The sequence below is a fragment of the Nymphaea colorata genome, unplaced genomic scaffold (genome assembly GCF_008831285.2).
Source record: "Nymphaea colorata isolate Beijing-Zhang1983 unplaced genomic scaffold, ASM883128v2 scaffold0762, whole genome shotgun sequence".
Taxonomy (NCBI): domain Eukaryota; kingdom Viridiplantae; phylum Streptophyta; class Magnoliopsida; order Nymphaeales; family Nymphaeaceae; genus Nymphaea; species Nymphaea colorata.
The window spans coordinates 1-57,732 of record NW_022205268.1 but is presented as its reverse complement, the minus strand read 5'-3'; the positions used below and the strand labels follow the sequence as shown (position 1 = coordinate 57,732).

The window sequence follows — 57,732 nt, the reverse complement described above, 5'->3', positions numbered from 1 at the left end:
CCCAACCCCTCCTTGTTTATTTCAAATATGAAAAAATAGATGATAATTTTTTGAAGCTCAGCCATTTCTCTAATAATGGTTTCTAATGTGGCTGGACTATTGGCTTAACGACTGATATCTAAACAGGTCAATCCATGCTTAGTCTTAGGCCCATTTTCACATCTCCACTTTATCCAATGCCCACAATATTTTTCCATAATTTATAATCATTAACCAATCAACTAAACCCAATGAGTAGCCCTTTCGATCTCCACCCGTGTCCCAGCTTAAATTCCACCTATAACCTAGATGCTGCCTTTGAAGGAATCAACGCCTCATCAAACTCTAAAAACTACGAAAAACAGCATCAGGAAAAAAAATAGAGCCTACATTCAAATGGAAGGAGTTTTTAGAGGATAGAGACTGCTAGGAAGTCAGTTTTGAGAAAGACCTCTATAGATAACACCTATGCGTGATGAAAAAATAAATGGAAGAGTTTAAACATATTATGCTACAAAATGGGTACGCCAAGAATATCAAAAAAAGTCCAAAATATGCCAAGACCATTCCAAAAGTCCCAAATATGGTGGCAAAATCGATACAAGCGACAATCATTATGACTCATTCGCTAAAGACGACCGTATAATAGAAGTCAATGACGGTTACGCGCAAACTTTGGGGAGGTTCTTGATAAAACTTAATAAAGAAGTGTAAATGTGCGATTTCTGGTGGCTGGAGATGGTGGGCAAGCTGGTTTGCTAGCGATTCGAGGGTGTAAAAGATAGGTGTGGTGAGCTGTACCAGCTCTTAAATTATAGCCAATAGATTTTAGAAAGCCTATAATAATAAACCTAGCCCCGCATCTTCTCCCACCTGATCTAAAAATAAAAAAAGGAGTTTTTCACCAATTTCCTTCACATCTACTCCACCACCGTCCTGCTGGTCATCAACGAATACTTTCAGAATCCCTACTATGAAGACATTCCCCATCGATCCGCCCTCACTGACGACGATTTCGATTTCTTTCGCGATGGGGAAGAGTTCTAAGAGGCCATTCGCAGGCACAAGAAGGTGCATCGTGACAGCACCTACACCCAGCCTCCCTGATTAGCTTATATTATCGATGATATTCTTATTATGACCATCAAGATCATCAGCACTGCAGACTGCTGAGAGCGACGAAGTAGAAATCGTGGTCGGCTCCGAGTAGTCCGGCGCGTATTGGTTGGAGCACTTCTTGTCCTCTCCGGTCTCGCTGCAGATCACGTAGGAGAGCATTTGCTCGTCGAAGAAGACCTCGAAGGCGGAGTGGTGGTAGAGGTAGGACTCGGGAGGCAGGTGGGGCACGATGTCCTTGTGGTGGACCACTCGGTAGAGACTGTCCAGCCTTGTCTGCACGAATTGGGCCATGGCGGGGTTGCCGATCCTGGGACAGCCGAAGTTGTGGACGTCTACGGGCACGTTGAACTTCTTCTTTATCTGAGACCGCCGATTTCGGACAAAGCTCCTCCCAACTGTGCCAGTCGACAAGATTCTAGCAGTGGGGTATTCTTGAGCAGTTCTCCAATCTTAGCATCGACTTTAGCTTCAATCATCTAATAGTCATTAAGGAAGCCGGCATGGACTTCGCATCCCTTGCATTCATACGATACCATTTCTACATTGAAGTCCTCGATCCAATTCTGGATGTTGGCGGATCCCCTGAAGGAGATGACGATTTGGTTGGTGGCTTTGTTGTAGCCGACGTAGCAGGAGGCGAGGGTGATGTCGTTGTTGATGTGGCTCAGCTCCACCATTCCCGTGAATTTGGCTCCTGATTTGCAGGACCAGTTCTCGAGGCACTTCTTGGGACAGTAGGCGAGGCCGGCCAGGTAGGCGTAGTCAGCGGAGTCCTTCACGTTGTAGGGAACTGCGTTCTTGATGACGAAGCAAAAGGAGAGAGTGGCGAGGGCGAGGATCAAGACAAGCCTAGAAGGATTATTGATCATCTGAGATTAAATAATAAAGGATGAATTAAAACTACGAACATCAGTAGATCTTGATGTTGTTGGAGTAGCTCTCAGGGTCGCTGTTGGTCGACTAGAAAGTGAACCTGTCACCGTTGCCCGCAGCCACTCCGTATCTTATTTGGAGCGGTTTATCTCGCTGTATTTATCACTGAATCTCTCCTACTTAATCGGCGTCAGTTCGTTTCCTAATATTCCAATCCCGATATTCTTTTTTGTGAAATTTTCCACGCTCTGTATCCCCCTGCTGGAGCTTTGCACCGAATAGCGGATGTTGTCGGGGAGGTCGTTTTGGATGTAGATGCTGCGGTCGATGCTGAGTCTATTCTTCTTGAGGTGCATGAGTCCTTGAAAGATGACTCCTGGCTGGAGGATTTGCTGTACGAGTGCAGTGAGTCCTTTTTAGGAGTTTGTTGGAGCTGATTTGGTCGATGGTCTTCACTTCCTTGCCGATGGAAAATAGTACCTTCGGCCAGTATTTCGATTTTATACCATTCTACTGGCAACTCTGCGCTTTTTGCATGGTGGGCTCTGGGCTATTCATCTGGCATTCCTCGAGGGGGCGTATATGTTCTTCTGGCTGGACTAGTGCGACTAGTGCTTTCTGCTATCGAAGAGGGAGATGTTGGATTCTATTTTTTCGATGGTTTCCACGTTGATTTCCTGCAGTCTGGGATTAGGAGTGGATTACTGTTGCCTCAGATGAGCATTTTACTCTGCCTTTGCCAGGATCATCATCAGCAACTCTTATAAGAGCTCCAGCATCGACTTCTCCTGCCTCTGCCATTCCTACTGTCCATCAGGATAGAGAATCGTGCCTAAGATCTTGCGAATCTCGTTTACTACGGATGGGATTGACCTTACACTACGTCCTCAATGCTAGGTTCTATTCCTGTAACCTCTCCGCATTGTGGTCGTCGGGGGGGTTTTGTGCAGGCAATTAGCGACTAAAGAAAGTCTGTCTGTGCGTGTTGTCGCTGTAGACGCATCCAAAGAGGTGTATTTGTGGGGATTTTTGCTAGGTGGGGGACTGTTTGGGGGCTCTGCGCATTGTAATATTAGATTAATGCATTTTCGATTCACATTCATCTTATTTGCCATATCGAAATTTAAAATTGCAAAAAATGCTGTAGTCTAGCCCCCTAGCATCCCCATGAACAGCAGACCTCCGGATAAGGCGGAATTAAATAGTAGGGGATTGATAATGATTAGTGATAGCAGTTACTATTGATATGATGATCACCGAATTCCCAAAAATTCGTAAAGTTCCTTTCTTATTTTGAAATATTCCTCGCTGTACTCGCCCTCCAGACTATTTCATTCTCCTTGCGGTAGATCTTGATGCCCTCCACTGCGATGCCTCCTCCCACGAAGTGGCAATCCACGAATTTCTTCTTCATGATGAGGTAGAACTGGTCCAGCTTGAAGTGGGTTATCTCCTTATCCTATAGGCAGTCTAGTCGGATGTGCAGACAGTTGCCTTCCTTGAAGATGGTTCCCTTCACTTTTTGCACCTTCTTCTGCTGCATTTACGGCAAGTAGTTCATCTTGTACTCCAGGAGTTCATTCTAGAAGGAAAGGTAGCAGTTCTTCTTGGCGTTTATGTCGAAAATGTTGACCTTTTTGACTCGATGCTGGCCTACCGGGTGAAGAGCGAGGGATTTCGGCCTGGTAGCCTCTGAAAGTGGACTGGTTGGGGACGTTGAGCAGAATTATGTTGCTGGGCTTTATCATCTGGATGATCTTTAGAGAGGAATTGTATTCGGTCTTGTGGATGTTCTTGGCGTGGGCGAGGGGGGTGGCCAGATCTAGCCACTGTCGAGTGGGTCAGGCAGTGCGAAGTTGATGTTCATGACTTCTATCTTGGATGTCTTCTTGCTCATCATCCTTTCGTCGAAGCTTTCGTTCCTTTCTCCAGCTGCCAGATCGTAAATGGTCTTCCTCTGCTTCTTCTCAACGATGTCGCTGTGGTGCCTTAGGCCGTAGTCGGTAATTTCTTCATCTTTTTCCTGCTTGTCGAGGATGAACCTGGGAATGCCACTAATGGCTGAAATATACTTGCTGTTTATTGGCTTCTTCCCGTAAAATTAGTCATCGAATTGCCTGTATTCTAGTGGCTGTTCGATATCCATATATCTTCGTGCTTGAGGCCGATTTCTTCATCCATTTCCTGCTCGAGTTTGACTTCCAGCTTATTTTCTGCCTTTACTTATGTCTTTGACTCTATTTTGGAAAGCTGAGCTTGCCTGCGCTTCTGTTGATCCTGTCATCGTCCTCGTCGAATATCCTCATGCCCTTCAGGTTGAACTTAACTGCTTCTTTGTCCCTGCACTCCTTCAGCTCATCGCTGGTGATGCTGTAGATGGAGACGTTTCTCAGCTGCGGGGTGGCGAGTATTCCACGAGTTGACTGGAAGGGCAGACTGTGATTCTGTTATCCAGAGCCAAGGACTGCTTAAAGTACTCATCGAGTCGTTCCAGCATGCCCTTAAATTCAGGCAGGAAGTATTATGATTGACTCTTCACCAGCTCCAAAAAGCGAGATGAAAGGTGGACCATTCCGATCTTCTCCACGTTTCCCCCCACCTGCAGTTCTGCCACTATTTTGCTCATGGTAGCCAGTATCTCCACGGTTAGTTCTGTGGGATAGCAGGAGATGAGCAGTTTTGCGTCGTGTTCTGGATTGAACATTTTGGGCTTGGTGGGGTCCAGATTGTTGGCGTGGTAGAAGTTGACCACTTTCTCCTTCAGGTGTTGGTAGAATCGCTCTCTCTTCATGTCGTCTGAGCGCTGGTAGGCGTCGGTGAGGAGGAGGTGGGTGGACTGGGAGCGTAGGTTATCCAGGTCGAGTCCGCCGATGTGCTGCATGTTGTAGTTGTTGTAGTCGACCAGGTATACGATGTTGACGAGGCCGAAGGAGATGCGCCAGTACACGCTTCCCAAGTACCCTCCTGCCAAGTAGCAGCAGAAATGCACTCTCTTGTCGGTTTCCTTCACGGAGTCCATCCGTTCCTCCTCCACCTCCTCAGTCGGCTTGGAGAGCAGCAGTTCCTTCTTCTGGTACGGTTTTACCAGGTTCATTTCCTCGTATTCGAGTAGATCCTGTTGAAGATTTCTTGTTGTAGCCGGGGATGCGCAGGTTTAGTATTTCCTCGTGGAGGTTGAGGGGCGAGTACCTCATGATGGGCTGCGTGGTGTAGAATATCTTGGGACTGAGTCCGAGTTCGGAGATAAGGAAGGGGTATGCGCCTGAGTACTCGATGGCCGAGTGGGAGAGGAGGACTAGCTGCAGGTCCTTGATCTAATTGGCGATTTCTCGATACTTGGAGAAGTCGAAATTGTGGTTGATGCCGCAGTCCAGCAGGATCTTGTACTTTTAGTCAATGACCAGCAGGTAGCAGTTCGCTCCGTCCTCGTGCAGCGACAGTATTTTTTTTATTAATATCTTCATTCAAAAATAATATAAGCCACCCTCCATTTTATGCATCTTTCCATTCTCACATATAACACCCTCTATTTATTTTAAATTATAGAACCTTTCAGAGTAGGATGGAGCTGGAGGAAGTAAATCCTATTTTTAATTAATTACATATTATGGATTCGATTATACTGGTTTTGGCTTTTCCTTCTTCTTTAATCAGAATGTTCCATAGATCATAATATTCCATATGATAAGACACATCCTCATCGCCCTTCTGGCAGTATCGCTCCACTCCTAGCCAGTCTACCACTCTCAGGGGCTCGCCTCACCCCACCCACCAGTATTACTGTGTTAATTTGCAGCTCCCAACCGCGACTCACATTAAGACAAATCTTCAATTCCCAGGCTCGAAGCCTTGCAGCAGAAACTCTTCAACTAGTACCTCAACTCGCCTCTCTACAACAGAGCCACCACTGCAGAAGGACTAGAGCTACTGCCAGCGCAAGGCGGCAACAACAGTGCCATCTAAGCAATTAAACAAGGTCACAACTAGCTAATCACCCAGTACTTCAAGGACAAGCCCATGCCCAACATCGACAACGGTAATAACAACAACATCAACGGCCTGCATAACGTCATCCAAGCTGGAGACTAGAATAACGTCAATGGAGTATAAAATGTGCTCAACGGGTCGAAGAACCGCATCGATGGCGACCAGAACGATGTCCATGGGAGTTACAACCAAATTAACAGTAAAGATGCATTTATGAAGGTGGAAGCAATCTAGTATACGGCAGTGGAAACGTCATCGAGGATAAACTACCAAATAAGGCGCCCAATTGTGAAGCAAAAGTCCCAGAACAAGCAAATGCAAATGCGAAATCGCACAGTTAGGCTGCCTAAGGACCAAGCCATAGCAAAAGCACATCAGAAATCAGTGTAACTGACGTTTCTCCAACGAAAACCAACCTTTCTTCCCAATTCGAGCATTTCTTAACGCTAGCCTACCTACTCATCGGAATCTTCCTGTTCCAATGATATCCACTGTTACTTTACTACTATAACCTCAAATTTTGCTTCCTTATTCATTTATTTACATGGGGGTTATAATTCTTTCTATATATGTTCGAAAATAATCCTTGCCTTGAGATCCATTCACCGCCTCACCTCGATGAAGAATGCGAAAAAATACGACCAGAGCTTCCTGTACGTCTAGTCCGATATAGGCAAAGAGCTCAGTGAAAGTGAGCATTCCCATCGAAGACGAATAGCAGCCATCATCCATCAGCGATAACCAAACCTCGTCGAGTAGATATAGGGAAAACGCCAGTGAGATTTTGACCAAATTTGGCAACTATGCTAAGTTTCACGGAGTGGAGCCCTATGATATTTGGGAGGATAAGAAGACCCTCCAATACCTTCTTTTCGTGGACATCGTGCAAAAGAAATTAGGATACAAGTTCAAGACCGAAGAGATCCTGACTCTGAAGGCCATCAGTTAAAACGACCACCTGAGCACCTCTTCTTTCCAATGCTTCGACATTTGGCAGCAAAAAAGCAACCTGAAGGCAAGCATACTCACTATTGCCAGCCAAAAGTCGCTTTTCGATATCAAAAAGAAGAGAAATTCCTCCACCAAGAATTTGCATATGATGGAAACAAGAAAAAGCGAAGAGCAGTCCTTCATATAAACTAAGAATTTCAAGAAAACAGGAGTAGAGAAGTCGAGGATGAGAACTACTTGCGACCAATTGACTAAAACCTTCCTAAAATCAGGCTTTGTGACTGACGAATGCAAGGACAATAAGATATAGGCTCTTCGGGAAGACCTGTAGATGAACGCTCTGGAGAAGAAGTGGGAGTTGGTGGTGATGGCGGGATAGATGAACAAGTGGATCTACGATTCGCTTTAAGAAGCCGACCAGTAGAACAACCGAGTGCCGGTCCTCTTCAAGATAGTCAACAACGCTGAGAATTTCACAATCGTCAAGGTGGATGACCACAAGCACGAATAAGTCATCCCTTAGGTGGTCTTCTACAAGAAGTATCATGCCCTCAAGAAGAAACAGTCCAGCAATAAAGATATCGAGCCTAAAGTGGTCAACCAAGCGATTCTAGGCCTGATTGGCGCCAACCAGAGCAAATCTCCCACCAACAAGTTCAACCAACGGGATAAGGATCTCAACGAAGCCCTCCTTCACATCATGAGAGTCAAAAACATCCTGCAGTATCAACATAAAATGCTCTCGGAATCGGCCATCAATACCTGATCATTCATTTTTATAATAGTAACCAAATATGACCGAACAGAAGGACAGGAAAAGAGTAGCAGTCGAAGACATACAAAAGTATGATCTACTCAAAAGGCATCATCAATTTCTAAGAGAGTCTGACTCTGAGGAGGAAAGTTCGGAAGAAAGAAGGAAAAAACTAGATAACAGATAAAAGAAGGGAGAAGAACTAGCCAAGAAGTACTACGAGAAACTGTACAAATAATACGCGTTAGTAAATCTGCAAAGATTCGAGAAAGGACAGATTGGATGCCGGTGGAGAACGTAAAAATAAGTGCTATCGGGCAAAGGATAGGGAACATGTGGAGAAGTAAACTGCAAAAGCCAAGCCAGAACGTCTATGAGATGAATTTCGGATACGTCGAGAAAGGATAGAAGAAGAACGCATTGGTCAAGGTGAGTGTATGCAAGTAATGTGCCTTCAAGCTCAACTACAAGAAGATTCTCAAGAAGATATCGTGAATGTTCTCATCCTGATTCCCTTCTTTGATGCTTATTTATCTGTATAAAAGTTAATAATATTTGAATCTAAAGCATGCAGGAACTTTATCAATCGATCGTAAAGACTGAGAACTCCTTCATCGATAACGTCTCCATAAAGGATCAGAGAGAGGGCAACGACTATGCCGATAAGATTGAAGAGTTAAGAACATCTTGAAGTGGGTGCACAAGCGAGGGACAGTCCTGGGCAATGCTGGCGGTGAGCCACCTAAGAAACTCTCCTCGTAGTACAGTTTCCACATGATCAAAATAGAATCCATCAGCAATCTTCTCTTCAAGAAAAGCACAATTAGTTCCAAGGTTTACGTAGTCCTCACCGCTAAGCTTATCAATACCAAGTCAAATAGACAGTACCACAAGGTTACCCGTCTCGTCAAGGTATTAGAATAGACCAATACCTACATGTATGAGCTGAGAGAGCCCCTCTGCTTTTATTTCTACACTCACTGCGAGAATGAGTTACTGCTCAAGATATAAATTTTGATGTATGAGCAGGATGTAAAGCACTAGCATTCCATTCCCTTCTTCTCGTCAGCTGAAAATGGAGGATATATCGAAATCGATTTTAAAAAGGACCACAAGGGAAAGGAGAAAAAAGCGGTTATTCCTCCCAACTAGTTTTCTTTCGGCTCGAGAGAAGGTATATAGGCTACTAACACGTCTAATGCTGCTGTTGTATTCACAGCACTCAGATCCGATGTTTATCGATACCTCTGTACGCATGATAACACATAGAGCGTATAGTCTCCGAGCATACCTTGTGCGATCCGTCAGACAAGATAGCGGGGATAATGGGATACTATCTTCCTCTGAGCTAAAACGCTCTCACAGACTTCGCATTGACTCCATAAGCGCAAGGACTGCATCTATCCTTTGCATCCATATAGATGAGTTCTCAAATCATGAAGGAGGCTACTGTTAGAGCCGAGCATCTCATCAAGAACAAATACAGCAGTCTTGCGAAGGTGAATAGTTCAATAGGGGATATCGTTCTGCATGTTAATTTCCACAATGGATGGAGGGTGGTTAGTTCAGGCTCCACCATCATCAAATAAAAGGGAGATTTGCACTTGAAGACAAACAACAGCAACATGTCTGAGCAGATCAACATCCAAACCAATAAGAAAACCACAGGCAAAGCTACCGACCTTCCTATTAAGATAAAAAATCAATATAAACGGTATGCTTGTGAGAATACAATTGAGCTTAGTCTTGTCTTTCCTCAGTAAGAATAATGTGTCCTTATCTATCAGATAACTGTGGATATCATCATCAAGGGATAAATGCCAACCACGTAAAAGAAGGACCTGCCCGATTCGATCCAGGAAATTATATCTTTTCCCCTGTGTTTTGGCATCAACTCAGCAAAATCAATAGGAAATTATCGATCAAATACATGCGGTTTGAATCTTGGCGGATGTTTCACGTCCTTTCAGCATCTAAAGGAAGCAATTTAGCAAAATTTTAAGCAAATCACCATGGCCAAAAGAACCCAAGCCTCAAAGACCATCGTATAATCCAAAAACAAAATCCCTTCTATTGTAGCTGACTTCGATAGTGTCTCCAATAACAATAACAACAAGACCTTGAAGACGCTAGACAACGTCTCTCAGTTCAGCTGGAAGAATCTCAAAAACTAAATCGGTTCTTTGGATTTCGAGATGCAGCTGATTGAAAAATAGTAGAACATCCAGGACAATATGAACCTCAGCATTCCCCTTTAGAATTTCAGCAGTTTAAACGCGTCTAAAATGGATATCAAGGATAAGATCCAAAACTAGAAGGAGAGAATCGCCAAATAGTCAAAAAAGACGATGACAATACAAAAAACAACAACTAATCGGCTTGATATCGGTTTCATCCAGCAGATCACCATATCCTAACATCAAAAGAATCAATTACTTTCTAAGATATATCCACCAAAGGATAATTCTTACTATGTCAAATAAGCCTTTCTCAAGCTTCTGAACAACAGGTCAGTAAAAACTATCAAAAGCCTATCAATCCGCGCTTCTAGATACCAAGCAAGCTCAAGAATGAAAGAATACTGAGAGCTATATTGAAAAACGCATAGGAGTATTTGAGAACTCTCTACAGCATAATCTGTCACGGTTGTAGCCGTAATCCATCATATAACACAAATATCCAAATATTTTTACTACCTGCACTCCAACTACATCATCCACGAAAAATATTATTTCAGGTACGAGGAAACTCCCCTCTAAATCATCAAAACCTAGCTTTCTTAGATAAACTACAACAATTGCTACTTCATCAACTTCATCGAGATCAGCAACCACATCAACAACCAAACTGTCAAATTTCCAAAGGTCTTCTACTTCAAATTGAGATTCTACAATCAAGATGAGGTAAGGTCTGAACTTATGACCGTTAATAAAGACACAGGAGAGATTCTGCTGGTCAATAGCGAAAATAGCACTGATAAGATCATCCATATGGAGATTGATATTGATGAATAACCCAATAACTTTGTCATGAAGTTCATTCAGTTCATACAGTATCTCAACAATGGAGTCCTCAACGTCCAAATCGTGGACTATTTCACTGGTCTTACCTTTGGAGTTTTCACGATTCCGCTGAGAAATTTGATCAGAAAGAGGAGGAACGAGGTTGTCTATGTGCACGAGGATTGGATTTATCATCGGAATATGGTCAGGGGAAACATGAAAGTGGAAGTAAGGGCCATCCGAAAGATGAAACATCGGATCAAGATATAGCAAATTTAACAAAATCTCCTTAAAAAAGCAAATAGCCGTCTCCTGTTAAAGACGTCATCAAAAAATAAACAGGAAGGACGGATGGCAAAGACACCAGATTGGATAGGATTCAAAGGTTCAAATAGAATAAAAACAAAACAACCTGAAGCAGCCATAGTCTTAGCTGAAAAGCTAAATAACGCATGTGAATAAGATAATAAGCAAAGCTTACGTGAGTCAAAGACGAAGATAATGGTCTCGTATCTGAAGAAGTAATTTTTCTTTCTCTAAATCAGCAACAAGCACGACACAGCCACCAGCTTTCGGGTATCCATAAAGGACGAAGATCAAAAATGGATATAAAAGAATCCATTAAGCGGTCAGGAAGAGATAACTCTTGTCAAGAATCCTTAGCAGATAGAGAAAGATGACTATGAGATACTCACATCTTCCAAGAAAAGCCAAGAAAAGATGCTGAAGTGCTTTAAGGTTAATGAGTAATAGTTGATAGAGATGGCAGCTCGAGGAAAAGGGTATTTGCTGTTTGCTATTTGACTGTCGTAGATACAGGCCACCCTAGGAAACTATAAGCAATTCTGATTTATTGTCTACAACAGTAAAGACTATCAGCTGTTCATTCATTAACGAAAAAGATGGAAGCATTTAGTCCATAAACACAGTCGACATAATTCCCTCCCGTAATAGCAACGATTGAGCTGGAATACTACCGTCCTGCGAGGAGCAATCGCTAATTCACATTCCCTTCATTGATCCGCAATACCTTTCAGCCAAAATCGACCAGATATTGATAGATGATCCTTACGCACTGGTATGCCGGCTACCAACAGCTCACTTCCCCTCATCGATAAGTTCACCTCTCTCTCCAGTGGCATTTACGTCCAAATTAGCAACGATATCCCTCAACAGTCCTTCAAGTAGTATAATGTTCTCCTGCTTGCCGATGTAAGAAAGAAACAGGTGCTTTTGGGCGAGTCGAGGAAGAATGACCGAAGATATAGCAGAATGAAATCGCAGAGCAGGTTGGTTGTTGAGCCAATCGAGGATATCGTGGGACCGAAGATGGTAAGCCTGACTCTGAGAGTGTGGGGGTGCTTGAAGTTTGTTGCCCAGGTGCCTCTTTGGGGATAGGTGGAGGGATACATCAGCATTCCCAACTAAATCTTCAACAAAAACAATACCAAATGCTTCTTTCTCGCCAGTGACGATGAAGCTTCCCTGAGATTCTACCAGGACAAGAAGAATAAGTTCGACCACCTATAAGCACTGAAAGTAGATTAAAACTCAACTGCCACGTAAGTCTATTACTCAGCTTCATCCCACCTGCCGAATGAGTCATACATTTCTGTGCATGCCATCGACGGAACCAAGCCATCATCCAAGAGGATTCCTTAAAGACCAAAAGTTTCACTTACATGGAGCCATTCTATCGAGCAGTGATGGTGATGCAGACTTTTATCCCAACTTTCAAGGAACTGCTGAAGATAAACGTCAACAGGGCCTCGATGGGGATCCTGGAAGAGCCTTTTACTTATCGAAGTAGTTGTAACAAAAAAACATAATTCAAAATATATTCCAGTGACGCTTCGCTAGTTTGGGTAAAGAATAACGATTCTGTCTTCCAAATCGATGGGAAAGCTGAGCGAAAAATCCACATAAGCTTCCACACACAAAAGATAATATAACGAAACGCTCTGACGGATCATGTGAAGGAATAGTATTAGGAGTAAAATGGGACAAAGGTATCGATTACTACGGTTTCAAGTTCAACGTCTTTTGATGAATCCCTCTTCATATCTTCCGGATTGATCCCATTAATTTTCCTCCTGTTTACTGGTTATTTTTTTTATTTAATGGCAGCCAGTTTATTCTTCCCAGAGTATTGTTTTTAAATTATATGAGCAACAGCGTCCAGAACAAAAGAATGACGTCCCTTCCCGTCAACGAGTCATTCATTGAAAAATCCATCATTGCGCAGTTGCCCGAGTCCCCCAGGAGCAGGAGAAAGTTTTCCAGATGGAGAGCCAGATCGGGCGTCTCAAGGAAGAGCTCCAATACTATAAAAAATAGGCCTATTCAAAAATGAAAACATAACCCTTTTCCTTTAGGGACATATAGAAGGGCAATGGCAACAGCAACGAGCAAACAGGCGGCAACCAGTACAGCCAAATCGAGGTAAAGCTGAGACAAGAGAATTAATAACAGAAGCAAATAATAAAAAATTTATCATAATAACTTCGCAGCAAAAAGAAATCGGATTATGGCATCGACCTCACCGCCTAATGCCAACGCCTCTAGTTTATTAATAAAAAATTGCAAACTTAAAATGCCAGACTCATGAATGAGAATTAAACGTATAAGAAAGAACTGGAAGAGGCCAGGAAGACCTCCAAAAGCCAGATCAAGAATGACCCTGAAGGCAGAAAGAACATATAAATCGAAGAATTGCAAAGGAAAGTCATCGACCAGGAGATGAAGATCACCGAATTGAATGACGCTGCAGCCTAGTACATGAAATAGATCGACTCTCTCAGCTTGTAACTGTAAAAGCTGAGAAGGGAAAACGTCATCGATCGCAGTGCTCGCAAATCCACTGAAAATTTAAGAGTTTTGGATAAGCATACAGCTCAGAATAACAGTCGCTACAGCATCATCATGCACAACTCACGAGCCTTCTCAGAACTGTAGCTGCTTGATACGGAACGTTTCAACCTTAAATTGTCAGAGAAGAACAAAGAGTACGAGCAACTTTATCTCAAATATCAATCCCTGTAAAATTAGCTCCACGCTGCTCAAGAAATCAATGGAGATTTAGAACGGTAGCGGAAGTTTTTGGCTGAAAGGCTAAGTGATATATAGATCCACACGGAAGGAGACGAGATAGTAGGATAGCTAGAGAACAAGCTGGTCCTGATGAGTACCGAACTGATGCGACTGGGCAACATGAGTAGGATGAAGGCGCAGGAGAACAAGGATCTCAACATCCGCATCAAGGAACTCATCCTCAAGCGGGAAAACTTGGAAAAGACGTGATCGAGAGGGACAAGCTCATCCTCAATTACAAGGAAGAGCTGAGGCTGATCTAGATAAGGAACAATGAGAAGAGCGTGATGGAGTCTAGAGTGGAGAGGGACAGCCAAATCAAGGAGAAAAACAGCAAATTGGCCAAAGAAGTAGAGAAGCTGACCCTACTAGTGAAGTAGAAGAGCGAAGCACTCAAGAACTCAGATATAAAGAATGCATTCTTGAGTAAAAGAACATGCGATTGGAGAAGGAAAACGACTAGCTTTAGAAGTAAAATAAGGAACTAAGCACCAGCAGGGATAGAAATAAGTCGATACACACCAAAGTCCTCAATCTGGAAGCGTAGGTGAACTATTTCAAAGAGGCAAACTCAGGCCTTAAAGATTAAATGAAAAGATACTAAAGCAAGTTCTACTAAAATAGGTCTGATATTGAAAAACTCATCAGATAGAAGGAGGAAAGCAGAACTGCCAACCAATAACTGCAGGAGAAAGTAAGAAGCATGCAGGAATAACTGCGCAGGACTCAGGTCCAGTTGGAAGACAAAAATATGTAGCTAAGGGAAATCAACCACAATCAGAAGAAAAAGTGATATTCAAGAGCAATGAAATCAAAAAACTATAGGAAAAGATCATCATTCTTGAGAAGGAAATCAAAGAGGAAGCAGAGTCAAGTCTGACATCAGGTATGAAGAACTAATCAAGGAAATACAAAGGCTTGAGGGTGTATAGTTGGGTTTAAAACTGCAAATCAATACCTATTAGTAAAAGTTGGTCATGCTTGCCCAGTAAAACTAGAGATTAAATCTCATGGTCAAGAATAGTCAGCACGACAAGACAACTTCCGATAAGCTGAAGCAGTAAAGCGACCAAAAGGATAGGAAGATAAGGTAGCTGCAGAAGTAAGTGGATAGCGTGGGTGCAAGATAGAGGAGATACAAATAAGAAAATGAAAGCTTAAGATAGAAGCTGAGATAGACGATGGTGCAGGAGAGATAAACTTAAGGCCTCAGTTCAAGAATAGGCAGCTCAGGGATGAAATAGATGCATTAAAGACGCAAATTTCAGTGAAGGACGAGGAGATTAGAAACATCAACGATCGATATTGCAAGTAATCCAACGAAAGATACACTCTTCTCCTCAGAAATGAAGAACTCAACAGCAAGCTGGGCAGCAATCGCATGGATACTTATGGTAGCAATACCAGCAAGGACTACTATGAGACTTAAATTAAAAAACTGAACAACTAGCTGCGACTTAGAGGCGAAAAATTGCAAAAGATATAGCAATAGTCGAAGTAGAATGATGAAGTGTTTAGCACTCTCTCAGGATAGATTGAGAGACTCAATATCGTACTGTAGAAGAGGGCCACCTAGGTGATGAACTATAAGAAATAATTGATTTTCTGCAGCACAAGGTAAGGACATGTGAATAGTCCCTTAGACAAAGAAACAACATTCAAATATCATCGGAAAAGAGCATAGTTGAGGCAGAGAGTAAGACCAAGATTGAAATGTGCTAGGGTAAGATCCGCAACTTTGAAGGTGAGCTCGAGCTATTGAAGCAAAGATATGATAACTTGAAGAAAGATTACTCTAATCAGTAAAGTAAGCTGAACCAGGCATTGAATGAAAGGAACATCTTATAACAAAAAGCAAATTAGCTTGAGTATCAACTCAATGAAAAATCAAGCAATTTTAGACACGTCGAAGATAGCTTTAAGCTGACAATCCTCGAGATAAAAAAGAGTAACTAACGTCTAGAGCAGGCGATGGGCCAGATATAAAATCACTACATAAGTAAGCTGTAGTATAAGTAACGCTAATGCGAGGAGATAAGGATGGAAAAGAAATCCATCTAAAACCAATTCAATGAACTTTAGAAGAAAATATCGACGATTTAGTCCCATTATGGGTCATAGATTAAGGAGAAGAACCTTTATATCAACAATCTTAGCAACAACCACAACCAGACCAAGTAGGAAATAGCATAGATCAAAAGAATCAAGAGCGAATACGAAATCAAAATAACCCTGCTTTCGCAGGAGATATAGAGATTGACAGAAATGAAGGATAAGCAGAGGGTTTAAATCGACAGGTTAAATGAAGAAATGAGGACACAGGAGCAAAGATTCACCAGCTCTATGAAGGAAAGCTCAGCCAACAACCAAACTATTGACGTCCTTTCCACCTAAATATAAAGATTAAACACAGTTCTTGTGGAAAATGTGGAAAAAATGAGGTAGCATGCCAAAAGATCCAATAAACTGTAGGTTCAATGCTCACAGATGTCCAAGGATCTATAAATTGCCAAGCAGAAAAATGAAGAATATGAACGCAACATAAACGAAGAAAGAGAAGCCAACTCTGACCGCATTCACAAGCTATAAGAACTCAACAAGTAGCTGAAGTATCAGCTGCAGGAAAAATCAAAAGATTCGGATAGGTTCTTGGAAAGAATACAGATCCTATAGAAAAGAGAGCAAGTATAAACTAACGAATACATGAGAACGGTTGCTGATGAGATGAAGCTGCTGAGAGAGGGGAACCAAAAGCTATAAAACAAGCTTGGACTCATCACCAGAGAGTACGAACAGCTTGTCACCCAGCTTTAGTACTACAAGCGACCAAAAAGCAACGGCTAGAGTGATGAAAAGATGAGGATAATCGGCAACTATGAGGCCACCATCAAGCATATGAAGGAAGTGAATAGCAAGCTGAGCGAAGAAAAGACTAACATTCAGATTTAGTATGATAGGATCAACAAGATCTCACATGAGCTGCAGGAAAGGGGCAAGATTTCAGAAGAGAAGGCGAGAGTTCTGGAGGAAAAGTGTAGGAGATTGGACGAGAGATGCAGAGTCCTATAGGAAAGGTCAAGGAATACGGATGAGATCGTAAGGTAGCCAGCAGCGACAAGATGCAAGTTAGCAAAAGATGCTTTCAGCTATTGAGGAAGTGGGACGGCTTCAGGTCATAATTAAGTCGAAATAGGCATAGATTGAAAAATTGCAAAGCCTATTGGCTTCTAAGTCATCACAAACACAATAATACTACGAGCATATGCGGGACAAAAAGGGAATTTTCGTGATAAAGTAGGTCAGCGAAGTAGACGAAAGGAGCAGAAGTGCAAGCGGAAACGGCCTCCAACCGCCACTGAGACACCCAACCAATCCCCATGCCACCGATTTGCAGCACAGATATGACCTTTTGGAAACAGTCAACAAAAAGCTAAGCGTATAGAGCGAAAGCTTGAGGAAAAAGAACGTATAATATGAATTTAAGTATTGTTTCCTCTATATAGAATGCTGAAGCTGAAAGAGGAATTTGATCTCATCAACAGGCTGATCCACTAGTACAGAGAGTAAAACGACAAGCTGAAGGAAAACAACAAGCTTCTTTCTCTGCAGGCGAACCAGCGAGGCAACAACTTCATGGCATCTCATAGCCAGTTCAGCAGTCCGCAACACAGCTCCATTAAGGGAAACTCTTTCATCGACAATCCCATGCGCCATCTCTCTCCTCCTGCCCACCCGCAGCCTTCCAAATCCAACATCTAAGCCAGCAGGGAAGACAACGGCCACCTCATCAGGATGAAGCTGAACGAAGAAATCGATAGACTAAATAAGATCAACACTGCTCTTCAGAACGAAATCCACGATTTACGGTTGAACTCAACCGATAACATCGCCCTAAGGAGGAGACTGTAGGAAAATCTTTCCCTTATCGTCATTTTGTTCACCTAAATCGAGTCCTTGCGGATGAGACTGAAGGAATCGGACAAGCGAAGCGTGACTAGTCCGATGAAGGGTACCAACTGATGGATAGTAGTTTATATATTTACTGGTTTGGCTGAGGCATGACCATTTCGATAATATCTAATGAGCTTTATACAAAATTGCACTAGTTGCCACACATCTCTTAGCTAGTTCGCTCCGCTCTACTTCTGCTGCGACCAGAAGCGTCTCCTCTGTAGGCGGTGCAAGCCCTATTACTGTCCGTCGTGCAAGAGGAGCGACTGGAAGGAGATAAAGGAGATGAGTTGTCTCATCTGCAAGCGAAAAGTGAACGCGAAGGATGCACTTAGAGAGGAGATATGCGGAGGATACTTTTGCCCTCGATGCATAGCACACCAGTTCTTGCCTTACTTCTTCCACAAGAGTCCTCCCATCATCATCTAAATGAGATGCGGGCATTTCAAGGACAAGCAGGAAATCATGAGCTTCCTCAAGGACTATTGCATTAACTGTGGATTCAAGTTCAAGCCAAACTGTGACTTTTAGCTGCAGGATGGAATGAAGCTTTGCGAGTACTGCTTCAATTACGACGATAAGAAGCAATTTTAAGATTTTTTCCAATTGTGCTTCAGCTGCTGCAGAGTCCTCACCTACAAGGAAACCTCACAATGCAAATAGTTTCTCCTCTGCCATCGGTGCTCTGAAAATCAATCATTGATTGAGCAAAGCATCCGCAGCAACACTTTCGACACAAACCTAACTCAGTCATCAGCTAATTAAAGTCTGAGAAGTCTAAAATCCCATACGAGGATGATGAATAGCCTTCTGAGGATCTGTCGATCACCAGCAGGTTTAGCGCTATGGAGATAGAAGAGAGGGGCATGAAGAAGAAGGGAAAGCTGATAAGCACTTTATCCAAAAACTCTGTGGAAATCCGAGTGTAAAACTATAAACTGCCTTCTGTTGTGATCAGTAACAGCTCAAACTGATCCAATGCTACCTCTGCAGCAGTCTTCTTGAACAAGACGGCACTCTTCCGAACACAACTCACAGCAATAGCAGGATATGCAAGATGTGTTATGCCCAAACGTTCGATAAATCCTATCTCTCCTATGCCAGGTATAACAACTACGTCCAAACTGACCAAAGGACCACTTCTCTCGCAAAACAGCCACAGGCCAGCAGCAATCCAATGAAATTGAGCATGCTTCCACCCCAGCAAGCTCAAGCTCCATCCCCCTCCAAGCAGCCTCACGTCCTCAACTCCCTCCTCAAGGCTCCCATCCAGACCAGAGTGGAAAAGAAATAGGCATGGTAAACATAGACTTATATCAAAAATCCATGCTAGGTCTGCAAGGTGAAGGCGAGCATGATAACCCGGGCGGACAAGAAGCGGATGTGCTTCGACTGCCACAACAAAATCGTTGAATTTTGATCATGATGCACCATAATACTATTGCTTCTCTGGTAGAAAACAATATAATCACATGACTTCCATCGAAGGCGAGCCGATCAACCTCATCGAGAACAACGAGGTGAGCGACGAGCAGATCCTCACATACATCTGGGCGGTCATCCGCAAGTTCCGCGAACGTGATGAGGCCAACTCCATTGAGTGCATCCTCTGCGAATAGAAACTCATCCACCTCACCCTCATCATCCTCGAGAAGGACTCCGTTAAGGTGGCCTACGACATCCAGGAGGAGATCAGCAAGTTCATCCAGAAGGTCAACAAACTGGCATGGAGAACATCAAAGACGAGGAGGAGGGCGGCAACGTCAAGTTCATCTCCAAAGCTGTCGATATCGTCATGCTCCCGCAAGTACCCAAGTACATGACCGATGAAACCGCACTCACCAAGCTCAGGATCCTCACCTTCAACAACCTGGCCTGCATCATGAAGAAAAACAAGCATTACATGATGGCTTTGAAAGCGGTCAGCTACGCCACCGATCTCGAGAAGAATTTAATCAAGGATTTCAAAGACGAGGAAAAGCACGACTTGGTGCCGATGTATCTCAACAAGGCCGCCATTCTCAGCGAGATGAAGAAGCACGAGAAGGCTCTGGAGGAGATAAGGAAGGCGAAGATCTTCGTGGAGAAGATAGAGAGAGACGTGGAGATGAAGCTGAAGGAGTGCAGGGACGAGAACATGATCAAGCGGCTGGAGGAGAAGAGATACTACGGACTCTACATGAAGATGCTGATCCACTACAACATCGGCGTGTAGAAGGAGCATCAACGGTTGATCTCAAGTGCGATTAGCTACTACCAGGAGGGGAGGAGGCTGGCCCTGATAATCGACAACCAATTCATGGCAAGAAGCTGGAGGACATAATCTTCAAGCTCAAGTCACCCTGATACTGCATTTTACCAATAACTCAAACATAAATATCAGGATGCCTCATCTGAGGGTTTTCGTGTTTATGGGGTTATATCCTCCAAAGCTCACCGCGTTTCCTCCGTCTCCGAACAGGTTCCTCCTGACCGGATTAATTTCGGCCTCGTTGATGCACCTAAAGGGATTATTTTTCTGTCGGCGTTGCAGTGATGCATGGAGGGTTTTTTGGGAGGCGTGCTCTGTTCTGCGAAGCCGTAGGAGAGGGATTGGAAGTAGAGGTTGCTCATTTTATTGTTAAGATTATTAATTTAATTATTAAATTAAGTATATAAACCCTCACAATACCAGTACCTATTTAAAAGGCAAAGCTTCGAGGTAGGGTAGTGGAGGATAATAGGTGTGATGGTGATAATGATTTAAAATACATCATCAAGCTGTGACAAGAGCGGAGGCAGTCTTGGCGTTGCTAAATAACAAAAATCTACTATTTCCACTTGTTGGGAAGACGTTGAGTTCTTCTGTAGTATCTAGCCAGCTGTGGATTCTGGATTCGATCAAGATGAGTCTGTACTTGGCATCCTTATCCTTTCTGCACTTCTCCAAGTGGCGTCTGATGTTGACTGCCTTCTTGATCAGACAGTAGATGTCTTCTGGGATCTCTGGAGCGCAGCCTATACTAGGTGATTGGGTACCATTCTTCTTGAGAAGACGAACGATCTTTTGACCGGTGAGGAGCTTGATGCTGGGAACGGCTTCTCTGTCTCTGATGGCGACGCCGATCTGGGAGGGGGAGAGGCCCTTCTTGGCCATGGTGACAATGAGGTCGGTGATGCTTCTGGGGGTGTGTGCGACCCAGCGGGCGTTCTGCGCTTGAAGGGAGTGACGGCTGAACTGATACCCTTGCCTTTTCCTTTGGATTGAATTCTTCCCATAATATTAAATTATTGATTATTTTATATAATTAATCAGTCTTCAATTAAAGGCATCCAATCAAACGCACAACCATGCTGTAAGAAGAGGAGAGTGGAAGGAATGGAATGGAACATTAAGGAATAAATATTATACAAAAAGGATCATTGTTTTTTCTTGGCATACTCCTTTAGCACCTGTTCAGCCTTAGTCTTGGCTTCTCTGATCTTGTCATAATAGTTATCTTGAGGTGCTCTGTAGTCTCCATGTTAGATTTATAGGAGAGAGAGCCTCCCATTTTCAACCTTTGCTAAGGATGGTGAGAGCTGTTGGAAAGTTGATTATTAATGTTGCTTTTAGAGTTGATTTTTTCGATGATTTCGTTTATCTTCTTGCTCTTGGATGCAATATCACTGTTCCTTGAGTTTAGCCTGTTGGCGTTGTCTTAGATAAGGTTTTTATTCTTCTTTTCGTATAAGTGGTTTGATTACTATGTTTACAGTTGACTGTTTTTGGTCTTTGGAGCTTTTGGGATGCCTAAGTTAGCGCATTTTTTGCAGATTTAATGCCGTCCATGGTATCTCTTTATGGTTCTCGAACTTGCTGCTATGGCCACCTTATATTTCTATTTAATGCGATGTGACTATCTTCATTTTATACTTGTTGGACTTATCCTCCTTTTTTTATTCTGGCTTGGAAGGCATTTCTTCGCTATTGAGTGAGTTTCCCGATTTGTCATTGTTTCTTGAGTCATTTTTGCTATCGTTTTTGCTGTTCTTATCGAGATTGGGTATGCTTTTATTATCTTGAACCGCTATGCCATCCTGTGTTCTTCGTAGCGTTCTGACTGGTTGTGTCCTTTATCTTTGGGAAGCAGTTCAGAATACTTTTTATTCTTTTCCTGGAGTTCGTTGATCTGCTTGATGATCAGGCTCTCTTGTCTTGCTCTATTGCTTTCCTTTATCCTCTTGGCTTCGTTTATATTCTCTATCTCGTTCTACAAGGACTACAGATACTAGTTTTCTTAGAGTAGAGCAGTCTTATCGTTTGCTATTTCTTATGGTCGGAATACAATCTATCGTTTGCTTGAGGATAATTGCATATTCTTCTTGGATGGGAGCCTTTGCTTCAAACCTATTCAACACCCCCTTTATCTAGGTCAGTTTCTTCAATGTTTTTTCCTTTAGATCCTTTTCAGCTATGATTTTTCAGTCTTTACGGTGAGTTGCTATGGACTGGTCTTTTATTATCATTTTTGGGTCCAAATCTATCATTGGTTGCTCGATATTTTAGCTTCTTCTCTATCTTTCCATATTCTTATGGTCGTGGTTATTATGAAGACCAATTTAGATCCATTTATAATAAAATTGGGCCTGTTGTGTTATGTTGCCCCGTTAATCTTCCCGAAATATTTCTCAAGCATTTCCTAAAACTACATCGCTACTCTTTCTTCTCGGCAGATAAACTACTGTAGATACTCTTTATTATGTTTTGCTTCTTTCTCAGTGATTTATTTTAGGGATTGATGCCAATAAATTCAGCCTCTGGATCAACAAAAGCTTGAGGTGGCCGTTGTGCATATCTGCTACAGCAAAATTTTGGATGATGATTTCAGTTTTGATTTGAAACTTGATGAGTATATCGACGATATTGGCGATGACCTCCACGAAATGGTCATAGATGGGTTTATACTGATTCTTATCCGCATTTTGGCTTCTTGATTGAACGTACTTCTCCAAGGAAAGCGGGAAATACTCATAGAGAAGGTGAAGCTTTGATTACTCCTTGTAGATTCTGACAAGCTTGATGATGTTGGTATGGTCGATGCCCTTGATTACCTTGTACCTCGTGCGGTATATGTTGATCTCCTCATCTGTCAGGTCCTCCTTGAGCACCTCCAGAAAGGTTTGCTATGATTATTCTTCCACTAGAAGGGATAGAAACCGGTGTAACGATGGATCACTTACATGCTTCCTCTAAATCGATGATGCAATATTATTAGGGACTATTATACACATCCATTTCAATAATTTTAAAGCCAAAACACTCGCCATTGGGCGATGCAGGCCAAGGACCATCGTTAAGGGGATAATTACACTTATTAGGTTGGATAAGTTACGATCCATTTGGAATTCTGATTATATTGGCAAAAAATGCTACATTCAAGTTGTTCTTTACTGTAAATAGTAAATAATACCATACAAGCGTTGCATATTGATAATAATGGTAAGCGATTGTTCAAGGAATAATCATTAATCGGAATCGAACTGGAACATCTTGCTCCGCATCTCCACTTTCTCGTCAGGCTTCTGCTCCTTCTTCGCCATCTCGAACTCTCTCAGCGAGGTGGTCAGGTACTTGAGCTCTTATAGGTGGGATCCACGCCTTAGAACTGCCAGCTCTCCTCTGCCACGCTCCACTTGCGCCGGTTGAAGATGGGAGTGGACTCCATAAAGGACATTTCCTAAAGGCTGCGCTCTCGAAAACTCCTAGTTTTAGCTGATTATGAAGACTCTCGAGTCTACTTTCCTCTCTGACCCAACTTTGACTTCATCCGCTGGAAAAAATCGTCTTTTAGAGGGGTTACTGCCTTTATGTCGCTTTTCTGCCTCACTTACTGCTTGCGACTAGCCAAGGAGGCAAGAATATGCTCGTATTCCATCTTCACCTCCATCAGCTCTGCTGAATTCTTCGGTCTTCTCGTCCATGTGCTCCATATTTTCGGGATTTTCCCTCTCTAGGATTCTGAAACGAGCAGCATATGGAAGATGCTCCTGACGTCTTGGCTCCAGTGCAGGAATAGCTTGTAGAAGACCCTATTCTGTATGAACTTGTTGATGTCTTCTTTGAACTCCTTGCTGAAGAGGGAGTAGAACTTGTAGATGATGGACAATATCTTCTGGAGGAGGTAGGAGTGCTCCGATTCCAGGATGCACTTGATTCCGGTGTAGAAGTAGTTGTAGTGGAAGTTATAGGGAAGCATCTTGTGGTCCTTGAGGATGACGCTGAAGTAGCACTATACCAGGTTGAGGCACTTGATCACACAGTAGGTTTCGTAGAGGTGGGTTTTCGGGAAGATCAGCATCATGAAACTAGTAAGTAGCTTTTCGTTTTTAATCAGCTTCATGTTGCACTTGTCATCTAGGACTTATGTCCATTATCTTGCTACTGTTCACCTATCCGAAAAAGATGGCCAGAATTAACCGTATCTGGGGAAGTATTCCCAAAGGATCTTGTCGCTGTTGTTGAGGAAGGACTAGGCTTCATCCCACAGCTCAGAGTATATGCTATAGAAAAGTTGCTCGTATTATCGGTCAAAGAGAAGCTTCGACCACGTCTGGCTTTGCTCTTTCGCGTGGTTTAGTTCCTTCATGAGATGCAAAAACTCATCATCTTTCCTCACCAACCTCAGGACTGAGCTCTACCAGTCGTAGAAGTAGTTTTTGGATGGGCTTTTTTGAGCGTAGCTTGCACCGATTTCTGACAATTTTTCCTCAGTGATGATGGGATCTCCCTCTTTTGCAATACTGCCACCAATTACTCCTGGCACCAGGGCAGTCTAAAGTAAGCGTAGCGTAGAATTTGTGTATGCTCGAGAATTCTTGAAGGTTAGGCCGTTTTGAGTCAAGTTGACGATCTTCTTGAGGACGCTTAGCAGGAATCGATAGAACAGCTTGGCAAACTTAATCTTCTCGTGTTAGTTTTTGATCCCACAAAAATACTTCAGCCTTAGTATAGGCTACTTGCAGAGCCGGTTTATTATTTCCCAAATGTACTCATTTTGGAGCTCTTTTTCGGACTATAAGAACTGGGAGATGGCACAGAGGAAGAGCAGCAAGGCTATTGGTCTTGTACAGTTCATCAGTGATGTTGAAATGCTTATCCTGGACCTAAATGTAAATCTATTCTAGAAGCGTGTAGAAGGCATACTCACTAATCCCGTTAGCCTTTATCGATTGCAGTCTTTGCAAGTAGCCTGAGACGGCCTAGATGGTCAGTCTTTTGGAAGCTTCGGTCCTGCTCGGACTTTCCGTCAAAGTATGCATCACAATACCATCTTCACTCAAAATCACACACTCCATTTGCTCCGCATACAGCTTCGATTTTAGATATTTGAGTTGAAGGTGAACCACTCCTAGTGACTAGTCTTCAAGAATGACTTCCTTGTGTATCTGATACTCTCTCAGTTAATAGGTGATTTCCTCTTGGACGATGGTCTTGAAGCCGTTTTGTTGCTGAAGCTTAGAAATGGGGAGGAAGTATTAGAGTGCGTTTTCTGAGGTCAGGTTATCCACAATTTTGATCTTGATGATGGCGTCTTTGAGTTCGCTATTCCGGAGTTTAATTTTGTTCAGAGAGAGTTCTTTTATTTTTTCGTGTTTTTCAAACACCTTGCTGCTCTCGATGGGCGAGCGAGCGTTGGGGACCTACGTGGTTGTAGATTTACCATCAAACTGAGAGAATAGGTGTAGTTGGAGTGATGGGCTGTCTTTCTCCACTGGATCTAACAATTTTCCAAAAGGAACTCGCTGAGGATGTGCTGGTCGATGTGGAAGTCAAAGACCAGTCTGGCCTTGAGTTAGCGGATGAGATGATCGTGCTTTACTGGTCCTCTGAAGAGTTGATGAACCTTGATCCTTAAAATTTATATGGTCCTGCCTCCCTTTTCCTCGAGCCAAAACAGTAGGTTTTTATCGGAGAGGGTCTGAATGGCGGCTTCAAACTGACTGAGATATGTTAGTTGTGACTGGAGTAATAATAAATATACAATGAGGACACTCTCCTGAAAATTAAAATCTTTGAAGGGGACGATAATGTTGAAGACTCCGTGGAGTTCGATTTTAATATTACGGAAGCTCTAAATAGAATATAATAATTTACCTTGGAGAGGTTTATAAGTCTTAGATTGTTAATTTTGATCTGAAATGCCGAAATTTCCTTTATTTTGCACATTTCGGCTTAAAACGTTTTCTACCTGCTATCCTCCTGGCGAGAGCTCTGCATCTCGATTGGTTTCGCACACTCGAGTCCCATTCCCTATGCCCTAACTTATAATCTATTTTATTAATATAAGCATAGAATTTTATGAAGTTAAACCGAACGCCCAGCACACTCGCCCTGTTTTTGGCAAGAATACCCAATATGCACTTATTATATCGCTCCCCAAAAAGGAAGAAATCGCAAATCAGGCTATTTCGCTTTAAAGCATAGTATAACATAGCTAATGATATGTAAATCAAAAACGAATAAAAGGAAATTCCATCGATAAAAACCCGAAAAAGTCAATCACCGCCCCCAGAGGCCCTTCCTCACGGCCCTCCTGCCATTCATTTACCAGTCTACGCTTGTTTTTTATTCGGGATTACCGGTCATTGATTGGGTTTAGTTTATATAAAATCACTCTAATTCTCGATTGGCATCGATATAAATTAAATATCGTTCTAATTGCGATGAAGATAGACCCTCTGCTGGAGAAGGAGCTGCAGCGCCGCTTCGACAAGGACAAGCGCATCATCCTCTTCGTGAACAGGGTCAAGATGCTCATCCACATCGACGGGGCCGACTGGCAGGAGAACTGCTCAGGACTGCTTATCCTCTACCAGAAGAAATACACCTACGGCTTCTGCGTCGTCAGCACCCAGAACCTAGATATCAACTTCGACTTTGAACTCTACTCCAATTTCCCCAATTACACCAAGTATATCGGAGACCTGCGTTGCCTCATCTTCCTGGCGCCATCCCAAAAACATTGTCTCAAGATCATGCTGGTCATGGAGAATAAAACCGAGCTTTCCGAGCTCAAGAAGCAGATAGACAAGATCTACAACATAACCTCCAAGAGCACCGAGATTGACTTCTTGAACCAGCCGGAAGTTCAATAAATTTTGAAAAAAGTTCCTGTTGATTAAAATCTGCTGGTCAAGGATCTCACCTTCCGCAACGGCGTCGAGGAAAAGATCAAGGAGTATTTCAATAAGACCAGCAGCAAGAAGGAGAATAAGAAGTCCACCGGATTCAAATACTACGCGCTGGGAAGGTAGGAGTGGAAGATAGACCTAGAAGAAACCAACTACCTCAGGGCCAAGTTTGAAACGGAGATCATCGAGGAACTGACCCAGTTGCAGAAGCAGGCCAGAATCAGAAGTCCAACCAAGTGATATCTCCCATTCTTGCTTTCATTTCGAACCTTATAAGACGAGTGGAGCTTGATGATTGATTTGATATAATATCACTGAATTGAAGCGACTTCCTTTTGTACTTCCTCGAAGCTGACCAATTACTAGAGCTATTCGCGAGCCTCTTCTTCGTCTTCTTCGATTTCTTACAAATCTATCCTGGTCTCATCCACTTATTTTTGAATCTATTTGGAGTTAGGCTGGCCGTTGTCCCTATACCACACCTTCTGCTTCCTCATCTTTCTCTTCTTCGTCCTCTTGATCCTCTCGCCCTCCACCTTAGCCTCCTTAGACTTTATCTCATGTTCCCGCTTCACTTTGTAGAGATCCTCCTCTTTGTGAGGATAGCTGATCTGGGAGTGGGGGACAAAAAGCTTCTTCTAATAGGCTCGCACCGCTTTCAGCTGCTTCCACCTTTCCAGTCTTTCCCTTTGGTATTTCTTTTTCTTCTCCATGAAGATCTCCCTGTCGAGGGCCGCCTTTGCGTATCTATGCGCGAGGATGGCCTTCATGAAATTGATGTTGTAGCTTTCGGCTGGCAGCTGCAGCTTTTCCTTCAGCTATTCTCTACTGATCCTCCAGCCTTTTGTATAGATGGCGCTTCCGAAGATAGCAAACAGCATGTACTTGTAAGCTTTGATGATAAGCGTCCTCTATATCCTTCGTATCAGCTGGTGCTGCTTCCTTTTAACCTCTTACTCGGTGGGAATTCTCGGCTCCACCTTTACATCACGCTTTTCTTTCTCGAGTATCTACCGAGCGTAGGCTTGCCTGGCGCATTTTATCACGATTTGCTCGGGTGACAGCACTTGGTAGGCCTCCTTCTTCTTGGCGTTAGCAGTCCTCACCTTGGGCACCGTCTTCTTGGGTTTCTTGAAGATCTGCTGGTATGGATTGAGCCTATAGTCTTTAAATTTTCTATTCAGCCTGTCCACAGTGAATTCCACTCCATCATTGTTCTTGAGTGCCGTTTTGGTGATCCTGTTCTCTGAGGGGGCGTCGTAGCCGTTTTGGTAGGCGTGTGCGTAGATGTGTGCGTTATTGATGTTGACGTTGAGCTGGTCTTTGGGGATGAGCTGCCTGTCCTTGAGGGGCCTGATGTTATATTCTGAGACGTCAACGCCGTAAAATTCGGTGATTTCAGCCTCTCGCCTCATAAGATTATAGTGGTTGGGTTAATTGGAGTTATAAGTGACTCTTTTTCTGGCAAACTAATCAAATTTGGCAGAATAACTCTTTTATTAATATAAGAGATTTAGTGGGATTGCCAATGGTCGAGAAAGATGATTTTCAATGAATAAAGCAATGGAATAGTTAATTATTTTACTTTTTTGGCAAGCGTATAGTCTATTAGCATGATAAATCTTTGATTATTAACTCCAAGAAAAAAGAATAAATGAGGAAAATATCAAATTAGTTAAAATTGAGGATTCTATTGTATCTGGCTCTATCCATCATCATTTAAGCATTATTAATTGCATAATCACGGACGAATAATCATTAGCTCCTCCCATGAGTGCAAACATATTAAAAACATATGAAACAGATCCATGATGTTATTCACGGATCAAGGATTGCTTTCCTTGGCTAAAAAGGGCAGTTTTGGTGGAGGGTGCAAAGTTGAAGGATTTTGATTTAAATATATTAAAAAGCCATCTTAATTTTTATAATAATTACAGTTGCGCACTCCAAAATTTTTGCCAACAAAAGTCCCTTAGATTGATAAGGAAATGTTTCCTTTCACCTTTACTTTATTATCTAACTTATAGACACAGGAATGGCAAGTCCAGCGCCACCAGCGCCTCCCCCCACCATCACTCACAGCATCAACATCACCCTTCATCACCCAAAACGTAATCTCTATTCAGCTCCAGCGAGCGCAGGCCTGGTAAGGGCCAAAGCCACAGGAATTGCTGCTCAAATGCTGGGATCATGTTAGGACTGGAGGACGATAAGTCAACAACATGATGGTGAGAATTGCGTCATACATAATCAATTTTATTTAAAATGCTATGCCTTTAATTTGAGGCGTTGATTTACGTTTATAATTAATATCAGGAATCAACAATCCCTTCTGCGGATGATGCAAAACTCAAAATCTTGCGCCTTTACTCAATTTCAAAGCACCAGTCTCTGTGGAAATCACTAAAATGGTCAAAAAATGCAATAACTGCCACTAAGAGAAGAAAGCCTTTCGAATCCTAATAAGTTATGCAGTCCATATCGTCTATAGATCAACAATATTTTGGTTTCTTAGGCTTCACTTATTGCCAATTATCCCTAGAGCCAGTAACACCCAGAATTAATGCCGACCTAAGAGAATTCCACCGATAAGGATGAAATCGATGATGAGTCTGCCCCCCACTGCAGTAACTGCATCGATATTGATAGCATCATGAATCCTAATCACACAGAAATAATGGCGGCTTACAGTATTAGCAACTCACTTCCAACCCAATAAAAAGGAACTGTAGCAACTCCTCCAAGGGAAGCAGATGGGAAGCAATACAGGGAGAGAGATGAGACTAAGAACATTCCCAAGAATTACATCAAGGCTGTCTTTACCTTCATCCTTGAAAATCCACTCCTCATCAAAAAGATGCTGATGAAGAAAAGGAACTAATTCTAGACTTGTGAGCTCAATAGCTTCTTGGAGTATGTGCGTAGTGAGAAAGCGAGCAGGGTGTACACGATTAACAGGCTGAAGGAGATATGGCTGCATGAGACTTATGGGAAGATGATGAGGATGGTGTATGCCTACTTCATCAGGAAGAGGAGCCTGCACTACATCTACTCCTCCAAGATAGAGAACAAGCTGAGCCATGCCAAATACCGATTGAAGCTCCTGAGTTCCTTGCAAAACCCACTCGAGTTCAGCAGCTTCAAGTGAAACTACCCACCCAATGATACTTTATCCTATTATTTACTCGCACTGACCACTACAACCACTTTAGCCAACTGAAATACGGTCGAGAGGAGGAAAGTTGATTGTGGCGGTTATTTGAAGCTTTAATAAGATTTGCGTTATATCATAGCAACAATCAAATAAGCGAAAAGCGAAGCAAGATGGTTGAAGCCAACCCTTTATTTTATTGCTTCTAGACAATGAGAACAGGTGGTTTTGGATGCATAACTAATAATGGATTTATCATGCTACTTCAATAAACATCAGTTCATCAAAACCTTCCAATCTCTTCCCAAAACGCCAACCAAGCTTTGCCCCCTCTTGCCCTCTCTTATGTTTCGAATTGCCTTTTTTCATCAAAAGATATGGGTATGCGATTCGGCATTTGCGGAGGGTGGGGGTGTTAATATTAAGTCTTAAGATTATTTAGTTTTTGAGGGAAAAGATGGAAAAGGATGGGTTCCAAAATAAAATGGGGGTGTATTGGGGATGGTTGGGCGTCCCTCGTTATAAAATGGTATGTTGTTGGTCAAATTATATAATATTATTTGACTTTAAAATCTGATTGTTATGATAAGCGCTTTTAATACACCCATCTCGCACCCCTACTTCGAGATCTCCCCCCAGGACCTCGAAAATAGCCCACACCCCGCCCAAAACCTCCTAGAAAAATCAGAAATTCACTCTCTCCACGGAATCAATACCGAAAGATTCGCAGAATTGAACTCCTTCTCCCTCAGGAACTTCACCTTCGTTTGCGAATCAGACGACAAGTTTCAACTCCCCCTCGGCCTCGACAGGGAACACGACCACTCTGGCCTCGATGACCCCCTCTACAACGTCCTCTCTCTCAGGAGGGGGAAATCCGAGTGCTACTTTGACGAGGAGGAGCGGTTCAGCAGCGTGCAGCACTACTTCGTCGAGGAACCCACCGCCCTCATCGACATCGACACCCTCGACGCCCGAGACGCCTCCTACCGCCACTTCTCCGCCTCCATCGATCTGCCCTTCCTCCCCACCCACGACGACTCGGAAGCAGACTCCAGGCACATGCTGAGCACCTCCAACGAGGCTTCCTCGCAGAAGCAGCAGTCTGCAGGGCAGGGCAAGGTGTCGACGAAGAACGTGACGAAGAACATGGGGAAGTTGTTGTTCAAGTATATTTGGAAGAATAGAACAACGCTGCGCAAGCACTTCGCGGTGCAGAACTAGGAATGGGAGAGTTTCATCGGTGAGATCCGGCTCTGGAAGAAGGAGAACAACATAACTCGGGAGTACTTGGTGACCCGGTGGCACTCCAGCTCAGCCAACTCGAGGCTCTTCCGCATGGTCAGCCTCCACTTCTTCCGCAAACGGTGCCTTTCCGCCATCTTCGAGTCGAAAATCGAGTGCAAGGAGATGCACATCAAGCGGTTGAGGCGCTTCCAGGAGGCCATCTTCAACCCTGCGGCCCTGGACAATTTAAACTGATCATAATATTATTACTATTTTTTCATTTAGGATATAAATAACATGGGTGGTTCAGGAGTTGGCGGGGAAGATGCCGAGCCCGTCCAAGTGCTTCTCCACGTCGGCGGTGATGGAAGCCACGTCCCTGTTGGCGTTGAACCTGTGCAACTTGTGCTGCTTTTCGTAGAAATCAATAACTGGCTTTGTCTGGTCGTTGAACACCTTCAGTCTCTTGGCGATGGATTCCTCATTGTCGTCGGCCCTGCCGCTAGTCTTGCCCCTCTCCAGCAGTCTCTTCTTGAGCTCCTCCTCAGTGCACTCGAAGTAGATGGCTGACTTGAGGTTCACCCACTTGGCCATCTCCTTCTCCCAGACGTCCATGTTCTCCTGGCCGCGGGGGAATCCGTCCAGCAGGTACCTTCCTCCGAAATTGCGACTCTCTATCTTTTCCCTGATGAGTTTCACCATCAATTCGCTGGAGATGAGCTTGCCCTCCTTCATGATTCCCTCTAGTTCCCTGCCCAGCTTGGAGCCGGTCTTTACCTAATCCCTGAGCAGGTCTCCAGTTGAAAGATGGACGAAGTTATATTTTTTGACTAGAATATCGCATTGGCTATGTTATGGGATGCGTACGTGCCCTTGCCGGAGCCTGGTCCTCCCAATACGAAGAGCATTTCTGCGGGATTGGGCGGGTGGATGTTGGCTTCGGTGAGTTTGTTCTTGAGTTCGGAGTAGACCTCGTCGCGACTCTTGGTGGCGTCGACCTTGATGCAGTTGTGCCTCTCCTCGAAGCTCCTGACGATGGGGAGCGTTTCGCTCTCGAAGGTGAGGATGCGTTTCTTCATGGTTTCGGGGTTGTCGTCGGCGCGGCCGCTGGTCTTGGCGCGCTCGGTCATGCGGTCGATGAGCGTCTGCGTGGGGCAGTCGAAGTAGAGCAGGTTGCGGACGACCACCTTGTCGGCGAGGCGCTTCTCGAACTCGTCCCAGTTTTCCTGGTTGCGGGGGAAGCCGTCGAGCAGGTAGCGCCGGTTTCCGTAAGTTGAAATGCTGCTTTCGATGAGCCTCACCACCAGTTCCGAACTGATCAGCTTTCCTTCCTTGATGAAGCTCTAGATGGTCCTTGCCAGCTATCCTCCCTTCTGCTGCTCCTCCCGCAGGAGGTCCCCAGTCGATAGGTGCTTGAACTTGTAGTCGCGGATCAGGTTCTAGGCCTGCGTTCCCTTTCCGCTTCCGGGGCCGCCGAGGAGGAAGAAGACGTGGGGTTTGGAGAGGAGTCCGAAGCTATCGGTTTCCTTCTACGTGGGGCGGACTGTACCTGCGAGGTGTTGCAACCCATTCTAAAATTTTATTTGGAACTGAAAGTTGTTAAAGATATGAAGTAGGATGAATTGTTAATTGAATATAATTTACAACTTTAAGGGTTTCACATTTTTGGATGATAGTATTCCAGTGCAACACCACCAACAACCCAAAGGGGAAAATACAGCGGATTTGCTTTCGGTTCGGATGGGAAAAACAGCTACTGAATCAAGTGTGGAAGGTATCATAAATAAAATTTATGAATAATAAATACTCTATTGGGCAGTCACTGCACCTTGGAGCAGTAGAGCTCTTTCACCAAGCACACAGAGTTGTCGTAGGATGTGTACCTGTGCAACTGGAAATAGTCCCTGTTCATCTCCTTTACGTCGGTGCACTCGCTCAGCTTGTTTAGGTAGTGCTACAGGGCACTCAGCTCGAAATCTTTCCCCTCGTAGAAGGGGATTATGGGAATGCCGTTGTCGATCTGCATCGCGTAGGAGTAGGCAGAGTTGTCCACCAGCACAGTCTTGGACAAATCTCTGTTTATCTTCGACAGATCCTTGATGAAGAGGTCGGTGGTCAGCTAGCGGCAATGCTGGCGGTAGAGCCGGTGATCCACCAGGACGCCCTACGGATCGAGCTCGTTGAGGATGGAGTCGGCGTAGCTCTGGTGGCTGGCGGTGAAGACGATGATTTCCCAGCGTTTCTTCATCCGCTTGAGGAAGGAAATGGCGTAGGGACGGATGTTGATGCCCACCTCAAAGGGGAAACCGTCGATGCTGATGGTCAGTTTCAGGTCGGGATTGGACTCCCCCCTCTCGAAGCAGTGAATGAGCGTCTCATCTAAGTCCAGTATAAGGGTTTTCTTGTTTTTGTTGTGCTCGGCCAGCGGAAGACTGATCTTGGCGTCGTCCTCGAACAGTCTTTCCTGGTTAAGTTTGCAGAGCCGGTACTGGAGCAGCATCTGAATGGATTGGCTGATGTGATCCATGGCTAGCGACTTCCTTTCGTGGATTACCCTCACCAGTTCGCTCAGGTAATACTTGGATTTGAGTGTGTAGGGATTGTGGCTGATGGGGCGGATGTTGTCCGGCTTGGGCATGTTGGTCGTGTAGTTGGACAGTCTGCTCTTCTCTCTGACGTGCTCGCTCTCACGCAGGGACTCTTTGGTATCGGATGAGGTGATCTCCTCCAGGCTCTGCATGGTGTCTAGCGTTGTCTTTATATCGCTGTGCTCCTGCTCGTGCTATGCCGCCCTTTTAGCATCTCTCAGCTTTTTCTCAATGAGTTCAAGCTTGCTTTTTATATTGCTTTTGCCTGGCTTGGGGAGGGTGTCTATCTTTTTCGGCGGGAGGGCGGCGAAGCTGCTGTTCTTTTTGAGGGTGTTAGTAAAGTCTATTTTGGCGAGGGAAGTATTTGAGAGGCTGGTCCTGAGTCTAAACAAGTCCTGGCGCAACTTGTGGGCGTTATCCAGTGATTTTCTGAGTCTGTTGTGCGGCCGGTAGAGGATAGCTTCTTGCTATTATTCATTAGAATCCCACAATTTCAAGCAATTCTCGTTAATCATCAATAAAATAATAGCAGCATAGTCCCCAATTACATCACGAGAAAGTCCCTCCTCCTCAGCGAAGCACGTCGGACACCCCGGTGAGCCCGCCCGCGATCAAGGTCAGGTTGAAAAGGCACATCACTAGCTATGTATATCTTTTTACGGATCCAAAAGACGCGGTTGGTGGTGGTCTTGCCTCCCTTGCCGGGGACTTTCTCGGAGATGAATATCTCGTTGATGAGTACGCCGCAGAAGCAGGTGAAGTGGCAGTAGGCGAGGACGCAGGTGAAGATGTTGGGGAGGTAGGTGATGGGCAGGACGATGGCGCAGATGTGGTTGCCGAAGATGATCGCGAAGTACATGTTCCACCCCTTCTGGTTCCACTTCTACTCTACAGCAACTAGTACCCACTCCGACCGCGCGGGATCCGCCACCGCCTCGCCCTCCTCGCGCCTCTTCCACTCGATGATCTCCTCCTCGTGCCCCCACACGCCGTAGTGGAACATCTGCAGCAGGATGAAAAGGGCGAGCGTGCTGACGAGTTCGCTGGCGATGACGCCTTGGTAGTAGGTGAACTGGTGGTAGGGGTCGGTGTTGTCGTTCAGCGGGAACATTTGAATTGATGGTGGTTAGCAGGCTATTATTAACCCCTGGGATAGCTGTTTGCGGAGAATGACGATTATTAGATCACTTCTTGCTCTTGTTGAGCGCCATCTGGATCTTCTCTTGGATCTTGTCGATGTTGTTTATGCTCGCACTGTACTTCGCTCCATCATCACCGCACCCGCCCAGCTGGCTCGCCTATCTCTTCTTGTAGTACTGCTCCTATCGTCGCGTATTTAGGCTCGCCTTCTCGGTCCGGTCCGGAGTCATCGAGACTCTGTCACCGTATTTGGTGGTCATTGATGGTTATTTGAAGTTTTCAGTTGCGTAAGGCTTGGAAATGGGGCTCCTTTACGTTGTATTGGCGCTGGGAGGCCTATAGTTGTTTTTGTTGGTTTTGATCGGAGTGAAAGTGGAGGGCCTCTCGTTGTTGGCATACTGTCTGGGAGTGTTTTGGTTCAGCAGCTCGCATTGGAGTTTCCTTATGGGACTGGAGTTCTCTGCGTTTTGGTTGAGCTGGGAAGGCAGATCAGCGTATTGCGAGCATTCCGAGATGGAGGGACGCTCATTCCTCGGCCTTTCCAAGTTGTACCTAGCTGCGTCCTCCTGGAACTGGCTGACCTGCCTTTCCCTGAAGCTTCGGTCGGCTGGCGGCTGCTGTCTGATGCTGGAGAGCGGAGCCATCGGGAAATTCTCCTTCTGGCGCTTGCTGGAGAGCTGGCTGTCGAACCTTCCCTCGTTGTGCGTATTCTTGGGCGGGATGTCGTAGTTGTTGAGGTAGTTATGGGTGGGGGTGTGATGGGGGGAAACCGGCATGGATTCCCTCTTGAAGGGGGGGTGGCGGGTGTCCTGTTCGGGATTGATGTCGTTGAGGTAGCCGTATTTCTCGCGGATCTGGTGCAGTCTCTGGTAGTAGCGTTAGTCTCTCATTCGAAAACAATAAAATATATCAAATATTATAACTTTTTATTACTACTTACACCCACAATAACCGCATAAATGTCGCCAACGGCGCAAAGCATTGGGGGATAATTCGAAAAGGAGGGCGGAAATGTTTGTGGTTTGGAGCGTTTTTGAGGAATAATGGGAAGAGAATGGAAATCGATTATTCTAAATTATATGTCGAGCCTACTAACCTCCCAGAGCGTCTTGGACGTCGCTTCCTTAGCAGTTCGGCTAAGGTAGCTGTAGCTGGCCAACAAGGAGCTCGAGTAGTCGTTAAAGCTGCAGCTGGAATTCATATCCATCCACCTGGGGGTGCCCCAGATGGCTATCCTCCCCTTCAGCGGCTCCCTCGCCAAGCAAATCCACAAGCAGCACGCTTCGCTTCACTAGCTCCACTCCCAGCAGCTCCTCAGCAGCCAAGTTCACCTCCAGCAGGAAACCGAAATGAACGAGCTCATCAAGAACTACGAGGCGAGGATCCTCGACCTGCAGCGGGTCTTGATCAGCAAGGAGGCGTAAATCGCATAGGCGACTGAGGAGGAGGGCACGGACATGCTGCCGCGAAGGGAAAACCTCAGGAAATTGAACCTTGAAGGCATTTAGAAAAACTCAATAAACAAGGCACTCCAGGATGTCAAAAGGCTGAACGTGGAAATAGAAGCTCTCGAGTTCACCCTCAAGAGCAAAAGCAAAAAATATAGGGAAAACGCCATGCAAAAACCACCACCACAACTTCCCCCTACGGAGGCAAAAAGCACGAAGAATGCCAATCTCACTGCCAAGGAAAAAGTGCATAATCTGTATCGCGATAAATTGCTGGTGAAGATATATAAAATGCTCGAGGACGAGCTGAGAAGGGAAGACGAACTCAAGTCGGAGCTGCACAGTCTCAAGGAAGATTGGGACGCCACTTCCAAAACGCATAGGCAGCTGATGAAAAGATACAAGAAGCAGGACCACTAGAAGACGAGGACTTTCCTTTCTCCCAGGAGGCCATCCAACAACCAAATGAACTTTTTAGACGAGCTCTAGAAGGCAGAGAAGCAGGCAGCGTAGGAGAATGGGCTGTTCCTCAAGGTGGACATGAACGTGGAGAAGGTGAGGACGAAGGCAGAGCGCAAGCGTCCGCTCTCCAGGGAGAGGCACAAGCTCAAATAGAACTGATTTATGATAGTGATGTTGCAGATATTATGGGATGCCAATCAAAGGTCGTAGGGCAGGTCCTCGAGGTCGTAGCACAGCACTGCTTCCCAGATCTTCGGCTCCACCTGCGCTTCTCCCTCCTTCCCCTTCCCCTTCTCCTCCGCTGCGCTTTCCACTGCCTTGGGGGCCTCCACGTGCTTGTCGCCCTCCTTGTGCTTGATGGTGAGGCTTTCCTCGATCTGTTTCTGGAGTTCCTCGACGAGGTCGGGGTGGCTGTCGGCCATGGGTTCTGGCTCCTCGAAGACGGGCGGGGGGCATTTGCGCAGGAAGCTGGCGTAGGCTGCGATGATGTCCTATCTATGAGCGGCTGTACTTCCTTTTGGAACTTGACCTCGTGGTGCTTGGCGTCCTTCTTGACCATGAAGCCGGCCAGCGACTTCTTGGCGTTGAAGATCTCCTTGTCGAAGAAGGACTCGTAGATTGGCGAGTATTCGGCAGCTGCTTTACGGGGGGTTACACTCGATGACGGCCTTGACCGCGCTGTTGCTTTCGGCCACTTCCTTCATCCTGGCGGCGAGGTTGATGAGGTGGGCGATGAAGCCCTTGCGCGACTTGTAGACGGAGTCGCCCTTCCTGATCCTCTGGTCCTCCTCGACTTCCTCCCTGATGAAGGTGACGAGGGTGCTGCCCCTGAGGACGGCGGCGTTGAGGGCGCTCTTCTCGCCGTCGGTGAGTGCGATGTCGAGGATCTTGACGATTTCGTTGTGGAGCATGCTGCTCATGGGGTATTCCCTGAACAGGCCCACCAGGATGTCGAAGAAGGCGGCGTTCTTGGCGATGATTTCGCGGCTGTTGAGGATGTCCTCCTTGAGGACGTAGCGGATGATCTCGACGATCTTGATCCTGCCGAGGCCGAACTTGGGGTGGTGCTGCGCCTTCACGTTCAGTTTCTCGCAGCTCTTCTCCACGAAGAGCTCCACCAGGGCCGAAAACTCGCTCCTGAGGGCGGGGTCTTCGGGGAGGACGAAGGGCACGCTGGTGAGGAAGGCGAAGAGGATGGGCGAGTTGTAGACCGACACGTTCTCCTGGTCGCTCATCACGTTCTTGATCACCTGCGTCACCACCTCCAGCGAGAAGAAGAGGTCGCCGAACTCGGCCACCTTGGAGGCGCCCTTGAGGTTGGCTGCCGCCTTCTCGATGACCTCGCAGACGTAGGCGGAGATGTTGCTCATGATCTAGCTAGCGCGTCCCTTACGTAGACTTCGGAGTTGAGCGAAATGCGGTCCAGCATGGCCTTGAAGAAGAGCCTGCGCTCCTCGATGCAGAGCTGGGACTCGTTGACTAGCACCTTGGTGATGAGCTCTCCCACCGACCGCGACTCGGCGTGGTTGAGGATGGCGGCGGTGAACTTTTCCTGCAGGAAATAGCGGAGGAACTTCGTTTTCCGATGCGTACATTTGCGGGTTTTTTGTTGGAGAGGAAAGTGAGGACTCTGCAGACGTAGGCTGTGAGGGTGTAGTTGACTTCTCCGTTGAAGTAAGCCATGAGTCTGTCGATCAGTGGGACCAGTTCCCTCTTCACTATTTTTTCCTGCTGTCTTTTGACCTTCACCTTCCTATACTGGGGCTATTTGATAGTTTATTCTTGCTGGTTCTTTGACTTCACCTACTCACTAGGCTCGCTCTGCTCTCCCTACGCTGTTTCTGGTTTTTTCTCCTCGCTCCCCTAGGGCAGAGCTTCGCTCTTCAGCTGCTCGGTCGTCGCTGGCTCCTCCTGCTCCTTCTGCGCTGGCGGTTATTCTGCTTCGACCCTCTCCTATATCTCCTCCTCCACTTCCTCGATCACCTTCTCGTTGGCGGTGAGCGGCTCATCGGGGAAGAAGTAGTCGAGGGCGGGCTGGCTGTCGATGCAGAGCAGGTCGCAGGCGGCGAGCGGGTACCTTGATGGCAGGATGCATACTTGTAGCCCCTTTTCTTGTCGTCGGGAGGACCCACCACGGTGATGAAGTCCACCAGTTCCTCGTAGCGTTCGTACTTCATGCTGGGTGAGGGAAAACTTACAATTCGATGACTTTGGAGTTGCTGGCGGTCTTGTACTCGTTGAGGAAGGGTTCCTCGTCGAGGAGGCGGCCCATCTTGAGGGCGGGCTGGTCGAGGAGGTCGCCGAGGCCGTAGCTGGACTGGGAGCGGAACTGGTTGAAGAGGGAGGCGAAGTTTAGCATGAAGATCCGAATATAAATGATATCTACGCCTGTGATCACCAATTTCACACCGGCCCAAAAGGGATTTAAAAGTGAGCAGGCGGAGTATCTGGACCGCAGCCAGCATTAGTATAATTTTAATTCGTGGCTATATCAGCATGAGCTTTTTGGGCAAGATAGGAGCCATAGCGGCTGCTGCTGCCGCCGTAGGGGGCCTTTTCTACTGGTAGTGATCGACTCACGTAGGGCGCACAGCTCATACAAGAAGGAGCAGGAGGGAGGACTCGTCGATGAGGCCGTCGTCGCAGTCCCGCAGAAGGAAATCAACATCCACGAGGAGCTGGCCAAGCTCAAGCAGACGATCAACCTCAACAACCCCTCCCTCGAAGACTTCAAGGCCATCTTCAGCCTCCTCACCAACTACATCAAGACCAAGACGGTGAACCTCTCCAACCGCGCCAAGGAGGACCGCAGGAAGCGCTTCCCCAAAGCCGTCAGGTTCACCCGCATGGCCGACTACTTCAGGGGCAGCTACGAGGGCATGGCCAAGCTCCAGCAGACCGTCATGCAGCTGCAGCAGGAGCAGTCGCAGATCCTCGCCAGTCTGGGACTCACGCAGGCCAAGATGGCTCAGTTCGGGCCGCAGCTCGCCCCCTTCATGCAGGAACTGCTGCTCAACACCCCCATCACCCTCGAGCAGACCAAGCAGCAGCTGGAAATCAAAATCGACTACCTGAAGGCCCACGGGGAGCGACTCATCGAGGCCCTCATCGAAATAGCCTCCACGCTCTCCCTCGAGGAGAAGCAGTTCGTCCCTCTCTTCCTCAACTCAGTCATCAGCGACGAGTGCTTCGAGCATTAGCCCGAGCTCGACAACGAGGAAATGGACATCGCCATGGGTACGCATTCAGAGACCTAGAGAAGTACAAAAACGCGATCGCGGGAGAAATCATGGAGCTGGAGCAGGTGCTGCTGCCACTGATGAACAAGCTGCAGGTGGCGCTGGTGGGCGACAACATGGGCGGCATGGGCGGCATGGGCGGGATGGGCTTCCCGGGCGACTACGAGCAGGGCATGGCCGACATGGGAGGCATGGGGTACAACGAGGAGGCCATCCAGCAGCAGTTGTAGGCGATCAGGCAGCAGGACCCGCAGGCCTACGAGCAGCTGATGGCGATGATGCAGGCGCAGATGGGCAGGTGATCACCTCACTCAATGTTTATTATCCCTCGATTATTAGCATCAATCAACAGATAAGTCAAACTGTCGTAAACTATCCCCAAAAATACTATACAATTGTCTATACTAAAAAGCTGTCATTGCTTTCTCCTCTCCAAATGCTCTGCAAAGACATCAGTATATATCCTCCGCTCTTATCCTTTTATCGTGTGAGTCCCAGGTCCAAGGGAAGTTTATAATTAATACAAATATCGAAGCATGCGCATCATTTCTCTGCACGTCCTGAAGTGGGCGGAGGAAAACTCCTTCTTCCTGAGTTCGGCCTACGACCTCGGCTTCGTCAGCTGGTACCAGCGGCCCTTCTACAAGGAAACCGTCAACTTCGGCGCACGCACTGCTGCCAAGTACGCTTTGAGCTAGTTAGTCGCACCGCACAGGGCAGCTCCCTCGCCATCCACCTTCCTGACGCGCAGGCACGATGCTATATCACTGTCCAAAAGGACGGCCTCGCCTTCGCTGCTCTCACCGATGACCAGTACCCCGAACGAGTTGCCTTCATGGTCCTCAAGAAGATCTCGATGGAGTTCGCAGTCAAGTACGAGGCAGCCATGTTCTCGAAAACCGAAAGTACAGATGGTTTGAAGTAGAGGACGAGGACTTGAAGTGGGGCAAGCTGGAGGAACTGCTGAAGAAGTACCAGGACCCCAAGGAAGTGGACAAGCTGGAGAAGCTCAAGGACGAGCTGAAGCAGGTGGAAGAGATCTGCCACAAGAACCTCAACGACCTGCTGAAGAGAGGAGAGGACCTGGACAAGCTGATGGAGAAGAGCAAGGACGTCAGCAACCTCAGTCTAGACTTCTACAAGCAGGCCAAGAAGGCAAATTCACGCTGCTGCTCCCTCTCCTGATTAACACTTATTTCATGAAGGCAATTGCTTATCTAGAGTTAGTGAGTAATCAAAAGTCCATTTTGGACATGACAAAATCAAACTTCCTCTTCTTCTCCTCCTGCTTCTGGTTCTGCGTCAGGATGGCTGGCTGCTGGTGCGTCTCCAGGTTGTTGTCGTACAGCCTCGTCAGCGAGTACCCCTTGTCCGCCGTCTTCGGGGCTATGTACTTGTTGATGCGGGCGGCCATGCTCCCCTCCGCCTTGAGGCTGCGGGTGTTGATGGGCTGTTCGGACTCTGCGCGGGAGGAGATGCCGAACTTGAGGGTGGAGGCGAGGAGGGTCCTGGCGTTGAACTTGCCGTGCGTGGGGTGTTCGTCGACGGTGTCTTCGAACTTGGAAGTGGAGGTGCCGAACATGCTCTTCTTGTACTCCTCGAGGATCTCGTTGCGCTGGTTCTTGAGCTTCTTGGTGCGCTTGAGTTCGGGCTCGACCAGTCCGCGCTTGTTGGCCCACTTCTTCTCGAGTCCCTGCAGGCGGCGGATCTCCATCTCGTGGAGGTTGTTCTTCTTGCGGAGCACGTCGAAGTCCTTCTTCATGCGGATGGTGAGCTTGTCCTCCAGCTCCTTCAGCTTGATCTCCAGCTCGCGGCGCTCCTTCTCGTGCTGCCTGCGCAGGTTGGCCCGCTGCTGCTCGGCGTGCTCCTGCATCAGCCGGTCCACGCGCTCCTTCTCGCTCACCTCCAGCTCCGACAGCTACTTGCGGAAGTCTAGCGCCTCGTAGACGCGCTCCTCCAGCGAAACCAGCTTCTCCTGGAACTGCAGCTCCTTCAGCCGGTTCTTCGGCTTTATCTTCAGGTACTCGCTCGGCTGGCCCAGCCGCGCCTACAGTTCCTGCGACTCGTAAAACGCCTTCTTCTCGAAGGCCTCTCTCCGCTCGATCATGGTGGCCTGCAGCTGTTCGAATTCCAGGTCGTACTTGGCGCAGAACTCGTCGATGCGTTCCTCGCCCTCTTGGCGGTACTTTCCGAGTTGGCTGCGATGCACTTTTTCCCTGAGGTGGTCCTGCCAGGTGGCGATGTGGGCTTCGAGTTGGCGGACCTCGGTCATGAGGGATTCGAACTTGACGTAGAGCTGGATCTGGAGGCAGTTGTTGGCGACGAGTTCGAGTCTCTCCTTGATGAAGGAGAAGATGCCGATCTGCTCGTCAGGATTGAGCGTGCCGTCCTTATCGGTGTCGAAGATGCGCATGAAGTCCTTGATCGAACTGATCCTGGTCAGACTGTACAGGTCTGCCTGGTACTACCGGAATACCACCTACAAGACCTTTTCGGTGAGGTTGGCGCCTGCCATATCATTCTTCGCCAGTGAGCCCCAGATGGCTTGGCACTTCTGGGCGCAGTTGTGGTAGGCATCAGCCTCGCGCTTGATCTTGGCGACCACTGCGGGATTGAGGGAGTCGAGGGGGTTGAGGGACTTGGAGTTAAACTCGATGGCCGAAATGGCGTAGCTGCTGTTCGATCGAATGTCCGACATCAATAAGTTATAAAATTCTACGATCACCCCTCCGCCCCGGTCAGCGCCATCGTCGACAGCAGCTTCGATTCCTGCATCTCCCGAGCCAGCGCCCCCTCGTGGAAACTCCTCCCCTGCGTCTGCTCCGGCAGTCGCGTCTGCCTCGCCTCCAGCTTGCCCCGTTCGTCGAAAACCCACTGCTTCAGGTACTTGCACTTGTAGTTGTAGCAGGTCCTCTTTTTCTGCTTCGGCAGGGGCTTCGTTTCGGTCATGGCTTCCCAGGCGTCGTTGAAGAAGTGCTGTCCTGCTCCCTTCTGCGAGAGCGTCGATTCAAGCAGAGAAGCGTTGGCTTGCCGCTTCTGCTCCTTGCCCAGGATCAGAGACTGCGCCTTCTGCCTCACGTACTGGGAGGGGGGTCGCTCGGTGGGTCGCTTGAGGTAGGAGGGGAGGGCTTCGGTGAGCTGGTAGGGGAACTGGGCGTAGCCTGAGAACTTATCGGGAAGCGGGTAGTGGTAGGAGGTGTGGGGGGCGGGATCAGGCGCGAAGTGGAGCAGCGCAGGGTCTGCTTGCGCCTACTTGTAGCGACGGTTGTGGTCCACGAAGCCACTGAAGTTGGGAGTGAACTTGGGACGAAAGGTGCCATTGGGATTGACGTGCATGGTCTGTCCCTGCTGGTCGAGCAGGTAGTACTTGCCGCGTTCGATGTCGTAGCTGTCTAGAGTGGTGGGTACGAGTATTTGTGCGGTTGTTGTGAGAAGATGCGTTTGAGGTAGGGATTGCGCTAGCGGTTCACCTTCATTATAATTTTATTCCTGCAAGGGTTTATTGATAAATATTATCGTGGGGGGGCAGCCACCGCACCAGTAATGCCCACTTTATTTTGATTTGGGCAATAATAAAATTTAAATCCACACGCACAAAACCCCCCATTACCCCCGCCGCTGCAGTCCGTGCGTTCCCAGGCCTCCTCACAGCTTGTCGTAGTGCCGCCCTCCTGCGAAATGGCTGTCGGGTGAAGATTGTTGAGTATGGGTATGGCGTGATGGGATGCATTAATGGGGATGGGTGTGGGGTGTGGGTGTGGGGGCGGGGGCGGGTGGGTGAGTGTGCGAAGTATATGGTTATAAATAAATCATTTGTTAATTTCTTGGATGAGCTGGGCAACCCGCATCTGCTGCTGGTGGGCGGCAGTCCTGACGAGCTGGAGCGGGTCTAGCAGCTGCGGCTTGGCGCAGAAGGGCAAGTTCTCCTTGTGCAGCTTGAGGATGAGCTTGCCGGCGGGCAGCGGAGTGGTCTCGCAGAGAGTAAGGGGTTTCTTCATTTTGGATTTTAATTTTATTCATAATGCAACAATAACTTTAATTTCCACCTCCCTCCGCAATAAAATTAATAATAACCAATAAAACACCCCTGCCTGCTCGCCCTCACTCCCGGCCTCCGTCCGCCGCCTCGCTTTCCACCACCTCCACGCTCCCCTCCACTCCTCGCGACCTGAAAATTCCCCTAATCCTTCCAATCTGCCCCTGTCCGCCCTCACCCGCACTCGCAGCGACCCGTAGTGTTCTTCCGGTTGGTGGACCACACCCGCAGGCTCTCCACTGCCTCCACGGCCTTGTTCTCGCCCAGTTCCTTCTCGATCGCCGCCAGCAGTCCGGCGTCAGCACAGCCGTCGAGCAGGAAGAGCAGGCTTCCTTGACGATGGGCAGGGTGGAGTAGATGGCCATGATGGAGAAGAGGTAGGTGCAGAGCGGATCGGCCAGCTGCCAGTAGCTCCAGACGTGGTCGGTGGGGGCGAAGCTGTAGATGATGCTAGCCGAGATGATCACGCCCACCGAAAGGATAATATCAGTGATGATGTGGATGTGGGCGGCTTCGATGTTGATGTTGTTGTTGAACCTATCTGGCTGCACTGCGTGTTCATGCTCATGCTAATGCTGGTGACTGCTTTCCTCTGAAGCTCTGGTGGGCATGAGTTCATCGCTGATCCTGCCGTTGAGGAGGTTGTTGGTTTCGTCGTGCGAGTGGTTGCACGCTGCAGAGTGGACGTGCAGGTGTTCTGGCGAGCTTGTATCAGGTTGCTAGTTTGCTTGCTACTAGCCTAATACTCCACGCACAGTTCTTCGTGAAGATCATCCTTCTGCTTGTGGTTGTTATTGCCGTGCCTGTGCGCGTGGGGATGCTAATGCTCATGATGCTAATGCTAATGTTCGCCATCGTGGCAGTGGTGGTGGTCGTGGTCGTCATTGTGGAGCTGCAGGTGACCGTGTTCGTGGTGTTCCTCCTCCTCGCTGGTGAGGTTGGAGGTGTGGTGGCTGTGGGAGCAGCCGTGATGCCCTCCGGCGTGCTCGTCGCTGTGCAGCACCTTCATGATGTAGCAGTTGCAGAGCAGGCCGAAACCGAAGTCCCCAGCATGATCAGCGGTTCCTCTACGATCTCCCGGTGGAAGATGCGGTCGGTGGCCTCCATGAAGAGCTCGATGGTGACCACCCAGATGATGGCGACGTTGATGAGCGCTCCCAGCGGTTGCACCTTTTCGAAGCCGAAGGTGAGGTGCGGGGGGCTGGGCTGGTGGCTCTTGTGGACTGCGTAGAGTGAGATGGCGTAGGCGGAGACGTCGGAGAGCAGGTGGAAGGCGTCGGCGAAGATGGCGATGGAGTGCGCGTAGTAGCCTCCCAGGAACTCAAGGCTCATGAAGAGCAAGGAGATGACTGTTATTTTGCGGAGCTTCGAAATGACGATTCGGTCCTATTCGTTCATTATATCAATTACAACAGAACAATACCGATCGAACATCATACTCCATCCTGCCGTTGGCCTTATTATATCACCGCCCCAGAGCCTACAGTCACCGCCTCGAGAATAAAATAAATAACTATCATCCACCCGCTAAAAAGTTAATAATGCCATTTATCCGTTAACAAGATGCCGTACCTCGTGAGAATGCGTTTTATGAGTATGGGCATAAGTTTCGGCTGCTGCTTTGTGCTGGAAATCGGTGGAACTCTTTCGAAGCCGAGCCGGAATTCAAAACATTACCGGACAAGTCAATTGGAAAACTATGTTTTTTGAAGTAAATAACGCAGAAGAGGCTAAGACAACCAATATCAAACATCAATCGTAAGCTTGCGACCCAGCTTTCGCTTTATAATTCCCTCATTTTCCTCAGCTTCTCCCCGCATGGTCTTCCTGCTGACCAGCCGTCGCTGCTTCTCCTTGTGGGCGTGGATGAGTTCTTCTGGGCTGCCGGCCACCACTTGCCTTTGGCCAGCCACTTCATGACTCGCTCTTCGAGGTGCGGCCCCTGTCGATGCTGGTTTCATTTTTGGAGCGTTAAAATAGTGAAAAACCTTCCAAACGTCGGCTAAAGGCCGATATGGTAGTCGCGGTGGGACTATCAATCGCTTTGGAAGAAGTGCAGCTGATGATTTCGAAGCTAGGAACTGAAGACATATGTAATAATTATTAATTTATTTCAATCTGCCCGAATCCATCCATCCATTTACCAGCTTCCATCCCAAATAGCATGAGCTGAACAGCAAGACTAAGTGATATAACTTCCCCCACCAATCATTTTCACTTTTGCTCTTATACTTATTTCTCCTGGTAGACTCGCGTGTAGATGTCACGACCCAGCTTCTCCACAAGCTCCCGGTTCTAGGATTGCACCGTGTTCTTCTCGTAAACGTCTTCGAAACCAAGAGGCGCCGTACCAGGCTCCAACGATGGTGCCGGTGAGTCGCTGTCGCCCCCGTGCAGCATCCCCCTCAGGCACACTTCCTCCCATTGTTCACCTTCTCGCCCTGCTCGCTTTCCCTGCGTGGTGGTGGTCGAGCATGCTCAGGAGGGCGTCGTAGGCAATGATGACGCTGTCCACTCCCAGTGCGCCAGGCCAGCCGTTAATGGCGAGCTCGTGGTAGTCCTTTTCTCTTTCCTCCACTCCGAACTTCTCGGGAAAATGGCTGGCTAGGAGCGTCCAGCAGCATTTGCGCTTCTTTGCGTAATCCTCCCAGCATTGCCTGAACCTTTGCCAGTCTTTGCCAAGGTTTTCTTTCGAATCCCTTCCCTTTCCAACGTATTCCTCCGCCATCGGTAGATAGACGGTCAGCAGCAAGCTGAGCCACTAATGGGGATGTTTGTTTTGTATGGCGAAGGAGGTGAAGAGGGCAGCCACGAAGGAACCCAAGTATCCCAAGGGATTGTGGTGCGTTATCCTTCCTGTTTCGATGGAAACTGCACCAGCTTCCCAACGTCGTTCGGCTTGTAGAAGTACAGGCCGATGCAGGCTGCCTCATCGAGGCCCCGCATCCTCCTGCGTTCTTCTCGAATCCGAGCCCCATCCAGTTGGAGCCGTCTTCCTTGAGGCGGTTGGCTCCGCGGATGCAGGTCATGCCTGGCGCCCGTCCGCTCATCTCCCGCATGCAGGCCTTGTAGTGCTTGGCGACGCGCGTGCAGATGCGGTCGAGGGTGTCGTGGGGGGAGGACTCGAGCAGTCCCCGCGCAGTGGCGATGTGCATCACGGTGTCGTCGCTGTACCTGAAGTCGGCGGGGGTGACTTCGAGCTAGCTGATGCCCTTCTAGTCGGTGATGCGCATGAGGTCGCTGTGGATCTTGGGTCCGCTGCGGTTGAACTCCCAGATGCCCTGGCGGTAGCCGATGGCGTCGCCGACCGCTGCCAGCAGCATGGTGGCCTTGAAGCGAGCAAGCATTAAATGTTTATAGTTATTAGGCAGGGCAAGAACTCGTTTTTACAGTAAAAAAGTATAGCATTTTTGACTAAGCTATCGCAGATTTAGTCTAGCTGATAATAAATCTCAACTTCATGTGAATGCCATCGTCCTCATGTGGTGCCGAAGAAACAATCAAATCGGCGTCTGACCAACTACCCATGTGAGCATATACGACGACAGCTATCGGAAGCAATAGTAGCGGTTTTGAATGATTAACCATTAACTTTTCTGTTGCCAAAGGATAAGTCTATCTTTCCAAATAGCTTATAAAAATATGGTGATTTACTCCAAAGCCCCACGCTTCAGCTTGGAGCATAAAAGGCAAACGATCATTCAATCTAAAAGGGATGATCAATCTGGGCGATTGTGAATATATGCCATTATCTTGCAAGCTTATATATAACTCAACTTATTACATCTTCTTATAATCTTTACTTAAGCTCCAAAATGTCCTTCTTCGACAAGCTGTTCGGCGGCGGCGACCAGAAAAAAAAGACTGCTGCGCCCCCGCCCCCCACCAAATCAGAAGCCGAAAAAATGCAGAGAAGAAAATCAAGATTGAAGCTGCTCTCAATGACCTGGACGTCAAGATCAAGACCTTCGAGGAGAAGGAGAAGAAGTTCGACAATAAGATAGAGATCCTGAAGAACAAGGCCAAGGAACTGATCGCTGCCGACAAGAAAAAGGACGCCAAGAAGTACGTGGAGGAGGCGACCAAGGTGCAGAAGCAGGCGGAAAGCTACACCCTCAGGAAGAAAGTGCTGGTGGACAAGAAGTTCCAGCTGGAGCAGGCCGTCATGGACATGGAGACGATCGACGCCTGGACACGGTGGGCGACCACCTCAAGGAGCAGGAAAAGTACTCCGAAAAGCTGCAGGACATCATCCTCGACGGCGAGGAGGCCAAGATGCGCCAGAAGGAAATCGACGACAAGATGAGGGACATGGTCGGCGGCGAGTCCGACGAGGAAGAAGTAGACGTAGCCATCTCTATTTAGGAAATGTTCAACGACCTCCTCAACGAAGTCAAGAAGGAAAACAGGTGAAGATCCAGGGAAACAAGAACGTCAACGTTAACGTCGGCCCGCCCAGACCAACAAAAACTCGAGCAAGGAAGTGGACGACATCGACGACATGCTGGCCAATCTCTGATCGACCGATACCATTACACTAATCATAATATCTGCCAGTGTTCCTTCATCGCGAATGCGAGGGTGGGATTGCAGCTACAGACAGTTATAATAAAATTGAATATTCTATCGAAGGTTGGAACTGCCATGAACTACAGGAATAATAACTTCCCCAGCTACTACGACAACGCGAACACCCGTCTCGGCTACTCCAACGTCTCCAAGGGACTCGGCTACTCCAACAGAGGTAAGATGCTCCCAAACAGTCCCGCAGAACGACGACCACAACCTCGGCGAGCTCGAGTTCATGCTCGAGAACGAGCGCAAGAAGTTCCGGGAGGCCAAGGAGAAGTACGAGCACGAGCTCGACAACGAACGCAAGATGCGCATCGAGTTCGAGAACAAGCTGATCAAGCTCAAGGACGAGTTCAGCCGCAAGGACGTTCCTCCTCCGAACTGGAGTTCAAGATCAACAACCTGCTCCACCAGAACCAGGATCTCTCGGTCGACAATGACCGCCTCAAGCACGAACTGGCGCGCCTGGAGGAAATCTACGGTGGAAAAATACACTAATTGGAAACCCAACTGGCAGTATAGACCAAAAACTTCGAAGAAACCACCATGCATTACAATACTGAGTTCTAGAAGTTCAGGAAGGAGGGACAGGAATACGTGGAGCAGCTCAACTTCGAGTTCGATCGCAAGCTCAAGAACCTATAGTAAAAATGCAAGGCCCTCGATGGCGCTCGCAAGGTAGTCCCCTCTTAACAAAGGATTTGACCATGGAGAACAAGAAGCTCAACGACATCCTGATAAGCAACAAGCTCTCCTTGAGGAGGAGGTGCGAGACCTTAAGAACCGCATGCGCGACGAGGAGGTGAAGCGCACCCAGCAGCTCACGCGCTCCTACGAGCAGAAGCTGAAGGTGGTCGAAGAGTCCAAGGAAGTGCTTGCGCGCAAAAACCAAGAACTGCTGAGGGCGCTGCAGGACAAGGAGAGGGAGCTGGACGAACTCGAAGGCGAGAAGAACGAGGAGAACGGCAAGCTGAGGCAGGACTGCTCGGACCTTCACCAGCAGAACAGCCACCTTAACTACCTGCTCTCCAAGCTCAAGCAGGAGCTGGCCGAAAAGGATTCCCTAATCGGCAGGTCCCTCAACGACAACGACGCCGAACTGGTGGCCCTCAAGCAGCAGCTGGAGCTCAAGCGGCAGGAAAACGCGCAGCTGACCTCCAACATGAGGGAACTGAAGGTCAACTGGAAGGAGAGCGAGGCCGACTGGGAGCGCAAACGCAGGGAACTGGTGGAGAGGCTGAACGCGCAGTAGAACGAAGCGAGGAAGTACAAGGAAGAGTACCTGAGGATATGCGAAGTGCTGAAGTCCAAGATCAACAGCGCCATCGACAACGTCTCTTTTAAGAAATGATCAAAATCATTTAAATTATATCTTCAAACCTATAAGGGCATGCACAATCTTTCCAAGGAGGCTGTTGAAGCCGCCCCAAGAAGCCTCTGAATGCCTATTTCAAGTTCAGATGCAGAAAATGGATGAGTTCAAAGACCTTCCAGACAAGGCACAGCAATGAAGGCCGCATGGGTTGCCTTGGACTAACCCACTCTGAAAAAAATGGAAGAAAATTACAAGATAGAGCTGCAGAGTATCTGGTAAAGCATTAGGAATGGAAGGCTAAATTCGGCATCAACGATGAAGATCTTAGGCCAAAGAATTACCTGAAAAAATAAGCAAACCATCCATATAGGAAACCGCAGGACTATCGCTTGCTTAGGTGGAAAAATTGAAGTAATTCAAGCAAACTGGCAACTCCTTCATGAGAAGTCTTACCAAGTATTTGACAAAAGCTCAAGCAGTTTCTTCACTCATAGCGCCAGAAGCTGAAAAACCAAAGCAATGCCTTATCAACCAAGTGCAAAGCCGCTTATGAGTAGATGTGTAACAATCTGAAGGACAATATCAATTCAATCGTCAGTTAGGGCCTCTATTCCGACGATGATGATGAATAATCCTGATGCAATCTTTAATGTTCTGATGGTATGAAGCTATACTGCTTATGAGCCAGCTAGTGATAATTTGAATTATTTTCGTGATATATGAGCCACGTCCCCGACTCCGTTGTCAAAACTCTCCCCAAAAAGCCCCTCAACGCCTACTTCAAGTTCAGAGGGGAACGCCTCACCCACTACAAGGACGACGAGGACCGCGTTAAAAAGGTCAAGGACGAGTGGGACACCATGGACGCCAAGGAGCGCGCCAAACTCGAAGCTGAGTACAAGGAGAGTCTCGAGGACTATAAGAAGGAAATGGAGCTCTGGAAGGCGAAGCACGGAGTGAGCGACGAGGATCTGAAGGCAATCAAGGGGAAGGACAAGGAGAACAAGAAGGCGGAGAAGTCCAAAGGCAGCAAAGTCGGCCAGAAGGAGGAGAAGAAGGAGGAGAGGAAGAAGAGAAGAAGAAATAGGAGAAGTCGAGGGATACCAAGGCGGACAAGAAGGAGGAGAAGAAGAGCGAGGTTTCCAAGGACAAGGGCAAGAAGGCCGGCGCACCCAAGAGCAAAAAGTGATTTTCGAACCACAAACAACATCCATCTCAATCCCTAATCAAAAATAGATACCCCCGATTCCCATATTATATCTAGGCAGCAAAGGCGTTCGCATTAATGCACTCGTGCATTTATTTTTGCACTGGTATGGGCTGTTCTGGGGGTGTGGAGTTTATATTCATATGCGCGCCCATTTGAAATATAAGCATTAGTGGCTGTGCTTCATTAATTTATAATTAAGCTATCAGATCATGCTCCGCCTCTTCTGCCTCTCGCCTCTCTTCGGCTTCGCAGCGCAGGCCTCCGCCTCCTCCAAGTACATCATCAAGAACGGTGCCTATCTGGTCGAAGCGCCCCCCAAGCGTCCCGCCAACGGCTACGCTCTCTTCGTCAAGGAATAGTTTGCAGGAAAAAATATCAAGGTGGAGAGTGCCGCCCCGGAACTCAGCAAAAAGTGGAAGCTCTACCCTGAAATCCAGGAAAAATACAACAAAATCGCCACGGAGAGGAACGCAGGATACGAAAAACTCAGGGAGGAATATGAGAAGAAGTGCGTGATTCCCTTCAAGCGCATCACCAGCGCCAGCCTCAGGCTCTCCCACCTCTTCAGGGACAAGAGGATCTCCTTCAAGTAGGGAAAAGGCATCCAGGGGGTAGGCGCGCAAGTCAAGATCGCTCTGCAGGCTTCCAGAACGTTGCAAGGCGACGAGCAATTGGAAAGCGAAGTCAAGAAGGTCAGGGAAGAACGCGAAGCACTCAAGAATGCGTTCAAGTTCCCAGTTTTCCCCTACACCAGCTACAGGCCTACAAGCTGAGGCACTCTCTCCCGCAGCCTAGAGAGGCCCCACCTACAAGCAGGATTTGGAGGCCGGCTACAACAAGGAGCTCGAGGCCTGGAAGGCTAGCGTCAAGAAGTGGCTGGAGGAGAACAAGTACGAGCTGTCCATCGACCAGTTCCTCGCCCTCTACAAGAAGGACGCCAAGGCCAAGAAGAACAAGAAGTACGAGTCCGAAGACGACTGAGATTGATGCCCTCCCAATTATCCCTCACACCCATCCCAGTAATACTGTCGAGCCCATCTTGGCAGCTTCCGCCTCAAATAAATATAACTCCTTTGGAAATGTTGGATTATTTATAAAACTAGGCATTTGAATGGGGTGCAGTGCGACTTCGATGGTGCTGTCGGCCAACAACCTCATCAACATCCAGCAGAAGCTGGTCTACCTGGTGGTCACTGGCCGCACCGAGGAACTCATCTCCTTCATCAGCCTCTACCGCCACGAAATCGACATCAACGCCGCCATCAACTTCAGGGGCGACACCCTCCTCCACTACGCCTGCTTCAAGAACAACAAGCAGCTCGTCGAGTTCCTGACCAGGAGGGCCGACATCCTGCGCACCAAGCGCAATTACTCCAAGAAGATGGCGGTGGAGCTCACCACCGACGAGGAAATCAGGAAGCTCTGCTGCTGAGACTCATTTTTATAGTATGCTATTGATCGTGCATTGGCGACCTTATTACCATAATGCGAGGCCACCACTTATACAGAAGTTTCAAAAGCGAGTAGGCGCCCTCCCCACCGCACCCTCACCGCGCTCGACGCCCTCCACTCCTCCGTCCTCCACCAGGAGAAGAAGTTCTTCGACATCGAGTACATCTTCGGCGACCCCACCGCCCTCAAGCGCAGGAGGTACCAGGCCGACCCCAAGACTCCCATCGCCCGCACCACCCGCAAGAACTGCAAGACTCTCGAGCCGAAAGCAGACATGACCACCTCCATCGTGCTCAAGATCGAGGAGGACGACGGCCTGCTCAAGATGCAGCCCGTGAAGGAAAAACAGCTGCTGCACCTGCAGAAGACAGACCTGTCCTTCAATAGGGACTCCAAGCGAAACTCCATCCACGCCCGCAAAATGACCAACAACTCCTCCATCCTCAGGAGCTACTCATCCAAAAGGGCGAGAGGGGCGCCACCGTAGAGACGAAGCCCTTCTAAGGACTGCTTTCCTCCAAAAACTCTCGAACCACCGCGAGACACGGTCGGCAGAGAGGGAGAAGCGGAGGGGCAGGGTGGAGAGGCAGGTAAGGAAGCTCTAGATCAGCGATGCGCTCGAAGTCAGCAGGGGGGCCAAGAAGGTTTCTAAGATCGAGGGCGAGGAGTTCCGCAAATACTGCTAGAAGAACGTATAGTTCGCCAAAAACGCCTTTCTGCTGAAGAATAAGCAGACGATCCGCATTTACAGGCCGTGGTCTCCCATCAACCTCGAAGATGGCTTCCTCGAATACGACTTTGGAGAGCCCGCTTGATGCCGAAACTGTCCATTCTGTCATTATTCCACATATATTTCTGTTCATAATAGTGAAATTTACCTATGCAGAAATGCCTGTCGATGGCCATCGTCGGAGGAGGGGTCTCCGGACTGTCTCTGGCAGCAGCTCTGGTGAAGCACCCGCTCCTCCACGTGACTTTGATTGAAAAATAGGCCAAACTGGGCGGCAGAGTGCATACCTAGTAGGTAGCTGAGGGGCAATATGCCGACTTGGGAGCCAATATCATCGATTTCTAAAGCAAAAGTCAGGAAAGCAGGGTGAGGCAGTTCCTCGAAGCCATCAGCGGCGAGGCAAAGCTAAGCCTCCTGCAGCAGCCTTTCCTGATATGCGAGGACGGCAAGCTGAGGAAGGGTGATTACGAAAAGGAACGTTTTTACTACCGAAATGGCTTCAAGCAGCTCATAGCTGACTTATACTCATTCCTCTCATCCTTTCCCCAGAAATGCTCCATCCTGAGCCAAACAAAGATAGCCAAAATCAGCAGGAACGAGTCCGGCTGGGTGGTTCACGATGATGCTAGCAAGTTCGAGAAGTAATTTGACCTGCTGGTGCTCGGCTGCAATGGCCATGGGATAGCTTAGATCTGCAGGGCATCCAACCAAGAGTAGCTGCTTCCTCTTTTGGATGAGGTGGGGAAAGTGAATTACACTCGCCAAATCTCACTCGCTTTTGAGGTGGGTGGGGCGAATTACAGCTGCATCCTGTTCAAGAACCACCCCATCACCTTCATCTCCTCCCATGCCGAAAAATATCCATCCCAAACTCCACTCGCAGTCATCCAAATGAATGAGCCTTTCAGCTAGCAACACTTCGGTGATGACGATAAGGCCATTGAGGAAGCGGTTCGGCAGGTCCTTCCTTAGATGATCAGCAAGGATATGGGCAAATGCGTGAGGATCAACAAGTGGTGGCCTTCCCTCATCAGGTAAAAGAAGAAAAACAGCATAAAGGAGATACTGCAGTCATCAAATGGGCTGTTTGTGGTGGGCGACGTGGTCAGTGGGGCTTCCAGAGTAGCCAACGCAATCGAGTCCTCCCTCATCCTCGCCCATTAACTAGAAGCCAGATTCCACTCCAAACTATGATCATATCCAATCTAAACGTGTCTGCTGAGGGATCTAAGCGGTGGGGTCGGTTTCGGCAGGGGAAGAGAGAGGATTGGGTGAGCAAGTATCATTGGCAATAGCAGTTTATTATTTTAAATAAAATATTGGTGGAATGCTCGCCAGCATCCTGGTCCTGCTCTCCTTGAGCCTGAGCCTCTCGCTGCAGCACGACGGCCAGCAGGAGTGGCTGGGGCGGCACTTGCAGGAGGCGAACGGGACGGATATCGAGACGGTGGAGTTCGAGTAGCAATTCACGCTGATCAAAAGTCAGGTGGACTACATTTCGCGGACGCTGGACCTCAACGACAGCAGCAAGTTCAGCTTCATCATCCAGAAATGCAAGGAGATCAGTTCGGGCTTCAACGCCCTCCACCGCTCCCTCCTCAAGTTCAAACTGCTCATCAGTCCGCAGAACCTGCTCTGTCCCCGCCTCTCGCAGTTCAACCGCACCGAAATCAGGCGCTACCTCGCCTACACCGAGGGCAAGGAGAAGGAGGTGAGCCTCTACTACACCACCTGCTCGACTGCAAGTTCATCATCCCCGACATCGACAAAATGCTAGACATGACTCACACCTACTTCCAGCTGATCAACGAAACGCTAGATGGCGACTACTGCTCCTACACCATCGACGAAAAGCCCACCGGACTCGTCGATCTCAACAGGAGCTTCTTCAAGAACAACCTGGCAGCAGGCAGCTGGTACTACGGCTCCACCACCAAGAGCGACTACAAGATCAGGATGTTCAAGCGGGCAGCCACCTACAACCTCACCAACTGTCCTCCCGACCGCCCCTTCGTCAGGGACGACGAGCAGCGCTGCTTCAGCTGTCCCCAGGGCAGCCTCTACAACCTCGGAGCCCAAAACTGCACCGTCTGCCAGCCCAACGAATCTTCAACGTCAAAACTGCAGCTTGCGAGGTTTGTCTTGGCAACAAGGAGGTGGTGAACAACACGGTCAGCTGCCGCATCTGCATCCTTGCCAACGCGGAAGTCTACAACCAGACCACTGGCAAGTGCGAGGTCTGCAAGGGGAAGCGGTACCTGGACAACGCGGACCACCTCTGCAAGGACATCAGCTGTCCTGCCGACGCCCCCCGCTTCAATACCACCAGCCAGCTGTGCGAAAGCTGCGGAGTTTCGGAGGTGATCGATCCCAACGACCCCAGCAGGTGCATTAAGACCAACTACGTGGCGATGTGTCCCACAGCCACGCCCCTCTATGACAGCCAAACGCGTACGTGCAAGCCGTGTCCTGAGGGGTCTCTCTATAGCAAATCATCCAATGCTTGCCTTACTGCGCCTACAGCTGCAAAGTCGTGAGGAAACGCCGCGTGATAGGTTATATAATCTCAATTAACTACTCTAGTATCATCCCCACAGTTCCTCGTTGGGACGCTGCACCCGGTCCTCCTCCTTGAAGAAGGGACTCACCAGTTCGATCTACTTCGTCGCACGAGTACAAAAAGTCAGGCGTGTCCAGCGGTTTGGCCTTCTTGGAGAAGTAGAGGTTGGGATAGACCTTGATGAGGAAGAAGAGCGAGTGGCCGAGGAGGATGCCGATGACCAGGTTCTTGAGTTCGGGCGTGTCGGTGACCCAGTCGATGAGGAAGAGGAGCCTGCGTGGGGGGTGCGTTACCAGATGAGGAAGGGGGCGCGGATGGGGAGGAGGTTGATCTGCAGGACGTGGTCGTAGTTGGTGCGTCCGTAGATGTAGTAGATCACGTATTTGAAGATGAGTCCCAGGTAGTTGATGGAGAACAGCCAGGCCAGTCCGTAGAGGAGCCGCTGATCACCGTCATCAGGTAGAGGAAGTCGATGCTTCCCCGGTTGAAGCCGCGCTCCAGGTTCTTCAGCATGTGGTAGCTGCGTCACGACATCCCTACATGAAGAGCACCTCGAAGAACAGGTAGATGCCGGTCTTCTTGAAGAAGAAGAGGCAGGTCAACAGTCGCCACACCTAGCTAGTCCATGCCTGCGTCGCCTCAGCTTTACCATACTTCTCCCTCGAGGAAGATCTTGTCGAAGTTGAAGTAGAGGTCGTAGCGCGAGAAGTACCCGCCGTACTCGATCGCCAGTCCCAGCAGCTGGTGCAGCATCAGCAGGCGCGTCACTGGGGGGAAGTCAGCGATAAAATTCTCCATCCTTGACGTGGTTATTATATTATAAGCCTATCTGTCGCAGGCTCCACCCACCACCCCACCCAACATACAACGCAGCAATCCAAACTCATTAACCTCCCAGCCCAAGAAGGAGATGGTTATTAAGAATCTTTTTGTAACTACTGGCGTGTTTGCTCTGGAAGAAAGATAGGGTGATATGGATGCATGGTGGCATTTCTGTGAATGATTGATCAGTGGTGGGCGTGACCGTGGCCGTGGTCGCCTCCCAGGTGGGGCTTGTGGGGAGCCTTGCCGATGATCTTGTCAGGAATAAGCCTGGCGGCGCCCTCAGGAGTGCTTGATGTTGGCAAAGGTACAGTCCGGAGTGGAAGATGAGTGGTTCGTTGTGCCTCTCGTCGGCGAGTTCGAAGTAGGCGCGGTCTGGGTTGACGGCGTTCCTGAGGTTGGACCAGAGGGGGAGGTGCTTGGCGGCCAGCAGGGTCTCCCGGTTGATGGAGGCGAGCCTGCTGCTGCCGTAGAGGGCGAAGAGGTCGTAGCCGAGGATGCCTCCGACCACTCCGGAGAAGAGTCCGGCAGTGGGCAATGTCCATCCGCGGATAGAAAGGACGGGGAGGGAGAGCCTGCGGGTCGCCTACTTGGATATCTGCTTACAACGAACGCAATGAGTCCGGTGATGGCTGCTCCGGTGACTTTGAGCTGCTCGAGGCTCCTCCTTTCGTGGTGAATCTTGTGGCGGTCAGCTTCTTCGAGGTAGCCGTCGTAGGTGTAGTAGGTGGTGGTCTTGCCTGAGGCGTCGGGCAGTTCCAGGGAGAGCAGGTGCGAGCGCAGAGCCATCAATCAATATTATTATGGTGAAACAATATTCAATATGTTGTTCCAATAAGGGGTTGGGTTGGGGTTGGGGTTGGGGTTGGGGTTGGGGTTGGGGTTGGGGTTGGGGTTGGGGTTGGGTTGGGGTTGGGGTTG

The 57,732-nt window shown here is 47.8% G+C and overlaps 5 protein-coding genes and 1 pseudogene across 5 annotated transcripts; 2 read left to right on the top strand and 4 right to left on the bottom strand.

The window, feature by feature from the left end:
* Positions 1–1,086: 1,086 nt before the first annotated feature.
* Positions 1,087–2,772, bottom strand: LOC116245598 (lipase-like). Its single transcript, XM_031617065.1, has 3 exons — positions 2,677–2,772; positions 1,627–1,967; positions 1,087–1,513 (listed from the first exon to the last, which is right to left on the bottom strand). Exons 1-3 carry the CDS (start codon positions 2,770–2,772, stop codon positions 1,087–1,089), a joined length of 864 nt encoding a protein of 287 aa, XP_031472925.1.
* Positions 2,773–20,516: 17,744 nt separating this feature from the next.
* Positions 20,517–20,964, bottom strand: LOC116245599 (40S ribosomal protein S13-1-like; annotated as a pseudogene).
* A 10,579-nt stretch (positions 20,965–31,543) lies between these two features.
* LOC116245597 (uncharacterized) lies at positions 31,544–31,972 on the bottom strand. Its single transcript, XM_031617064.1, has one exon. The coding sequence runs from the start codon at positions 31,970–31,972 to the stop codon at positions 31,544–31,546; it is 429 nt and encodes a 142-aa protein (XP_031472924.1).
* A 1,429-nt stretch (positions 31,973–33,401) lies between these two features.
* Positions 33,402–33,977, bottom strand: LOC116245596 (uncharacterized). The gene has a single exon (XM_031617063.1). It carries the CDS (start codon positions 33,975–33,977, stop codon positions 33,402–33,404), a length of 576 nt encoding a protein of 191 aa, XP_031472923.1.
* A 6,673-nt stretch (positions 33,978–40,650) lies between these two features.
* On the top strand, positions 40,651–41,299 carry LOC116245595 (VAMP-like protein YKT61). Its single transcript, XM_031617062.1, has 2 exons — positions 40,651–40,796; positions 41,026–41,299. Exons 1-2 carry the CDS (start codon positions 40,651–40,653, stop codon positions 41,297–41,299), a joined length of 420 nt encoding a protein of 139 aa, XP_031472922.1.
* Positions 41,300–50,756: 9,457 nt separating this feature from the next.
* On the top strand, positions 50,757–52,228 carry LOC116245593 (uncharacterized). Its single transcript, XM_031617061.1, has 2 exons — positions 50,757–51,071; positions 52,043–52,228. Exons 1-2 carry the CDS (start codon positions 50,757–50,759, stop codon positions 52,226–52,228), a joined length of 501 nt encoding a protein of 166 aa, XP_031472921.1.
* The last annotated feature ends 5,504 nt before the right edge of the window (positions 52,229–57,732 follow it).

Coding starts and splice junctions, on each gene's coding strand:
- LOC116245598 (XM_031617065.1), bottom strand. CDS start 2,772: ATGGCAGAGGCAGGAGAAGTCGATGCTGGAGCTCTTATAAGAGTTGCT. Junction 1,968..2,676: donor AATGCTCATCTGAGGCAACA/GTAATCCACTCC, acceptor ATTTAATCTCAG/ATGATCAATAATCCTTCTAG. Junction 1,514..1,626: donor TTCAATGTAGAAATGGTATC/GTATGAATGCAA, acceptor CCCCACTGCTAG/AATCTTGTCGACTGGCACAG.
- LOC116245597 (XM_031617064.1), bottom strand. CDS start 31,972: ATGAAGGAGGGCAAGCTCATCTCCAGCGAATTGATGGTGAAACTCATC.
- LOC116245596 (XM_031617063.1), bottom strand. CDS start 33,977: ATGCAGAGCCTGGAGGAGATCACCTCATCCGATACCAAAGAGTCCCTG.
- LOC116245595 (XM_031617062.1), top strand. CDS start 40,651: ATGCGCATCATTTCTCTGCACGTCCTGAAGTGGGCGGAGGAAAACTCC. Junction 40,797..41,025: donor GGCGCACGCACTGCTGCCAA/GTACGCTTTGAG, acceptor CCGAAAGTACAG/ATGGTTTGAAGTAGAGGACG.
- LOC116245593 (XM_031617061.1), top strand. CDS start 50,757: ATGAGCCACGTCCCCGACTCCGTTGTCAAAACTCTCCCCAAAAAGCCC. Junction 51,072..52,042: donor AGAAGTCCAAAGGCAGCAAA/GTCGGCCAGAAG, acceptor CCCGCAGCCTAG/AGAGGCCCCACCTACAAGCA.